This window comes from Microchirus variegatus (genome assembly GCF_963457635.1).
Source record: "Microchirus variegatus genome assembly, chromosome: 2".
NCBI classification, from domain to species: domain Eukaryota; kingdom Metazoa; phylum Chordata; class Actinopteri; order Pleuronectiformes; family Soleidae; genus Microchirus; species Microchirus variegatus.
The window spans coordinates 16,852,868-16,924,956 of NC_139803.1; the positions used below are offsets into that span (position 1 = coordinate 16,852,868).

The 72,089-nt window shown below is 40.2% G+C and overlaps 4 protein-coding genes across 4 annotated transcripts in view; all 4 read right to left on the reverse strand.

Annotated features, from left to right (window-relative positions):
- Nucleotides 1-5,088: 5,088 nt before the first annotated feature.
- Nucleotides 5,089-6,538, reverse strand: hrh2b (histamine receptor H2b; the record flags this gene model as incomplete). Its single annotated transcript, XM_083905260.1, has 2 exons — nucleotides 5,909-6,538; nucleotides 5,089-5,559 (listed from the first exon to the last, which is right to left on the reverse strand). Exons 1-2 carry the CDS (start codon nucleotides 6,527-6,529, stop codon nucleotides 5,089-5,091), a joined length of 1,092 nt encoding a protein of 363 aa, XP_083761386.1. The 5' UTR covers nucleotides 6,530-6,538.
- An 8,959-nt stretch (nucleotides 6,539-15,497) lies between these two features.
- LOC310940109 (E3 ubiquitin/ISG15 ligase TRIM25-like) lies at nucleotides 15,498-18,122 on the reverse strand. Its single transcript, XM_083905039.1, has one exon. It carries the CDS (start codon nucleotides 18,110-18,112, stop codon nucleotides 17,162-17,164), a length of 951 nt encoding a protein of 316 aa, XP_083761165.1. The 5' UTR covers nucleotides 18,113-18,122; the 3' UTR covers nucleotides 15,498-17,161.
- A 15,894-nt stretch (nucleotides 18,123-34,016) lies between these two features.
- pcdh2ac (protocadherin 2 alpha c) lies at nucleotides 34,017-53,929 on the reverse strand (the record flags this gene model as incomplete). The annotated part of the gene is made up of 4 exons (XM_083909096.1): nucleotides 34,017-34,445; nucleotides 44,529-44,614; nucleotides 49,142-49,200; nucleotides 51,389-53,929. 4 exons carry the CDS (start codon nucleotides 53,927-53,929, stop codon nucleotides 34,141-34,143), a joined length of 2,991 nt encoding a protein of 996 aa, XP_083765222.1. The 3' UTR covers nucleotides 34,017-34,140.
- Nucleotides 53,930-63,837: 9,908 nt separating this feature from the next.
- LOC310940329 (protocadherin-10-like) overlaps nucleotides 63,838-72,089 on the reverse strand; it is a gene marked incomplete at both ends in the record, with an annotated part of 13,676 nt that continues 5,424 nt past the window's right edge. The window contains 2 exons of the mRNA XM_083905275.1: nucleotides 63,838-63,864; nucleotides 66,196-68,644. Coding sequence (XP_083761401.1) covers nucleotides 63,838-63,864; nucleotides 66,196-68,644 — 2,476 coding nt within the window. The remainder of the gene's footprint in view (nucleotides 63,865-66,195; nucleotides 68,645-72,089) is intronic.

Below are 72,089 nucleotides of genomic sequence, written 5' to 3' on the forward strand. Positions count from 1 at the left end.
AGGTTGACACAGGTGAAACCAAGTCAGTCTGTTTACACAGCCAGTTTGGCGCTGCTTTAAACAAGGCGATCAAAGAAACACAGATAAAACACTTGTGGATGTGCGAACCGACACATTCAACACAAGGAAACAGAACCCAGTACTCTAACTGCCCAGACACTGTTCTGGCCCTCCTTGGGTCCAGTCCAATTCTATGGAGACAAAAGTGGCTGAAAATCTGATCTGATGTCCACCAATGAGTTTGGAGGATTCTGCTCTGTCAGTACTTCACACATAGATGTAAAGTACAGGGGACGCTGGGAGCAGGAGTCCTTAGACAGTCGATAACATTTTTTGCATGGATGCATGGTAAGCTGGTCACTTGAGCTTGCTGTAACTAGACCATGTCAGCCCTGTTGGATGGTGAAAGGGCCACCCCATTGAGACTCTAGGTTGTGGCAGTGAAGTTCTTCCCTGGTTTGGAAATCTGGAGGGTTTTCCCACATGTGATGTCATCAGCATGGTTTTTTGCACTGTTGAGATATCTCCAGTCTTCAACCTCTGTCAGTTCTTCAATCTCTGCAATATGTGCACCGACAAATACTTTGTATCTGCTGGATTCAGACATTAAGCCAGTGGTTGAATCGCTCTACTAGATGATTTTCTGTATTGGCAGGCTAAGCTTGGTTTGTAAATTAGTGGCCAACTGGGCACTGGAGAGGGCAGCATTGAGTTCCAGGTGAGGCATGGAAAGCTGACGTTTAGGTGCAATTCTGTATCTGGCCAGGATGAAAGAGACATGCACATGAACAGCCTTGTTTTCCACTCTGAGGTTCAAGACCGCATATGCACATTCAGAAGCATGACAAAACACATATAGTTCATACTAGGGAATGCACCGATCTTTTTTTCACTTCCGATCCGATTCCTGATTTTGGATATCTGCCGATACCGATATGCCGATACTATTCCGATATGGATGCTCTGTTTGCTTTAATATTATTATCGTCATTATTTTTGAGTTTATAGAAGGCTGTAATAAACTCTTTTCTACAGGAAAGTATGATATGTATGAACATATGCATGTCCCAAGAGGACTTACTTGAGTTAAGTATAAGATCAGAAAAGGAATTCAGAAAAACAGGAAATCCTGTTAACAGGAAAAATCCCATCCTGAAAACAAATATGCAACCAGGGTTTCATATTGACAGTGAATATTTATTTTAATCCACAACAGATACACAAAAGTATTGCAATAAATGTTACACATGCACATACACACATAAACCTTATGCAATTTTAAAAAATCCACTTTAAACCTATGAATCAATCAACATGCAGTTTTGGTTTAGCAGGATTTAGATTACATTAGATTAGATTCAACTTCATTGTTGTTGCAAAAGTACACCCAGTACAACGAAATGCAGTTGAGCATCTAACCAGTAGTGCAATCATTAAAAAGTGCTTATTTTCTTTATAGCAGTACATAAAAAAAATGCATAAAATACGGAATGCAGCATGATCCATTATGTGCATAAAGTGCATTGAGTAATCAGACAGTACATAGTCCATATGTAATAGGAACAGAATGCTGTACACTCATAAAGTGCATTGATGAGGTACATTAATAAAGTGCAGTTATCAGAGGTTAACCATACCATGTGCAACGGAGAAGGGGGCGGCGCAGGGGCTAGTGGTGGGTCTTGGTGTTGTGAAAAAAAGCTGTTTCTGAGCCTGGTGGTGCAACTCCTAAGGCTCCTGTAACGTTTCCCAGACGGAAGGAAACAGTCCATGACCAGGATGTGTGTGGTGCTTGATGATTTTGTGTGCTTTTAATTGTCAGTTTAAAACTAAGCCAAAATTAATACATTTGGCATTAATAAAAAGTATGCCTCACCTGTCCTTGTATCGAGCGTCCACTAAAGGCTGAATTGCCTGGTGACAGCTTGGAGGAGTGTGGTTTTCACTGTTTTTATGCCACTGTCGGTACTGTTCTCCATGGTGATGGCTGGGATTACGTCTGCTGCAGTGGAAGTTGCGGAGCTGATTTTCCTCGTTAAGCACAGTCACTGTTTTTTCAAGCAAACCCCACTCATTGGCTGACAGTGTTGCTGGCAAGTTGTGGTCTGCAGCACAGGCACACAGAGGTCGCTTTTCTTTCAGAAGGCTCTTAAAAGGAGCTATTCCATCTTGTTTGAACATCTTGAACAAGACGAGTTGGGGTAACCGTGGTTTCTGCACTTTGCATTTCAAGCTGTATGTCTTCCAAACGAGACTTTGCAAGTTGTGAATGCTTGAAGTGACCTAGGAACCTCCTGCTGTTTGCTAATGCATCACTAAAGCTATGTTGTGACATTAGCCCTTCATGCACAACAAAGAGTGTGCAAAACACCCCAGACTAGGAACTCCCATGTCTTCCATCGCAGCCTTGTCCTGTTGAATGACATGAACTTTATTCAGAGGGATTCCCCAGTGATTTAATATCTCTGTAATGGATGCTGCGAGCTCAGCTGTGTGAGCCCCTGAAGCAACGCACTCCCTAAACTGAGTTTGTCTGAGTCAACCCAGTGCACAGTGAGGCTAACCAGGGACATTGGGCAAACATCTGACGTCCAAATATCAGTTGTAAAGCTCAGGGCTGGAACACCTTTTAACTTCTCAGCTGTCTTTGCTGACACTCGGTTGTATAGTTCAGGTAGTGCAGTCTCCGATATATATATCTCCTGGTTGGTAAAAAAAAACTATATCGTGGCTGCAAGTATTCCATCAGTCTGCGAAATCCTTTGTTTTCAACAACTGATAAAGATTGGTCATAGAGTACGATGAAGTTGAGCACCCTCTCTGTAATCCCCTTAGCTTTCATGTTGTCTGCTACTTTTTGTCCAACACACCTGATTCAAGCTCGTCATCAAGCTCTGCAGAAGCCTGATAAAAAGCTGTTCATCTGAATCAGGTATGTTGGAGCAGTGCAACATCTAAAACATGCAGGGCAGTGTTCCCTGAGGACCAGGGTTTGGAAACACTGGTTTAGCTGATGTTTGCTCTGAGCCGAGCAGTACGTCTATGGTGCGTTCAAGGATGGGAATTATGCGGCAATTATAAACAATGAAAGAAACATGCACAGAGGGATGATCTTTTGCACATATTTTGTCTTTATCTTGTTGGAAGAAATAGCGTTGGGGGTTGTTGGATGTAGTAACGATCTGTTTACAGTGCTGGAGTTTAATCGCAGGAAGGCACCATGCGTCATACGATGCAAATGCTTGCGACATATGACGCATGTGAGGTTCGCGTGGTTCCCCGTCTGCGCTATAGAGGCACGACATTGCTCATATTTCTATTGTGTCAAGATCGTTGGAAACAGCGTTTTCTAGCCTTTTTCAACCAAGGCGGCTGCCAAAATCCCCCACGCGGCCTGCCTTTGCCTGAGACAGACAGGGAAAACCCTGGACATATTTTTGTGGAAGCTGCCAGAAAATTTCACAGCTAATCAAATTTGTTTCACCTTAATTCTATTTGAAAGTTCCACATGTAATGGTTATTCTGCATATTGCACACAACACATAGTGAGAGATGCTAGGCTCAGGAGGTGCTTCATACAAAAAACAGGACATTCTTAATTCATAATTCTACAAAAGCAAACATTTTATTTTAAAGCAATTATACACCTATACAAACATTCATGCGCAGTGCATTCAATTTCTGCCAATAAACCATGCTAAATGTTACATGTGACCTTTACAACATTAATATTTTGGCTGTGAGCATGCGTGTGTCTATGTGAACGCCATATAGTTTTTTTTAATTGTTATTTATTTTATTTATATCACACTAACACTTTGATACATTACATTACATTTACTCTACACTCTATTCCAATGTCATCTGGTGATACTTTATCAGGGCAAAATATACTGTGTACATTTTCACTCTCATCTTGTAAATAAAAACAATGAAATTGTAATGGATGTTTTGTGGGGCTTTAGCTTTATTTGTTTGATGTAGTTCAGTGCAAAAAACATTTTATCAGGAGCATCTTCACTGTTATTTCATCAGTGCAACCACTCTTAACAATCAACTGCACTGCGTAGTTCAGTTAATCTGTAGAAAGTCATTGATGTCATCCATTTTGAGTCAGGCCCAGCTCACACATATTGTACATTAAAATAAACTTGCTTGACACTTATTCACCAGCACTAGCAGCATCGAGGGGAGGGGCAAATAAACAATTAGCAACATTTTAACCACCTGCATCTCCATGCATCATGCTTAGAAATTTACTGAGTCATCTCATCCCTCCAGTCACATGTGCAGCTGCTTTATCCTCCACATGAAGGTTGTGGGCATGTCTGCATTTCTAGGTTTCATTCAGTATAACTGTATGTTCACATCCAATGCGAAATTCACATAAGTATATGTTGAAAATGTAAGAACTTGGCCACATTTTTAAAATGTACTTGTTCCAGCACAAAAACTGTCCATTTAGAAGAACACCACAATAAAAAGTATAGCTATTCATTGTGAAATGAAGCCACAACCCCAAGGTCCTTAATTTAAATTAACATATTGCCAAATTGCAAATAAATCGACTTCTCCGCTTGATATGGCACACACTAATGCAAATTAATGATTGTTGGGTGAACGCAGCAAGGACGCCTTTTTGGCAAACTTCAGAAGCTTTTAAAAAGGGAACCAATCACGAACCCCTAGCATGCAAGAGGCAGACTTAGTGCGACTAGCTCCACGGAGCTCCCACTGGCAAAAGTCATTAGATGGCATTACTAGATAACCATCACGCCCAGTGGATCATTGGTCTGATTGGTTGAAGGTCCATTCAATTGCATACATTCAGTTACGCCTTTTCCAGACTCAATCTCAAATGAGATTGAGATGCAGTCTAGTTACATATCTTGTAGGGCTTTTATTCAGTTGGATCGCTCAAAAAAATATTTTACATTCATGATGCTGTGCTTTGGGTTTGACATGAACTTGTTGTCTTTGGCATGACACAAGAAACAGCTAACTGATACTGTGAATGTGTAATCTGGTAGTGGAGCGAGTTTGTAATTACAGTGCAGCAGGTGTACAGTCCAGCACAAGCACAGTGTTTCACCTGGGCTCTTCAGGGACAGTGTTAGGCTCATGAGGCACGAAACCATTTCCATTGGGTTCTTTCTTATCTTCGTGTGTCTCTAACTCCTGGGACACCTTCTGTCCATTCATGCAGGTCAATCTTTGGTGCACAGCCACACGAGTAAATGGTTTCCTGCAAAACTGTCCTGTAGAGCGAAGCAGGTCTACATAGGCCTTGCGGAAATCCCTGTTTAAGGCTGGATACAATATTGGGTTCAAGGCTGAATTAAAGTAGCCCAGCCAAAGAACCACTGAGTGTAGTGTATTGGGAGGATTGGTCTTTTCCTTCATGCTTACGCAGGTTATGTAAGTGAAGTAGGGGAACCAGCAGATGATAAACACCCCCAGTATAGCTGCCAGGGTCACTGTGGCCTTGTGCTCACGGACTGTGGCAACAGTTGATGCCATACGCGGAAATGATGGAGTGGCAGCACGAATACGCCGCACCTGTAAACAGAGAGACGGATGAACTTATTCACTTATCTGACATTTTCAAGCCAAAATATTTTGTGAATACAGTTTTTGGCATTTGCATTTGCATTTGCATTTGGCAGGATTTTTGATCGGCACGGATGTTCATCTTAACCTGCAAACATGAACTTCATCAACTTTCAATCATATGGCGTAAACTCATGTGTCATGATTTATCATCTATTTTCCTCAAAATTAGATTATAATTTAGAAAATGTACACCATATTCTGTGAAAGAACAACTGCAACCAGTGATTTTTTTTTAAAAAGTAGCACTTTTATGTGCTACTTCAGCATGTTTTACAAAACTGTACCCAGCACTGACCTGTTCTTGTGCCACTCTGAATATGCAAAGATACATTCCACTCATGAGAAGCAGAGGCAGGTAAAATGTGAAACAGGTATAAATAAGAACGTAGTTATTGTTCCATTCAAACTGGCAGTAATGTCCCTTTTTGTCCTCATCCCCCAAGCCCCAGTCTGAGTGCTGCACCCTGTAGTCCACAGTGTTCCATCCAAGGTGGATGGGTACAAAGGACATAGTAAGGGACAAGGTCCAGATGGCAATTAGGGCCAGAGTCACACTGAGAGGGGTAACTCTCCGTGAGTAGATAAGAGGAGCTGAAATAGCCAAGTATCGGTCCACACTTATTGCCATCAGGGTCAAGATAGAGGATGCACACAGCATGACATCAACTGAGATGTAGATGTTACACAGGGCTCCTCCCAGGGGCCATTTGCCACCACCCAGCTCCACAGTGGCGGTCAAGGGCAGCACCAGCAGGCCAAGAAGGAGATCTGTCGCCGCCAGTGACACTACAAAGCAATTAGAAATGCGCCACAGTCGACGGCTGAGTCCCACGGCTAAAAACACAAGTACGTTTCCACCAATGGTCAGAATGATAAATGCCAATAGGAACAGCCAGCAGAAGGCTGTGGAGATCATGGTGTTCTCCTTCCTCAGGCACCACGTCACAGAAACAGTGCTGCTGTTTGAATCCCTGGAGAAAGCGTGAAAAGTGCTTTATGTACTTATTTCCAAACTTTAAAGACGTGGATCACTGAGTGGAAAACAAATCCGGACCATCGCTTTATTCGCTATGCTGCTCTCAATGGCCTCTGTGGCCTCTGAGCTCCTGGTGAAGAACAAAAAAAAGTTTCAATAAACATTTCACATTTCACCATATAGATAATATTTTATCACCTGTGCAAATGTTTAACTGCAGCCATATGTTTAAAGTTAGTTTTACAAAGCCACAAGAGAAGATAAAATAAGATAATTATTACTTCTATGAAATTTGCAGTGTTACAGCATCAGTGATGGAAAAAAAGTCAAGTTAAAATAATATATTATATGTTTAACAATCACCAAGAAACACCAGGAAATATAAGATATTCAGATAAACAGAGTAAATTGCTTAAAAAGTAGCAAGAGCTGCTGCAAAAATTCACAGTGCAGAACTAGTTAGACATTTTTATTTTGTGCCTGATGTAATTAGTCACTTAGAATATACGTCACTGTCAGGCTGACACAAGACGAGGTCACTGGAAGGAGTAAACAAACGAGTAAACAAATCCATCCTGAGCAACTGTTCTCCTGCAATTGCATTCATTTGGACAGACTAAACAAAGCTTATTTTCCTAACAATAACCAGTTGATGCCTAACCATAAACTGAACCTAACTACAATTCAGATTTTTCGCCTTAAACTTAACCAGTTCCTCAGAAATTAAGTTCTGCCCTAATAGGACCAGGTTTTGGTCTCAATGAGGACTACTGGTCCTCACAAGGTCAGTGTTAATGCCAGAAAAGGTCATTAAGAGGTAAGAAATACAAGTACACGCAAACATTCAGATACTGATTTTAGCCAATTAAGGAAAAACTCATCTAATAAAATCTATGACGGCCACTCCTTCCTCCATTAAGAATGAATGAATAACTTTGTGACTTTTGGGTTTGAAATACATTCAGCTTTACCCAGGTGAATCAAACTCACCAGAACTCGGTAGCAGTAAACCACAATGTTCTGTGTCCCTGCAAGCTTAAAAAAAAAAGCTGACTTTCTTAACAAACTTCACAAAAGGCTTTCTAATGGTGAGGTAAAATGGTGAACATATTATGAAGCATGTTCTTTTTTCAGCGAGGCGTTTATTCAAAGCCTCAGCTGTTCTCCTGTAACACTGATGTGCAAATTGAATAAAAAGCGAGCTAAAGCAATTACAAATGTGATACCAAGATAAAATGCATGTTGTGTGCCTTGGTGTGCTCCTTCTGCATTTTATGAATATAAATATATAGGCCGTGATAAAAGGGTAAACTACCGTCTCCAGTGCTGTATTTCTAGAGTTTTGTAAGCAAACTGAGTAATATTGTCCAGTATAATTACCTTAGACTACATTATGTTTGATAGTGTGGTTTTTAATTTGCTGTCTGCATTTTTATAACACAATTCTTTAATTAAGGGTCTGAAGCAGAGATAACTGATGTTTGCATAAATAGATTAGATTATACAACAGTACTATCTTATCATGGAATATTATTAATATAATTATTTCAAAAAAAAAGGCAGTTTTATCTTTTGGTTACATGTGACTGTATTCAGGGTTTTCCCAATATAATATTGTCAATGATGTAATGACATATTCAAATATGTCATTACATCACAATACTATATGTTTACAGTGGTAATGATAACACAGAGAGCTACAGTGTTTAAAACAGCAGAGGTGCACAAACACTATGCCAAACCTGTTTTTTCTGTGTTATGACAGCCACAGCAAGCTCTGCTTAAAAGCTTACTTTACTTCACTACTTTACTACTTTACTTCACTAATCTAAGTTAATGATCCCACTGTGGAAACAGTTTGTCCAAAGTACTGTAGTATGTACTTTGGATGTACTGTATGTAGTTGACATGTAAAAGGCCTTAATTTCACATCTAAATCATGTCGTACCTGACCATAGGTTTTCATTGGTTCAATGTTCTTGTTTAATGGTGTCATTTGATTCTTCTCATGGAAAAACCTCAATTTTTTTTTCATGACAACTTTCTTTGTTTAAAGTAAAGATCGGACTCTGGTCCCAACCCCAGCCCTGCTGCTCTCACTCGGTGCCACAATATGAGGCTCGTGCCACTGGCCAATAATTATTGTGTAATATGATACAACAACAGCAAATTAGTCTTGTTTCCATGTCTCTGTGTCTTCCGTTTTCCTCAGTTGCTGCTGTGCCACCAGGCAACAAACGAAACGCAATGCTACAGCACCATGATGCAAGAAATATATTGTCTGAAATGTTCTTTTCATGGGAAGAAAGTGCCAGGAAATGTATTTCTCGCTTTAAAATGTTCGTTATTTACTTACGGATGTTCAAAAGTACACAGAAAAAGGTGCAAATTACACCTTTACTGTCATAGGATACATGAGAAGAACTTGTGTCCTGTGTCCACACAGAGTCAGTATACTATGGCTGGCCACTTAAAAAATCACAGGATATACCATCAAATATTTAGTGCACAGTATATTTGTATAATATTTAAACATTGTGTAAACACACTGTGAGATGTAACCCATATAATCCTTTGGATTTTTCATAGCCAGTGTGTAAAACAAATGTATTTAACAAGTGTTTTTCATTTCCGGTCCATAAAGAAGAACAAATTAACTGATTTATTTCATTCAAGCAAAAATCATTCTTGATAGTCATAGTCATAGTCATCATTGATAGTTTAGAACTTCTACACTCTTAGAAATAAGGGTTCCAAAAGGGTCCTTCTACAAGGGCTGAGGTTCTACCTGGAACCATTTGCTTCTGAAAAACCCTTTCCCAAAGAAAAGGTTTTTCAAGGGTTCTCGGTAACACTAATGGTTCCAGTAAGAACCATTTTGATCCAGAGAACCCTTTAAAACCCCTATCCTGAATAAGGGGTTTTGAAGGAGTTCTTGGTGGAACCCTCCAAAAGGGTTTATAAAAAGGTTCTACCTGGAGCCAAAAGGGGTTCTCCTATGAGGACAAGCTGAAGAACCTTATATGGTTCTACTTATTAAATTCTCACTTATTTCTAAGAGTTTATAGTATATATAGTATAGAACTTCTGGTACACATTGCCTGCATTGGCAATATGGAACTATTGGAAAATTATATTGTTCTCCCTCACTATCATCTTAATATTTTTTTTTTTTATTATTATTTTTTATTTTGTTATTGTGTTTGTATAAAATGCTATAGGCTACTGTATCTAGTCTGAATACATGGTTGTTTGTACATTAGAAGTCCTGCTACATCGTTCGCAGTTAGCCTATTGTTAGCTTGTCAACAAATGCATGTTACCTCAACAGTTGTACAATACAATACAATACAATACAATACAATACAATACAATACAATACCAGATCCAAACAGTATGTGGAGTCTGATACAAAATCCTACATTATGTTACTTGATTGATTAATCAACCTACCTTCATGAAAAATGGGTGCTTTGGCTGGTTAGTCCATTCAGGCTCCTGTAAAAACATGGGGACACAAGACAGTGGCCTCCATAAAGCAAGAACCTTGACAAAGCTTTTCTAAAGCTACGGAAACCAAATAAATTTATTTCATTTTATGATATTCTAAATATACACTTATACAAACAGATGTAAGGGTAGTATTTATCATGTTCAGTCAGTAAACCCTCTTGAGAAAATCCCCCACACTGAGGAGTAAACAAAGTTTATCTAGTGAGTTATGAGTTGACACTGTGACAACATATCCGGCCTAGTGGTGCAGTAGGAGAGCCAACAATATCGATGACTTATTTAACAACACGTGAAAAGTGAAAGCACTAAGTGCAGAGGGGTAAATCTCCTGGAACTAAATATTCAACCACTTATATGATTTGTGTAAATTCCATTTGTGCCCTGGCCTTGTCCTCATTTGCCCTCCTTTAATCATTATTTTTAGTTGAATGATTAATTTAAATAAATGCAAAAAAGCAGTGTCTGGCAATTAATTTCGGGCTCCTTCACTGAAGTTGAACTGAAGGCAGGGGCATTAATGCAATAACAGTAGTTATCACAATGCATTTATGCGTTGTGCACAAACGCTTCAATGCATAATAACACAAAATCGCTGTGAATGTTTAACTTCAGATGTTAGAACGTGTTTGTTGTTTGCTGTTCATGTAGAAGTTAAAGTCATAAATACTGGATTCTTCAACTGTCACTGAAAGTTAAAATTAAAATATATTTTAATTTATCCCCATAAGTATCACTATCAAACTTTTTAATTGTGATAATGTTCTATTCTATTTGATTATTTCCTATACAACAATGCAGCAATTGTAAAGTGCAGAGAATTTCATTACTGGTAATAATGTTACAATGTTACTTTGTACACAAGTAACGATAAATAATCTTGGATCTTTTTGGATCTTTTTGTTTTTGGTCATATCCCTCGGACATGATAGGTTAAATCTATAATGCCAAAAGATAAACATACAGAACACTAACAGTTAACCCACACATGCAGACTGTTAGAGTTATACCCATGTCCTAATAATTCAAATATGTTAAAAGTCTGTAGTAAAGCAGCAGACTAAACAAACTGTCTGCATACCTATCACCGTCTCCTGTGAATGTACAACCAAAGAGGGTGAGACATGAATGAATCTCACAAACGTAGTGTGTATAATGTCTAGGTCTGAACACCAAACACCAGTTCTCGCATGAACATTCAACATGTAACACATTTACCCCCAAATGAATAGGTTGACTCACCTCATATATAGTGCGTACATCAGGTTCCAGACTTAAGATCACAAATGTTCTCCTGTGATTCCTTGAGCGTGAACTGCCTCCCAGCTCATTTGTTATTCTCTCTCCTCCCTGCTCTCCTTGTAATCTCTGATCTCACAGATAAGTCTGGTCACAAGCACTGCTCACTCCCTCTAGTGCACAAGTGGGGCATCTGAGGCTTTTTAATAAATAATAGTCAAAATAAAAGAGGCAGTATAAGGTGCAATGGTTTGAGGTTGACCAGCATGGTCAGTGCAATCTTCAGAAACAGAATTAGATGTATTTAAATGTAGTCACTGTGGCAGTTATAATCAGAACTGTAACACAAAGCCACAAAGATCCAGATCCAAAAATTAGAGAACAATTTAATAAGAAAAATAATGAACTACACAACATATACACAGAAGGGACACAAACAAAGTTAATATTTACTTGGAGGAGTTAGTTAATTAGTTGGAGGTTTTTTTTTAACCAAGAAACACATTAATCAGCAAGCAACTGAAATATCAGAGAGATACATTAGTGCAGCATTATCTCAATAATAATCAAACAAGTTGCTGGGCCCAGATGGGTTTCTAGTGGAGTGATTGATCCCTATTCTAAGGGTAAGATTAAGATACCCCCCTTCCTGGAAAGAAGCAGTGATTTTACAGATTCCAAAAAAATAAATAAATAAACTTAATTGTGGCAACTTTAGACCACTAGATATGCTCAATCAAGATTATAAAATGTTTATATACATCTTGGCGAAATGAATAGGGATAATTAACTCAAATCATTCGCCTAGATCAGATGGGATTTGTTCACAAAAGGCAATATCAGGCAATCAGAAGCTATGTGATCAGAAAATGACACACTAGTGTAGTTCTTGTGGTCCATTGATGTCATTCTGGTGTATTTTAACAGGTTGTTAGACATCTACGACATTTTAGTAATAATAATACTTTTACCCACAGAAGTAAGTTGTGTTAATATTTCAATCAAACTATAATGATTTTAAGCACGGAATTACTAAAGTAAATGCAGTTTGACCTTGTGTGCCCCATCATCACAGATAAAACACTCTCTGTTTCAAATTGCCTCATTACACATCACTGCCCTTTTCACCTTTCCCCACAACTAAAAATCGCCTCATGTTACCTAAATGAAAATTAGTTAATGATTGAATCAAGTTTGAGCAACCATGCAGGCTAAATAGATGAAACAATAACCTGATTAACGTAATGGTAGTGTCACTTAACCGCATTAATGGTTGTGTTTATGTTAGCGCATGTCATCATCCTTCAATTATGGGTATATGTGGCAAGTTCACATCTTTATTTAACTTCTGCTTTTTGTTGATTGTAATGAATGAAACAATAAACAGGAAGATCACAGTAGATGTCAACCCAACAGGAAGTAATAAAGCAGAGCATTTGTGGAGGAGGAAGAGGAGGAGGAAAAGGCCTGAGAATCACAGAGGCTGGAGATACTGTTTGTTCAGCCTAAAATAGCAGTAGTGTGTGCTTTGCTCCATAAAACTGGCCAGGTCACAAGCAAATGTCCCTAATGAGAAGTATTAACAATGTGATGTTGGAGGGAAGGAGAGTTTAACGGACTCTAAATTAGTAAACTACTATTACACTCATCTTAGGTTTAGGGTCCAGAAATGAAGAAAACCTCTACAGTATATGGAGAATCACATTATTTAATTCAATTTATTAATTTTATTGTTTACACGAGTTGCTGATAGAATCTTGTTATTGCTGATTATATGTAACATATAATGGCATTTTAGTCGTATTAAAATGTAAACATGTCAATATAAGGTGACTGAGATCAGAATACTCATCGGAAGTTGAGTTAGATCGGATTTTGTTATGGCAGTAACTCCTGTGATCTCAAATCAAAAGTTACTCTTTTCTTCCACCTGCTGGACACGAGCGAGTACTGAAGTTGGGTCTCAGCCATGGAGGAGATAATGGGGAAACCTGTGCTTATAGCAACAATATATACCGCGTTTCAAAACACTATATGCATCATTAAGCTTAATTCCTTTGTCTATGCTTTGTGAGACATCCAGAATTTAATTTGTTTTGCTAGTAAATATATATTTAGTTTACAGTCATTAAAAAGTAAGTAAGTATGCAACTTAGGATGCCAAAAAACAGTGACAATTTAGGATGTTGGTTAAAAAAACAACATCACAAGTGAATTTATATATGTATGCATATAAGTATATATACTGTATATATCTCCTATTTTTGGATAGTGACGAGTAGAGGCAGTGTTTGACAAGTGCTTGTTTCAGAAGAATGTTCTAAAATGTTTTAAAATAATGTTTATTTATGTTTTTCTTGTACATTCTTATGCACCTGTTTGGATTTTGTTATATTACAGACGGGCAAGGAACTGTATATGGACCTTGATTTTCTACATGTAAATAATACATTTTGAAAAATGTAACTAAAGAAAAAAGGTATAGTAAGTAAGTAGGTAAGTATTTCAATGAGTCCCCTGTAAAGGGTTAATGTGTAGCAGTTGAGGTTCCACCTCCTTGATCTCTGTGGTACTGTGGTTTTATATGACCTGCTTCAGCATCGACCTTTGTCTTGAGGGCCAAGTCTACAGTACAATAAGTTAAAATAAAAGACATTTCACCTTGTTTTTTATAAATTAAAAAAAGATAACTCTCTCTGTTGATTAAATGCTTCAGGGTCACAGCAGGTGTCGGAAGCTTAAGGGCAGATTCTCTCTCTCTCCCTTTGTCTGTCTGCCTAAGTCGGAGATAAATTTAGAAATGCGTTGCACAACATGAAAGCGACAGCAGTCGTGTATGCGCCACATATCTCGTGTGAACCAGGAACCTATATATGTTGTTGCGGTTATCTTTTTGCACTCACGACTCACTCCCATTATGGAAGTGAGAAGCGTTCCTGTTCCTGTTTTGAATCCACCTACAAAGCAGTAAAATGTATTGACCTGTTTAACTACTAGCGATTTGTCAAACCACTGTGACTTCACTGACACGTTTGTGAACTGCTGTTTTGAAGCCTTGAGTTTTGCACTTTGACCAGTGTTGTTTGTTTTTGAAGCCGGAAGCAACCATTTTAAATGACAAGGTGAAGCAGGGGGACAGTCTTTGGAAACAGTGACAGATTTATCTGCATTCCTAGTATGTGGTCCTCAGGTCGCAAGTTTTCCAACTCTGACCCAGTTTATTGGGTTAATTTTTCCATAGCTCCCTGCAGAGTATGCCGATGAGCCTTCTTTCCCCTTGTCTCTGTAGCTTTTCTCTCAGCTTTCTGTCTTGTTTGAAACACCAGACAAAACTCTGCTTCAGCTCTTTGCCATGTTTCAGTGCACAGGACACAACATGTCTGTGTTTGAGCAGGCAGTCGCCCTCAGCTTTTCTATGCAGGGGCTGGTGAAAGTTGCTGGTCCTCAACCCGATGGACCAGTGAACCAAGATAATGAGCTGAAAGTGGCTGAGGGCTTCAGAGGGCTGCAGAGTGGGGTGTTCCTTTCAGTGCTGTTTGGAAGGAAGTCATTTAGTTCAGAGGGCATATCAACAATGTCACTTGATGGATATTGAACTTATTTCAACCTCATTTGCCTCGTATGTTCTGTCAGAGGTTCAGCCAGTGCGAGATTTGTGTCGCTGTTTCTTTGCATTGCTTTTCCCTGTGGGCAGTAAATTAAACTGCCTTTTCAGAGAAGTGTGTGTGTTGTATTTGTTAACTCTGTAGGGCATTTTCCTTGCATTGCAGATTTTAAATGTGGGTAGGTTAGGGTTAGGCATATGGGTTTAGTTAAAGGGATAAAGCTTTGCTTGGACTCCAAAGGAATGGAAGTCAATGTGGTGCCCCCAATGTGGGTTAGAATTAGGTTTAGGTTAAGGGTGAGTGTTAGCCATTTATTGTCCTCACTAAGAATGCTGTGTGTGTCTGTTTTAATGTCAGGAGACCCCATTCATGCAAATTAGGAGCTGTTTTACACATACAAATGATGCATATTAAATCAATAACATTTTTAATGTGTATGCTGACGGCACTCATTGCATGGGCTCAAAAAACATCAAAATGTGGTGATTTTGTTTTCATATTTATTTATTTACAACCAAAAGAACATTGCAAGACAAGTGTTCAGCATTCGGGCAGAATTATTGCAGCAACTATTGTGTATACCCTATGGTTCAACATTAAATGTGGATGCTGCAGGGTTGACTATGTGACAAAAGTAAATTGCCCTACTTAAAGGGGTCGATAACAAACTTTGATATGTATTTTTTTGCACAGTTAAAAAAACACCATCACATTCACCTCAATCCCACATATGGTTACGAAAGACAACAAATGATCTCCTCACTGATTAATCACACCAACACTACAATGACATGAGTTCTTTCGAGCAAACGAACGTGAAATGTGATTTACACATTTCTGTCCCAACAAACTATCTTTGATAAAGCAACACACAAACATGATGACACAAATATTTAACGGATGATATTCTATAGAAAATACTTTCTGTCAGTCAGATTAAGTAAGCTAGCGTTGTAATTGAGCGGTGAAATCCTCCACCTCAACAAAAAATGACAAGACATCAAAATAACAAAACCCTGTGATTGACAGGTGATGTAAATAATTAGCCAAAGAACTGAAAGATTAAAACACAGAATTTAAAGGTCCAATATTTAGGTAGCAACTGTATATGTATATCTGGGGTTGCTGGTCTTTTAAACAGGCGAAGCTCATTTCAGGCCCAGTTATTTATACAAAAGTTCTTACATAAATTCTACAAACGAACAACTAGAACAAGGAAATCTGATAAGTATTTCTAACCAAAATGCTATAATGGTGTTTGTATTTATAGTGTATATGTACAAATGAAACAAAGTCACGACAATCCGTCATCCGTGATAAACAGCTGATTCTGAAGGAACTAGTGACACGCTCTAATCATGAGTGTATCATTGGTTTTATATAAACTACTTAGTCTCAGAAAAAGCATTGTACTTAAAGCTGCTGTTTTTTTGTGAAATGAAAAAATATAAGTTATTATTTGTATGCTGCATCCTTCTGTCGGTTGCAGCATAAAACAAGACACTTACTGTTTGCTACGCAGAAATGTCACCGGACAACATGAGATCCAAACACAGCTATAGCTGAAAGGCTCAGCAGTGAGTGAACTCATTTGACCATGGTTATAAATGGAATGGAAATGTGTTGATATTTAAAAGTAGCAGTGTTACTAAGAGGTCCAAACTGATGTGCATTTAGCATTTTGAAGCATGAGTTTAATACTCCAATCATGGAGTATCGGAGTAGTAAGAGAGAGTTGTGTGCGTTTCCATCCTTTCTGGTTTTTGAAGGCCACCGTAGTTCCCTGATGCACTTGGATGAGCAGAGATGTCCTGTTTGTTGTACTCTGCAGTTTCTGAATTACATGTCACACAGTTGGACCGAGAACACAGAGTTCTGGAGTTTAGCTGTGGCATCAGGAAAATAAAAGCCAACTCCAGCATAGAGAGGCTTAAAGGAATGAGGTGTGGAGGAGAGTCATGTGTCACAGACACTATAGAATGACAGAATAAGCTGCTATTTGATCCAGGTACACTCTCACTCTGCAGGAGGATACAGGAGCTGGGAATCCATTGCTAGTTTTATTATGACCAAAGTTATAACCTTTTGTAACAATCTAGCGCCCAAGATTAGATATTAATTCCAAATTTACATTCAAGCGAGCTCCCTGCGAGCAACTGCTACACATACGCCTTCTCTCCACTCCACCTCCCAGTAACTATGCTCAGTCAGACTTGCTTTACTCAGGACTCTCGTTGAGAGCTTCTCTCTGTGCGAGAAGGTCAGCCTCTTTCACCTTTAGCTCAGCGAGCTCCTGCTCTACCTTTGCCTGACGCTCATGTACTCGCTGCATTTCAGTTGCCTGCCAGGATCTGATCATCTGATGCACTTCATTTCTTCTTTTTTGCAAGAAATTGATCCGCTCATTGAAGGCCTTCTCGGTTTCCTCCACTGCTTTATCAGCAGAGGAATTCAAATCCTCCACCTTCTTTTCAAGTGCCTTCATATCTTCCTTATTACCATGGAGTCTCTGCCGGATCTTTCGTCGGCTCGAGTTGATCTTTCGCTGATTCACAGTCCTTTCCTTCTTACTCTCTCCCACTGTGTTGTGGCCTTTGTGTTGATGCACAGAGCAGATGTAACAGATACGCTGTTGATCGGTACGGCAAAACATCTCCATGACCTCACCATGCTGAGAGCAGATGTTGTCCTGGCGATCATTGAAGGGGTCCACCAGCGTGTGTTTCTTTAATGCAGATAATTCAGTATGTGGCTGGAGGTGTTTCTCACAGTACGAGAACACACAAACCGAACAGAACTTGACAGCTTTCAGTCTCGTCCCAGTGCAGAAATCACATGCCACATCTTCAGGGCCAGCATAGCAGTCACCAGCAGGAGCAGCTTGGAGACTAACCTTTTTCAGCTCCTCTACTAAATTAGCTAGTGTGGTGTGTTTCTCTGGGACAGGCCTCGGTGTGAAGGTTTGTTCACAGCCAGGGCAGCTGTAGATTTTCTTCTCATCCTCTCTGTCCCAGTGCATTTGAAGACACTTCAAACAGTAGTTGTGTCCACAGGAAATAGTCACTGGATCCTTCAGTAGATCCTTGCAGATTGAACAGCAGAAGAGTTCCCGTTCCAGCTGAGCTGCTGTCTGTCCTATTGCTGTTTTTGCCATTGCTGTGTGTGCCATTTCTGCTCTCGGTAACAACTGTATTTGTCACTTGCTCAGAGGCGGAACTAGTCTGAGCTCTGTTCTCAACAACAGTTTTTTTTTTCTTTTTCTTGCAGTGGGTGGGGCCTGTCAGCTACTGCAAATCACCACACATTGCACAAACTGCAGATCTGAGGGGGAGGGGAGCAGGAAATTTGAGCTGTCTCCAGTTGAAGGGGGAAGATTATCAGGATGTGACGCATTCTAAGATGAGGAGGAGCCTAACAAACTAAAGGTGTTTAACTCTTTGTATGATACAAAGTGCAGATTATGGAAAACAAAGCCTTGCTTACGAAACATATTTGAAGAAAATTATACTTTTCTTCAATAGCTGAAGTTTTAGAGCATTTCAGGTCAGAATCCACTCTGGAAAAAAAGAGTTTGAAACCCAGCTTTTGGCTAAAGGTTGAATCCTTAATTTTGTCTCTGAAACACTGTTCGATTATGTAAATCTTCTTCACACCCTGACAGACTTCAACAAAGTTTCAAACAAAGGGGGGGGGGGGGTTGCTGTTGTTAAGGATCAGCATGAAACACAGATGCTCACTCCTCCTAAAACCTGTTCAACCTGTCACCATCCAACCCACCTTCACCAGGTATTGTAAAGGTTAAAGCTGCATGGTCGCTGTTGTTAAGAACCATCATGAAACTGTTGTTGTCAAGAACCATCATGAAAACGGACACTCACTCTTCAACCAACCGTTTAACCAAAGGTTAAACATTAAACATGATTAGCCATGAGTACACCAGCACATTCTCAATGGTGGAGTGGTAAAACAAAGTGCAGCCTCGCTGACATCATCATTAAGATGGACTAGCTGGTGATTACTGCTCTGATTCATTCTAGTGTATTAATTTTTATTAAATAAAAAAAGATTATATTTTATTGTCAGCTCCAGTAGTTAAATGTATCTTAGTGAGAGAGCTGTGTTCATGCGAGAAGTCTCTTACAGTGGCAGTGAGCCCATGCACATTTCCCACAAGTGCCATTGTTGGATGAAATTTAGTTTCACTTGCCGTTATCGTTTCTTAAGGGTGTTTTAATAAAATACTGCTCTAAATTAAAGTCTCCTCAAATGAATCCGTGCTTGACTCATTGCTTCTACTTACGTTTGACTGGTTAGATATCCTGCATCAGCCCAAACTTTCATTATTCACACTACTATTTTATCAAAAGTTCCCTTAATGTAATTTAAATGAATTAATGATTATGTAAACCTTAGTAAAAAAATCTTAGTTGCTGCAGTCACACGTCTGTTATTGTGCACATACATTATGACATTGTTAGTTATGATTAATTGCAGCATTTTCGTCATCTCATGATTTAACTCGGAAACCTTTGGTGAAATTTCCATTGGGGATTTGGATACCACATAAAAGAAGAGCACACCCATAATACTGACTTTTATGAACCTTCACGTGGATGGACTTAAGCATGACAAACAATGCTCTGCCCAAATGGAACAGATAAACGGTCAGTACATTTAATTTAATGTTTTTCATTTCAAAAATAATTTCAGAAACGTGTTTTATATTGCATATTTATTCTCAGGAGAAGCAGGTTAGGGGACACGTTGAGAGGAAATGTTCTCGTGAGGGGAAAGAGCCAGACAGATTTTCTTGTTTCTAACTACAGTAGATGAAGATATCTATGGCTGTGGAAAGCCATACATTTTTAGCAAGCACGTTGACAAGAAATTAACATTTATTTGCAAAAGTGATATATAGAAGTTCTTACAGGTGACAGTGATAGTGATGAGGAGCAGGGAAGAATTTAAGTACACTTGTACAAAGTTTGACAAAGTGCAGGAGAGTGAAACTCCACTGTCTAAGAACCGTATATAAAGTCATTTCATTCTGGAGAGTCCTCTGCAAAGGCTTCTGCTGGTCACTTGTGACACTAACCTCAAACAGCACACAGGTCTTGTTTCGAGGTCTACACCTGCTGGATTTTCCTAGGTAGCCACTTGAACATGGTCCTGCACAGCTTTTTGCTCTTCACTTTTGTCTTTGTTAAGTTCTTGGTGATAACATGTCTGAGCAAGCTAAAGTTATACGGTTGGGATAGGTGAGTGGCGGAAGCATTGTTTCTTCTGGCTGAAAAATTCAGAACCTCAGAGAAGCATCTTTCCTGCTGCCTGAAGTCGTACTCCACACTGGACAGAAGGAGAAGCAGGCCAGAATTAATAAAACGCCAGAAAACACATTTGCTCAATGCCATTTCACCCCTTGTCCCTAGCTCTAAGATCTACCTCTCGTTTTTGCACATTCATGTGAAGGTGTAGTGCATCCTGATTTTTGTTAAGGTAGAGGGGTGGGGTGAAATGTAATGACTGGTTCTCCAAATAAATGTTTTTAGGGCCACACTTCAAACAAAAAGCTATAAGATTAACCAAAGATTAACCAAATCCGAAACATATATAACGAAACAAAAAAACTTTTGTTTCGTTATATATGTTTATAGTCTCGGCTCTTGCCAATGGTGGGATAGCCCCGTCCAATATTTAATGCTCAATTATTATTTTTTTCTTTTTGATTAGCCACCCAGAAGCAATTATGACTTAATTGAAAATCAATCTCATCTAATAATAATAATAACAAAAAAAATATTCTGGAACCAAAATTTGGCTTTTGGGCAAGAGTGAAGAAGAGTTGAATTCTATAGCTGCACTGACGTCTTAAAAGACAAATTTAAATTTCACAGTTATCTCACCTGTATATTATACAAGCGGTCTTCTGGCAGGTTGAGCAGGTTTTGACGTCCTGTCCAGTTTTGAAGCATCGGCGACTAAAAGGAACGGAAGTAAATTGTGAATAACTTTCAAAACACATTCATTCAGTTTTCATGTTCCATGCCAATCACAACTTATTCACACATTATAATAGATGAGGATCACTGACAAAGGGATATTTGAGGAAGGCCATTTTAATTCCAATTGTACTCTTGTCTCAATTCCAATTATTTTTCCCAAAAGAGGTCCATGGCCAAGTGTATCCCTGTCACACCGAGGACCATGTCATTCCAGACCGCTGCTGGTCTACTGCTGCCTTGTTTGGAATGTTTGTCACTAAGGTTAATCCAAATGAAGATATTCACACTTAACTCACAAGCTTACTGATGGCGGCAGCTGTGGCTCTATGCCTCTTGTGTGCTGTGATGTAAAGTGACTTTATGAATGGACTGGTACAGGGAGTGAGTGGACAAGAAAGTGACCCAAACCTCAGTCTGTAGTCAGTAAAGGCGGTCTAATATTGAGATAGAGCAGCAAACATTTGGAAAATATTGTAGACTTAATCGGATGTACGTTTTCTTGTTACCCTTTTGTTCAGTAGCCCTAAAACATGGGTCTCATGCCCCTTCCAGATGCAAGAGCATGGACAGAACAGACTGTGCTGAGTGTCAGTACCTCATACCACCACACTTCCAAAAACTTTAACAATAGATTTTGGCTGTTTTTGCCCTTAACTGTAAAACATGAAGCATGAAAGGGGGAGAGAGAAAGAGAGAGGGAGACACAGCAAAGAGCTGAAGACTTGAACTCAGCCATTGTTACAAAATCATTGTTAAACACAGAATTTTAGAGCATCAGTCACATGTTCTCCACACCAAACCATGCAGTACATTGGAAAAAAAAAACAAAAAAAACTTTAATTTAACTTTAACTTTTAACTTCTCACTGCTTTCCAAAAATCAGAATGTCTTAACTATTCCTCACAATGTACAGCATATAGCATACAACACAGACATGCTCTTCTCTTACCCACTTGTGGGAGTGTGGCACGTCTCGAGGTCATGGATGATGTTAAGCAGAGTTGCGATGCGGTCCTTGTTGGCTGCCACACTGGCCTCCACCGTCTCCAGCTCCTGCTGCAGGATGGCTGGTTTCCAGCATTGTGAGGATGAAAGTGGCAACAACGTGGCTGCATCAGCCGGGTGGGAGTGAGTCAGACTGGAGTCCACTGGGCAAAGCTGAGTAGGAGCAGGACTTGGTGTTGAATCCGCCTCTACCTCAGAGGACTGGAGGCAGTGAGGGGTGACTGGTTGCAATGTTGATGGGGGCGTAATTGAATTACATTCCGGGCCTCTGTGGTTTTTAAATGGCACAGGTGCAGTGAAGGAAAACTTTGAATGTGAGTCTGAATGTTGGTGGACTCGGGATTGCGTGATATGGTCAACTTGGCCTTTACTGTTTGCTACGGATGAGCTCATGAAGTTTGTTTGTGCTGTTGAGATTGTTGAATAATTGTAATGTGGCCGATTATCTGCTTTGGATTCAACTTTAATATTTGTATGCTTTCTTGATGCAGCCAGGGCAAATAGTTCTGTTTTTCCATCTGTCTCTTGGGCTGTTTGTACTAGCAGGGAAGGGTCACAGTGTCCCTCGTGTTCCTTTTTTATGTTTCCTTGATAATGTTGTTCTGCGTTTACGTGGCCATGCAGACAAGAGCTGCTCGACTTGATTAAGGAAATTAAATTCTGAAGCTTAGCGACCTGTGATAGGTTCAAATGATCATGCTGTTTTGACTCATGCACAACAAATTCATTGCTTGCATTCGTGTTTAATTTGTTTTTATCAGTATGCAATTGAGTACTGATATTCATTAACAATTCGGGATTGTTTGTGCTCGCATCAGTGTCTCTGTTATGTTTTTTTGACACAGTTAGCAGCCTGGATAATGTGAGTGGGTTTGTTTTGGAGTCATTTTCCTGATTTGAAACAGTACAGACCACAGACTGATTCTTGTGATTGGGTTTATTTGTGCGTGATATTTCAGTATGTCTCAGTTCATTACTTTGGTTTTCGGTCCACATAGAAGATGAGAAGCTTACTGTAGATGGTACATCCTTAAGGCTGACGGATGACTTTTTCAAGCAGATGCTTTGAGTGCTGTTACATGTAGAGGTGGAACTGGTAGTTACGCCTGAAGTCAACCCAAGTCGTGACTGTTGGGATTTAGTGGCTGTGGATGAAGTGTTTACAGTTGCTGTAGATTCATGAATTAAAGGCTCGGAATTTGTTTTAATCAAGTTGATTAGTCTAGTAGCTTTATCTGATGCAGTGTGTTTATTCAAAGAGCTCTGTGGCACAACAATGCTGAGATGGCGTAGGGTTGAGTCTGATGTGTTGGTTATTTTCGAGTTGGGGCATTTTTTTGATATTTGAAGGCATGCATTTGTTGCTACGTCGACTTGCGTAGCGTTTGTTGGGTGCACCTTTTGAACCTTAGGAATTCTAGGTGAGGTGACTTTTGTGGACATCTGTGCAGAATTAAAGGACACTGTCTTTTTGTGTGCGTTGGCTTTGGTTGCATTGTAAGGTCGTGTGACGGCAGCACACGGATGAGTTTGCGGCGACAAAGTCTTTCCAGGTGTAGCGGGTACAGATCCACATGCATTTTGAGGCACATTAAACCGTACAGAGTTGCATTGTGGAGTCCTGGGGACCTTAGGATAAGTGTGCGAATGTGGGTCATTTTGTTTGGTTGCTGCTGCCGTTTGTGGAGTCAGTGTGAGACTTGTTGGTCTGGGGATGTTATAGTCCTGTGTAGGTTCTGCAAAAGATTTGACATTATTGGTATCTTGTTTTGTTTCTATAGTTGCTTTCGTGATAGTGACGGTTTTCGCATGTAGGATGTTTGCGAGTTGATTGGATGTTTGATCACCTGCAGCGTGAGTATGTGACAAAGTGGTCAGATTGTGTCCAGAGTGAACTGGGCATGCTGGGTGTGCTATTTTTCTAAACCGCTCCTCCTCGTTCAGATGTAATGTTTGTGTCCCGTTGTCTGTGTCTGCGACGCTGTCAGTGATTTGATCCTGATTTGGCTTGATGTTTCTGTTTCTCTCAGTATGAGACGTGCGGAAATGCGTGCCAGTCGAGAGCGCTGCGAGGGCTGAATTTAATGAAGACGCACTGACAGCAGGGTCGTTCTGCCCCAAACTGGCAGCTCCTGTGGTTACAGACTGTCTCCCACCACAAAGGCTGCATATTTTCTGCACTGTACCGAAAGGTCGGGCAACAGATGACAGCGGTATCCTCCCACAATGCTCTCCATAATGACCTTGTTTTCTGATTGGGTCTCTTTCACAAAAGGTTCCACTTTTAATTGGTACTGCTTCATTTCTATCAACACTGATTCCACCAATTGCTTCTGAATCGACCACACTACCGTTAGTGTAACGCACAGCTGGTTTCAGCTGAGGCCTGACATTAGTTATGTTCTCTGCAAAGTGTGGATTGGTCTTGATTGCCCTGGCAAAGCAATATGTCCCATTTCTGTTCCTCTGAATGCAGGTCACATTGTGAGAGGCCTCATCTCCAAGAGCTTTGAAAGTCACTTCCTTTTTCGTCTTGGATTCCCCACTTTTCTGTTTTAAAATAGCCCTTTTCTCGTTGTCACTCCTTGTTAGCCGTACTCTCTCCTCGTACTGTGTTTCCTTGTTAATATAGCTGTTGAATATTTCATTATTTCTATCTGATAGCACGGGCAGTGTATCAGTTTGCTGCTGTTGGGTAGGTTGTCTGCTAATCCCAGGTGATGTCTGAACACCAACACTGCAATGAAGTCCCCACGGGTGCAGCAGGACCCCTGCAGTTGTGTCTTCTCCTATTGTCTTCAAACCACATACTCCAACCAGAGCAGGAACTCCTAAAACCGGCACTGGAGTCATCACGTCACCCACTCGTCTCCCCATCTCTTGTCTGACTGACTTAAAAGTGTGACTTCTCAAGAGAGAGGCAGCATTTCCACACCATTTCATCCCTCTAAAGGAAAAAAAAAATATCACCAAGTTTACAATGAGACACATTTGAGCTAATGTTTTGGAAGAAATCCAAGTCAAAATAGTACACATTGCTTCAGAGATAACTTTTAGTGTGATGGCTTAAAAAATAGCAATACATTTGCATTCACAATCAGAGGAGGGAACACATTCAAGTGTTTTATATTCTGTATTAGCATTTTACAGATCCCCTCTCAATGTCTGACACCACAGAGAATAATATATTTGTGGAGTGAAATTCAAAACAACTGCTGCAGTGAACTATCTCTCTTTCATTCTTCTTTCACTCTCTCTCTTATGAATAATGTCCATCATACTGTAGCAAGCAGCTTCCAGCTCACCTTGGAAAGAGGCCCTAATGTATAAACTGACACCACAGTTAAGACTTCATTAATGGTGTCCATACAACTGCAGCACACTTTTACTGATGGGAGCAGTAATATAGTATGTAATAATACAGCAGAATATCCCATTTAGAAACAAGGTGAAGTCAATGTGCGATGATTCTTTTTTGTTGTTGTTGACTTTTGTGCCTCCTCATGTTTGAGCTTAGTCAAGTGACCTCTGTCTGTTGTCACTAATGCTAAGTGACAAGTGTCCTGTCATGTTAATTCACCATCCCCACATGTGGAGAAGAAGAAATAAACATGCTACTGTGATGCCATTTAAACAAAATAAATATAAAACACACATAAAATAAAAACATAACATAAACATAATTTATTTAAGCAGAATTCATGCCTTGTGTGTGTGTTTTTTGTTGTATTCTGCAGAGTGCAGACATACCTTCAGTGTTTGCTCGATCCTGCTGCATGCTGTCTTGAGTCCAAATATCTGGAGTAGTTTGCTGCTTTCTGTGTTCGTGTGCTCTTTATTCCTAGAGGCTTGAAGTTAATTTGTCGTCACACTGTAAATCCTTTGGTGGCATTTGATCCAAACTCAGAAGAGTTAACGAGTCTGTCTCTCTGTTGTTCAGATTCTGACATAACCTGTCTCTTACTGATGAGGCATTAGACCAAGTGTCCTCACTCTCTCATCACCCTTTCTCTTTCTCCTCTCGTTTGGTCCTGCTGCTCTCATGCTCTCCCCATAATCACAACACAGCAGTATGCTACACTCCAGTATGCTGGCTGCCCTCCAACACACTCTGTCCTACTATTTCTTGCCTTCCTACCTCCCCTCTCTCTCTTTCTCTCCCCCTCTCTCTCTCTCTCTCTCATTTCATCATCTCTCTCAATCCATGCATGTCTACAGCAGGGTGGAGAAGGAGACTGAAGGAGAGAGAAAGAGACAGAGCGAGAGAGAGAGAGAGAGAGGAAGTGACTTGCATCAGTGGAGTAGGGACTGTGTGTAAATTACCATAAAAGCAGGAAAGTCAATTGACAGCTGCAGTAAAAAAAAACACATGTAACTGTAAACAAAAAATAACGGTGACAGTATAATTGTACCAAAACTATATTCACTATGGTAAATGTCAATATCATGCATCATATCTTAAAACTACAGTCGGCAGCACAGGCTGGAAACAAAAAAAGTTGATTGTTGTTTCATCTTGCCGGTTATTAAAATACTTCCATTTTGGGATTGCAGCTTTCTATCCTGACCTTATTTCATCAGATGTGCAAGGTTCATATACAGATGACCCAAGACAATGTTCTCCATTGTTGTACCTTTGACACATTTTATTGCATTTATTGTCTGACTGTCTTTTAGGCTGTTTCCTTTTTTAAGTTTCTTCGTGTAACAACCATGATGCTTAGCACCGTCTCTCTCCGAACTGCCCTGTGATTGGTCAAATCATCAGTGGCATGACAGAAACCTCTGAAAATAATGTATAATTATTTTCTTGCATGGAAGACATATTTATAAAATAATGCTACTATAGATAAAATTCTGTTTCAAAAACATGTATTACAACTAGAAATATTGAACGCAAAAGCCAATTTAAAGGTGCCATATGTAAGAATGCGGCCAAAAATGGTTACTACATTCAAATTCAAAACACAGAGGTCTTTTAGGTTTGACGGAACTGGCAACCCATGGATGCTCGGCAGCTGAGAATCTACTGACTACAATGATTGGTAGACGGCGGTAGGTGGCGCCACAAGCCAAAACATGATTTCAAACATAAACATGATTTGCAGTCTGCAAAATATTTTTTTAATGCAAATATTTTGTCTGTACTGTTGTTGTTGGTGAGTTCAGTTTGTTATATGAACATTATTCCTGAGTCTCTGTGACATATTAGGAGGATTTTATGGCCAGTTGCTTTAGATTTATTACATAATGCACGTTTAACTTTAAATGGATTCTGTGCCATTTGAAGTTTGAAGTATGCATAATTTTGTAAAGACTGGTGCAGTGAATGATTTTCAAAATGTGGGCTGCCATGAGTGGTCATAAAACTAAAATAGAAAGTTTTTTTTTTTTCAGTTTTATAGTTCAGCTTTTAGTCAAAGTCGTTTATTCAAATTCATGTTTGTTGATTTTCATGGGCAATTTGTAGAATGCTTTGTAGTCTGAAAACTGTTTTCTGTCTGTTCATAACATAAAACATAGAAATACATAGAAATATTTTAAAATGGACTTAAATTTAAAATGAACTTCAATAATAATGACCATACCAGTGGATTCTGTCATTTTTAAAGGAGAAATATATTGCATATTTGTGTGTGTATATATGTTTTTTAATTGAAACAATAATTATTTACCAACCAAATATTTTATAAAAGAAAACAAGTGCCAAATATTCCATAAACATTTACTGTTGTCATTAGCAAAGCCATAGTTACATATATAATAATGTTGTGTAATATGCCAACCGCCATTAAAACACCAAAGGAAGAATAAGAAATCAGAACATGCTGCCTGTTTTTTGTGCATAAAAGTATACTGCATAACAAAGGTACATAGAGTAATGCACAGAATAAAATGAATCTACATCCATATATTTGGGTGGAGCAGTCCCAAATATACAGACAAACCCATTTAATATTTATAAATTAATTATTTATTAACAAAATGATCAAACCAGCAGTGTATGCATTTAAGGATGCTATTTTTGCTGTTTTAGAAAATGAACAATGTGGGTCAGTTGCAAGTTTTAGCTTTCAACACTTGGTGGCAGTATTGCTAGAGAGATGGCTGTTGACTTAAGTGGGCGTGAAGAAGGTGTGACTGAATGATTTCTCCAGGCTACAGACAGATGGCGATCTTGCCGCAGACGTCGACAGATCCTTGCTTACTGGACAGCACTACAAATGAGAGCTCAGTTAAATGGAGGACAGGGTTGCTCTTCTAATGCTCTTTGAGTTCCTGCCAACTTTAAATGTGCAGATAAGTTGCTGACTCATGATCTTGGGCTAAATGGAGAGTAAGCACTTGAGGATTTTATTTTTTAATAAATAAATCTTATTTTACCTTTAGTCACAAGGTCAGCTTACATAGCCAATGAGTCACTTCCCTTGAGTTTCACCATCTGTATACAATGAACTTAATGACACACAATGGAATTCAATGTGTTGCAACAGTTTGGATGTTTGCAGTGATTTGGTGATTGTTTTCACATTTCCCCACATTGCACAAGTACACAATGTCCCAGTTTAGGGCCAGAAACATAAAACTAAAATAGAAGAATAAAAACCCTGCATTTCGCCCTATGTCAGCTGAGATTGGCCTCCTTGGCTGGGGATCCAAGTGGGATTGGGGTACAGCAATGCAGCGCTGCCAACTTTTCCAAAAACCTTGGAGTGAGATTTGGTGAGTGTGACCAACATTTTACGTAGTAAAACACATAATTAATTTGACTTCTTACCGGTGTTCCTGTACATTCTGGTGTTTAGTGGGGCATCCTGCTGGAGATGGACATTCTGTACAGAACATTTGGTTATGGGGCTGCTGGGGGTCCTCTCCCTGAAAATTGTGGATTATGTGATTTCCTGCATTGTGGTGTATTTTGGGGTGGCCTGCTAGGGGTTTGCAGTACCTAAATTCATACAGATTCATAGCCTACACTCTTAGAAATAAAAGTGCTAAATAGAACCATATAAGGTTCTTCGGCTTGTGCTCACAGGAGAACCATTTTTGGCTCCAGGTAGAACCTTTTTTTTTTAATAAAGTTTCCACCCTGGAACTCTTTTAAAACCATTTATTCAGGAAAAGGGGTTTTCTGGATCAAAATGGTTCTTACTGGAACCATTGTTGTTACCAAGAACCCTTGAAAAACCCTTTCTTCGGGAAAGGGTTTTTCAGAAGCAAATGGTTCCAGGTAGAACCTCAGCCCTGGACATTTTGTTATGGGGGTGCTGGGGGTCCTCTCTCTGAAAATTGTGGATTGTGTGATTTCCTGCATTCTGGTGTATTTTGGGATGGGCTGCTGGAAATGTGCAGCACCTAAATTCATTCAGATTCATAGCCTACTGTACATTCTGACTTGTAGGGCCTTCACAATTAAACCTGAGCTGAGCATTCAACTTAGAGTGATCGACAAAGAAAAGTTTGGGCTTAGCTGCCCCCGCACTAGAAAAATACTGTAGGATGACTTTCTATGTGCCCATATCATACTTCATAGACCTGTAAGAGCATAAATACTCAACACACCAAGAACAATAGTTTGAAATCAACTCACGACCATCATATAAGATATTTAAGAAAAACTTTATTTGTGACTTATAAACCAAACACATTACCAGCTTGATCAAATCAAAATAATCACTATTATCACCTTTTACAATGATGAACAGGGTGTACAAAAAACGTATTAACAGGTCTGCACTGTCTCAGTCGCCTGGCACATGTCACTTAATGCCACATCCAACGACTGAAGAACATTCACTATACACAAGCAGAGAATACATCAACTTAATTTTTTAACACCATTTTATTTATTTTTGAATTTTTTTTTTCCTTCTTTTTTTTTTGCTTTTTATTTCCCTACAGGGCAAATAATAGATATGGAGGGTGAGGAAATGGTTTTTATTTCACAACAGTGTTTGTTTTGATCTCAAAGCGTAACACAAGTCAAAGAGTAGATTCTTTTTACAATGCAAAAAATTACTGAGGCTAAAAACAAAGGCATTTCTTAGCATTATAACACAATAGCATTATGTACTGTATATCTAGAAGTTTTTCAACAGGATAAAAAAAGTGATTCTTTAAGGTTTTTCCACATATTACTGTTTGCTATGTTTGTATGCACATATTACTTTTGTATGAATGATCGTTTGGTCGTTCGATGCGTGTCATCTTTTAAGAATGTGTATCAGAGGTATATGTACTTCATTACGCATTTCCCAGTGGAAAAACATATCTATGTATATTTATATATATATTATCCATATAGTTTATGTTTCCTTTGCTTATAACATGCAAACAGCCACTTGTTGATCTGACAGCACAGAAGTACACCTGAAGGACAGGGAGGAGGTCAAGGAGGGGGAAAGGAACATGTGCATGGGTGAGACTGAGTCTGATAGCAGCACCTCTACATTCCCAATGTGACCAGTTAAACGATGGTCCAAAAGACATAGAAACACTGAGGTGGGCTTTCATGACACTTTGATGCTGTTCCACCATCCACTGTTCGCTGTACACATCTCAACACACACAAATCCTCTTATGTCAGATCTGGCTTTTAGCATGTCACTGCCTGTAAAGTTGATTTGGCCAATGCAGCTACTTTTTGACACAGCACTTTACAGTAATTAAGCAAAAATAATGTATAGTTTATGATCTTGGCAGCTGTGATTATACCGTATATATAGACTGTATGTCCCCAACCCCCTTCTCACTGTTACTGAGCTGCACTACACTTTCTATTAAGGCTGCACAATATTTAGAAAAATGTCAACATTAAAATGTCCAGACTGATTGAACTGTGATATGTGTATCTTCCTTGATACATGTTCCAGGTGCTAGCTTTGTTGTGTTACATATTCTGCCAAAATGGTAAATACAGCAATTCTCTCATACACTCTTACAAATAAGGGTTCCAAAAGGGTCCTTCTACAAGGGCTGAGATTCTACTCTGGTTCCAGGGTTCTTGGTAAAAACCAATGGTTCCAGTAAGAACCATTTTGATCCAGAGAAATCTTTAAAACTGCTTTCCTGAATAAATGGTTTTAAAAGAGTTCTTGGTGGAACCCTCCAAAAGGGTTCCAGGTGGAACTTTTATAAAAAGGTTCTACCTGGAGCCAAAAAGGGTTCTCCTATGATGACAAGCCGAAGAACCGTATATGGTTCTACTTAGCACTTGTATTTCAAAGAGTGTACCCATACTACTTGTGGGTAAAGAAATGAGAATATAATTGGTTTGATAATAGTGAGATGAGAGATTAGATTGTGGTGGACTTTTCAGATACATATTCATTTATTTTAACAATCCAGTTAGAAAGGATTATTGGCCAAAATCACGAGATTGGATATTGGAAAAAGAAAATGTTGAATATTCTGTAACCACAAGCAACATGATGTAAATAGAGATGTTTTCCACCACAATCTTGTGACCAGGACTTGAGTGAGGGCTGGTTAGAGGGAGGAGGTCAATCCATGGATCAAATTCAGTGAAATTAATCAGACTTTCAGACTGATAATGTATCAGTAGGAATGCAACAATACCACAAACATTTCCTATTATTGTGCAGCCCTTCTTTGTATAAGTGTGTGGTTTCCATTGAATCTGCCTAATGGCCGACAGAAACAGGAATGACTTGAATAGGCAAGTCATTCAATGCAACAGCAGAACTACCGTGACTGATGCTTTATTTTATATATCCTTTTGTGAGTTTTCTGACTTTTCTTCCTCCCTCTTCATCATGTCTCTTTCTATCCAGCAGAGATGTGGCTTACTTGTCAGGTGAAACACAAAAGAATCAATGTGAAAGATGGCATAGCTGTCAACAACAAGGAATCAAAAAACACACTCTGGCTGAAGCTTGGTCCAAACAACAAAATATGTGTGTATGTGTGTGTGTGTGTGTTTACTTACTATATTGCAAATACACAAAAGTTGCTCTGTCGCAACTGCACAGTTCACTGAGGGACCATGATTTCAGGAGATGATGTCCAACCATTTTGACGATGACAACGGATTGGGAGTAGAGGGAGGAGATGGGCAGCGAGCGAGCAAATCCTACAAGCACTGAAGCAGTGGAGACTGTGGTGCAGAGCTTGAAGAATGACTATTTAACATTCATAGATGTAGAGGAGAAGAGGGGATCAGGCTTTAACAGAAATGAAGCCAAAAAAAGCAATGTTCCTGTGTCTTAGCCATATAATACACTCCCAGATTAAGGGTGTCGCTAGCCTTCAGTCCTGGATTTGGTGTGTGTATTCTTTTGGGATACTTTGTGTGTTTATATTGTATGTACTGTATGTGTGTAAAGAGAAGAGGAGCCTGTGTGTGTTTGTATGTGTGAGTAAGAGGAAGTCCTATTTGTGTACAAAGATGTTTGTGTCAGTGTGTGTCAGATTGGGTGTTCTGATACACTGTGGGATTAAGACCCCGTTGACCTGTGCCATATTCCAAGAGAGGAGAGTCAAGGTCAGGGGCCGGGTGCATCAGCTGCACGTAGGTTCCCTTGTTCTATCCATAGTAATCCTGACTCGTGCATTTGCTAAAAATATAAGCAGCAGCACCACAAAAATAAGTTTTACAACATAACCTCGAGTAACAACTAAGTAAGCAAGCAAGAAAGCAGGTGCAAATGATACAAAGTTACACAATTGCACTCACTAACAGTAAAGCAGGATTAATTTCTTCACACAGCATATTTTTTTCTTTACTCATCCCATGCCATTTCACTCCTTAAAGGACTATGTCAGTGATTTTGTCTGTTTGTGTCCATTTTCTACACATTGCTGACCTCTCTTGACTGTTTCTATGTTTTTCTAGATGGTGCAAAATCAACTTTCTTGACATCTTGACGTTTGTGTGTTTCATTCTGCCACAGTTATAAATCAAGGGCAGTTCTTAATTGCAGCTGCACTCAAGCTACAGTATCATGTGATAGCAAATATAACTTTATAGTCGTAGTGCATAGAGATTCAATCGCTGCCTGGAAGTCTGAAAAATCTAGATTTCCAAAACGCAATGCTGTGCTTTGATATATATATTTAGCAGTGATGCTAGATTTAACATGACATGTAGAAAATTGACCGAAACATGCAAAAACTTGTTCTGTCCTGTAAGTGTCAAATTTTGATTCATTTTACCAATCATAATTTGAATCTACCAGAAATCAAAGAAGTTCGTACCAATCAGCAAGGCAGTGCTGATTATCTACTTGCCCTAAATCTTAATGTTGTAGCTACAGTCATAAAAGTCCCCCCTGCCTTACTTTACACTGCACAGTTGAACTTGCTAACTGCAAATTAACTAGCAGTCAAAAAGTCGCTTCTTTTTATACATTAACTTGCGCATAGTTGGTGCAACCCAGTCCAGGTCCTCAACCTCTGAAATGTGCTATGTTACACTGAAACAGAGCTCTTCCTTCGACGTCCTGTTCATTTCAGCCACCTTGTTCGCTGAAAGGTGCTTATCTCATGATACATATACTGTATGTTGTTACTTTTTAATTTTATCTTTTTTTATATAAAAGACCAAAAGGCCTCCATAACACTAAAAACAAGTTAATTTTTACGTTTGGCTTCTAATTCACCTCCGACTCAGTGAGTCAAAATGTAAGGGGTCTCTTAAAGGTGCTTATCTCACGGTACATATACTGTATGCTGTTACTTTTTCATTTTCCGTTGTTTTTTTTATAAAAGACCACATGGCCTCCATAACACTAAAAACAAATGGCCATTTAATTTATTTATTTTTGAGTTTGGCTTTTAATTCGCCTCCAACTCAATGAGTTAAAAAGTAAGGGGCCTGCTTAAAGACAGAGATGCCAACAAAGGCAGCCTCAGCTGACAAAGGTGTCTCAGTATACAAAGCAGGAATCACAGGAGGGCTATTCAAATCCAATAAATTGCTTTCTGTTTTGAGGTCTATCTGCTAATGACATTTGTATTCCATTAACTTTGGCCAAAGTTAAGGGCCAAAATGAGCCAAGAAACTCAGCTTACATGTTGAAGGGGCCTAGTCTAATGAGGGTATGGCCGCTGTACAATGTCTATGCAAATATGGTGCAAAGGGGCTCCCTCGATTTTACTATAAGCATCTGGCTCCTAAATTGGGATGATCGTTTGTTGCTAGCTCTGTTTTCAAGTCACCCCTTCTCCTCTACTCATCATCCTTTCCTTTCTCCTTCTTGTCCTTCTTGTCCTTCTTCTTCTTTTTCTTCTTCTTGGCGTCATCCTTTTTGCCAAAGCTTATGAATTCACCTTTGTCATCCACAGGGCCCTGATCATGGCGGATAGAAATGATGGCTGGGGAACCAGGGATGATGAAGGCTTCGGGAGGAATCTCTCCAGGCTTCAGGGGCTGGGGGGGACCATAGCTTTGTCCAGCACCGTATCTGAAGTGCCAGCTGTTACTGTTGACTCCAGCACCAACTGGGGGTGAAAGCTCTCCACCACCCTCTCCATCTATAGAGGTAAGAAGAGGACAGGACATGAAGTCATGTTAAATATGGCTAATCATTACAATTATTCACTTGCCAAATGTAAACACCCAACTCCTTCAGACGAATAACTATTTGATTATCTGTTGAGAGGTTGATGAGAAAATTGGTACCACTTCTCAAATTCACTCAATACAGCTTTCAGTGAGAGGATTGCTCTGCATTCCACACTATGACTGTGCTCCCTTGAGATCAGGAGCCTTGTGAGCAGTCACTGTGAGCTTAGTGACCAGCAATGTGGGTGACTGTGGGTTCCACCCCGCGTGCCATCCACGCCCACCTCATAAGCCAACTCAGCTCACCTGTGTACCACTACTCTCCCACTCATCAAGCACCAGTATATAAGCTTCTGGAGTTCATTCACTCCGGATTGATCCCCTGCTGCCGACCGTGCCTTCTCTGTCTATGCCGCGTTAAGCCTACCTGCCTTCTGCCCCTTTTGGAATTGTTTGTTATGCTGTGTGGCCTCTTTGGTTTTTAGCCGCCTGGTTGGAATATTTCCCTTGGATTTGGACTTTGCTTGTCTCGACTTTACCCCCTGCCCACGCACCCAAACGGTACAACCTAAAAGCCTAAACCCTAAGCCTAAAATGGTGGCAGGATCTAAACCTTCAACCTGCTTCCTAGACCCCATTCCTATAATAAATCCATCTTTACTTACAGGCTATGTCCCACAGTCTTTTATAGTTGCCATCATTATTTTAAAAAAAAAAAACCCGCCCTCGCCCCAGATGTTGTTGCTAATTTTCATCCTATATCTAACCTCCCATTTATTTCTGAAATCCTTGGAAAAGCTGTGCAAAATTCTGTGATTATTTGTACAGCAATGATCTGTTTGAGGACTTCCAGTTAGGATTTAGATGACGACGATGACTTCCTTTTGGCCTCAGACAATGGCCTTGTATCTACTTGTACTGTTCGACACTGTTGACCTGAACATTACAGATACAGGAGCATGAAACCGCGAGCATGAGAACACAATCAAAATTTCCATCGTTATGCAGATGACACAGTCTTGTATATTTCCATGAAGTATGACAGTAATCAAGTTATAAAGCTCCAGGAACGTGTCACAGACATTAAGACCTGGATGACAAAACGTTTTATTTAACACTGCCAAAACTGCAGTTATGGTCCTCTGCCATAAACAGGCTTGGGGAAGCCCTACCTGAACACCTAGTCACCCTGGATGGCATTAGTTCTACTGTAAGGGGTTGTTATTGACCCAGATTTGTCATTCAGCTATCACATACAACAAGTCTGTAAATCAGCCTTCTTCCACCTGTGACAACATAACAAATCAGAAACATCCTGTCATTAAAGGATGGAGAAAAGTTGCTTCATGCCTTTATGGCATCTAGACTAGATTACTGTCACTGTCATTATTAGTATGCTCTAAAAAGTGTCTGAGGAGTCTTCAGTTGGTTCAGAATGCTGCAGCACGGGGTACTGACAGGTACCAGGAAAAGAGATTTCTACACTGGTTCCCTGAGAAATCGTCTGAAAAGTGTCATGGGGAAATTTTTATGGCTCTATACCATAGAGCAGAAACAAACAAATCTGCAGCTTCAGCTATGGAACTTAAGGTGTCAGCATCACACATAAGCGTCTGTCATCACATTTGTCACTTTCAGCAGAGATGGGCAGAAAGTAAGATTACTCACACACTAAAAACTATGTCCACCTCCAGTGTAAAAAAATGTAAAATTGTAAAAAAAAAACATTTATAGACAATCAAACTCATTGGCAACTAGCTTGTCATCGTTTTTTATTTTTTTGTGTTGTGTTGAGAAACAACATCTTTTGCTTAAGGTTCTCATACCATCAGAATCCACCACATAGAAGGTTCATGGATGTTGTGGAGGAGGACATGTGGGAAGTTGGTGTAACAGAAAATTATCCGCTGTGGCGACCCCTAAAAGGAGAAGCCGAAAAAAGAAGAAGAAGGAGAAGAAGAAGAAAGGATTGCTGTACCCATTACATTAGTGACAGTTCTTTGAGGGGGGCAGAGGCAGCTCTTTTCGCGATATACAGGACCTGTCACATTTTAACTGCTCTTGCATTTCTAATCCAAACAATGTCAGACTTGGCGCCGTACACACTGGTGACCTGATTAAGTCACCTGCCTAGTTTGACGCCTGTCAAGTGACTCATTGGACAGTTATGTGAGAAACACTCGGCAGACAAAATGTTCCTTACATTTATAGATCGATAATTTACACTTAGCACTTGCAAACTGCCATTTTAGCGCAAATTAGGGAGCAAAAGGTCTGACTTTCACAACTAGCCTACTATTAGCCTAGCCTAACTATTCAAAAACAAAGAAGAAAAATGCTGTTTCATTCTAGGATCTATATCTGTTATGCAGCTTCAGGCCTGGCTATTGGCACAACCTGATTCAATTTTCATTCACAGTCCAGACTTTTTTTGCAGCCAAGGGTTTATCTTTCTCAGATGGCTCATTTGAAAAATAAATACTATGAAATGTAAAAACATGTTCTCAGTCCAGCTTCATCCCGTTATTAGCTCTGGTCCCTGTGAGTTATTTTGCAGAGACAGCCCTTCTTGTCACTTACTGCTTAGTCCTTACTTAGGGTATTTTAGATGGTCATTAACCTGACGCACACATGTGAGGAATAATCAAAATGAAGTGACATTGTGCAGATCAATAGCCTGACAGTGGCGCAATAGCCATAGGGACGAAATATTTTCAGTTCACAGGAGGGAATGTAGCAGTCAGGAATAATGTGGGGTCAATTGTCTTGCCCAAGGACACATCAGCATGTATACTAGCAGAGCTGAGAATTGACCCCATCACCTTTGAGACCACCTTTCAAAGACGACTCGCTCTGTAGTCATCCCAATCCTACAGCTTCATTGGAAGCCAGACAATTAAAGCTTTAGTGCACAAACATGGACATGATGGGGGGAAGCAAATATAGTGAGATTATTCAAACCTTTAGATAATATGATCTATAAATCGACAAATTATGCAAAGGGAAAGCAAGACAGCATTTACAGTAAGATCTGAGGTTTATGAGAATGTCAGATGGGAGGAGGAGTGAGAACAAAATATAGAGAAGGAGAGACGGAGAGAGATAAACACAGAGAATGAGAGATGGGGGTGGGTGGGTTTTGAAGACACGGTGCTCTCAGGCCCACACCACTTCCTGCTGCGTTGACCTACTTTCAGTCTGGAATTTATTTAGATCAAACACAAGCCATTTTTAAAAGATCCTATTTGATTTTTTTTTCATAATGACATTGTGGTTCAGCAATTGTCCTATAGGGAAGAAAATTATATATAAAAAAGAAATGCATATCTTCCCTCTGAGTCCCCACAGTAAACTCATTCAGCATAAGAAAAATCACATGAAGGTAGTGTAATGGACACCACACACTTGTCTAGAGATAAAGTAGCTCTGCATTGACCACACAAGGCACTGGGTATATCGAACTGATTGCTGTTGTATATTAGAGACATGACTCACTGTAAATTGATTATATAGCATTAACTTGATGAGTCTGTAAAGGATTGGTGAAGGACAATGTGAGAAAGAAATTAATAACTGTCCTGGAAATCTAAAAAAAAGAAAAAAAATAGATAATCTTATTGGCAGATGTTATAATTATCATTAATGAAGACAGTGGTCCAATGCCATAATGCTTGACTGTTTCTGAGGATTATTATTATCTGGTGGTATAGTCGGTCTGAATTTAATCTGGGTATTAAACCCAGGAAGAGGTTGCAGTATTTGAAAGAAGCATACTATTGCTATTAATAATTAGGAAAATGGAAAATGGCGAGTTAAAGTTGGATTATCGGTGCAAAGCATTTTACTGCTGTAAACAATGCACCTCCATTTTATAGAGCTCACATATTATTTCCAGTTACCTGATGTCATTATTTGGACACTCTGTTATTATGTCTGATGGAATAGGGGATATTTCATGGGCACAAAATAGAAGTGGTGCAACAAGGAAGGTTTTATAGATAATGGTCAGTCATTTCTGAGATGATGTGATTTAATTTCATTTAATTTCACTGCTGGAAAGATTAATGTTTGTTGAAATTGGGTCAACTAACAATTATTTCTTAAGACGCTACTCCTAATATAGCCATAGCGCTCCGGTAGCTGACATCACACAACCAAGGTAAAGCCCCCTGGCAGTATACAATGCTGTTCACCTCTATAGATACTAGACAAAACATACATCTACCTATATATCACACAACTCATCTCTTCACTGGCTGTTTTATGATAAAAGTGAAGATTGTAGTTCTTGAGTTCTGTCCAGATCCTCCCTGCGTCCCCAGCCAATCAAATGTCACTGTCAAGGCTGTCATTCGAAAATCACTCCCCTGTTGTCCAGTCCTGAAGTAGTTTATCCCTGTAACCTTTACCCAAATAAGCCCTTATTCCAGCAGTGAATATTCCTAATAAAACGTGTTATGTCGGTATTACCTGCAATATTCAGACATAAACATCTTTGATAACTACCAACAGGTGAGTCGATCATGTCTTTATAGAGCATGTCCACAAACTTCTTTACAGTACGTTTGTGCACATCAAACTGGTTTGAAACCAGATTTGAATGGGTCTAAATCATGGAGAACTAGCAATGTAGTTTCCAGCCTCTGGCCAAAAAATCCTGAGGACTTTTCATAGACGAGGAATATTTCTCGACTTAGAGGAAACTGAGGGAGGGAAACAATAATTTGAAAAGTCTGATTATATTTTGGCCACTTAACTGAAGGCTCACATGAAATAATCACACCCACTTCGGTCTCTGATATCTTGACATTTTTCTCACCGTTTGACAGCCTTTTGTGACTGGAAACTTAAGTTTGTAAACTTACACCAAAGATCAGGAAAGTTGGTAAAACTGAGCAAAGACCAGAGTCACAAAATGATACTTTTGACCTGACTGATGGATGCAGCAGTGGATCAACAACTGTGTGCTGTAAAATCAATGACTTTTCTTGATGGACTTTGACGCGGGGAGAAAGCAGTTTACAAAGTGACATGAGCATCAGGTTCTCTGTCAGAAACGGCTGTCTCATGATGAGATAAATAGTGCAGCAGATGATTTGTGATACAAACACCAAATTCCGCAGGAAAAATGCCTAAGCTAAGACCTACTTTTTTTTTAGAAAAGCCTGTTGGCCATCTCAAAATCCAGTATGGTGGTCATTTTTCAAGATGGCTTGTCACATCAAATGTCTTTTTGGGATAGAACTTCAATGGCTGCATGGACATGTGTCGATGAACTGGGCAGTAAACTAAATTACTGGCAGATTCAATGGTGATTGCTTTTCAGGATGGCAGTTATAAATTTGTGACCAAGTTCATGTTCATCACCATTGAATTTGTCAGTATTTCAATTTGTCATCCAAACACATATAGTTTGATGCCCAGCTCATTTACACATGCTCAGCCATTAAAGTTCTACCGTAAAAAGACATTTGACGTGCGAAACCATGAGTCTACAATATTTTTACTTCTTCACGATATTCAAATTACAGATACAGGACATCACAACCAGTAAATCGTGATCTTTCAGTGCCCGGTGACCTTGATCAAATTCAATCCTCAGCTCTTCTAAGCCTGTATCTTGGAGAGTCACCAAAACACTGATTGCAAAAGAACAGGCCTTAATCAACACAGATTTGTTAAATCTAAAGCGCAACTGCACAATCACCAAATTGTCTGGACAAAATTTCACAATTCTGTGAGATAGAAATCCAAAAGCTCAGTCTCAGCCTTTGCCTAATTTGGATTGTGATTCAGCCTTTAGACTGGACATTACATTATACATCATTATGATATCTGTTCTCTTGGACGGCATATTCTTCAAATTTATTTCACTCTAATCAGCTAATTTCCTGTGCCTTTAAATGATCTGGTTCAGTGGATTACACAATCATGGGAAACTATGCTGACTTATAGAAAAACTGAATGGAAGGAAAAAGGTGCACAAGTAAGAGGGATGACCCGAGCCTTCAGATGAGTTTCAAGCAAAGGCAAGAAGATTCAAGAATTTGGGAGAGCTTCACAAGGAGTGGACTGACGCTGGAGTCAGTCAAGAGCCACCACACACAGACATATCCAGGACCTTGTGTCAAGACACTCCTGAACCAGAGACAATGTCAGGAGTATCTTTCATGGGCTCACGATTGTTGCTCAGTGGTCCAAAGGCATCTTCTCAAATTAAATTAAAGTACAGTAAATTTTGCATTTCATTTAGAAATGAAGAATCTTGAGAAAGAGTGGAGAGAGTGAAGTGTTAACAGTCGGTGATGATTTGAGGAGCCATGTACTCTGCTGGTGTTGGTCCACTATGTTTTATGAAGTCCAAAGTAAATGCAGCTGTCTACTAAGGAATTGGAGAGCACTTCATTCTTCCTTCTGCTGACAAGCTTTGTGGATATGCTGATTTCATTTTCGAGTAGGATTTGGCCACACTGCCAAAAGTACCAATATCTGGTTTAATGACCATAGTATTAGTGTGCTTGCTTGGCCAGCAAACTCGCCTACTGTCAAGAAGAAGGTGACAGACACCAGACCCAACAATGCAGATGAGCTAAAGGCCGCTATCGAAGCGACCTGGGCTTCCAGTACACCTCAGCAGTGCCACATTTGTTTTATTGGTCATTGCTCTAAGCCATAACCATCAAAATAAAATGCAAATTCATGAGTTAACTTTGTGTGTGATGAATCTATATAATACGAGTTTCACTTTTTGACCTAGTGCATAGAATGTATTTTACCATGATGGTGACACACTGGATTGCATGACTACATTACCAATGCCACGTGGATGTGTGGTGTTTAAGTAGGTGAATATTGTCTCGTAATTAGTCTCCTCATTTTTGTATTCATCTGACACATCCCTGTATGTGTGTGTGTGTGTTTGTGTGTGTGAAAAATTAATTCATAAGGAGCTGGTGTAGCTTTAAAGAGCTTTTGCTTCCTCTGTGCTACCATCTCTCTGACACAGTGTTTGTAACTCTGACAGTCTCTGCAATGGATTATGGTAGCTGCCTGTGAGCAGGACATTGTTACTCCTTGAGAGGAGGTTGCCATGGCACCTGATGTACTGTAGATTCTTTGGGTGTTTGAAGCCTCATTTCCCTGTAATCTGATGTCCTATATTTTTAAAATAGGCTGTGCTATTTCCTGTCTAGTCTGAGATTCCAGTTCCATCCAAAATGAATCCCTCTGGTGATTTGTAACACATGCACAAATCTGTCAGTTGCGTCACACATTGTGTGATTAAATGCTGTACACTGCATGTATTCAGCCTTTTTCTTCAGTATTTCCTCTAAAATTACATAACGTGTGTGTTTTTCTTTTTAAGTCCTATTTCCCTGTTCTGCCTCAGCTCCACACACTTAGTTTTTTTGTATGTCTGGTTAAATCTTCCATTCAGAGATATGACTGGTTTCCATGGAAACTGCCTTCGCCCACTCCCTGCTGATAGAGGGTGCGGCTGCTGCAGCAATCTCTCAGTTAGACAGTGTTGCCAGGCAACAGGTCACATGGCGTTCCCTAGCAACAACACTACTGCAGGAACAAGCCAATCCTCTTAACCTTTTTTTGTCTCCTCCCCCCCTCCCCTGAATGTCTCCTCTGTTCTTCCTTTTTCCAAATTTGTTTTTAATGTTCATGGATCTCTTTTTTGTTTCCCCATGACAATATTTTTCATATTTTGACTCATACTAGCTTGTCCCCCCTCTTCTGGTTTTATACTCCTAGTTTGCACCATGGGTCACTAACATACAGACAGTTTTGTGGCGGCTGCCGCAATTTAGAAGCATCACAGCATATCCGACGACTTCATTATGATAACAACTTGCAATCCAGTCTGTCTGTGCATCACCATAGTGACACTCCTGACAGAATCCCTACTGCAACAATGCACCTACAATAGAACTGCAGCATTCCCTACATGAAGACAATGCTCAAACAGAGGCAGAATTTTTCTGCTCCAAAAAAAGAAAAAGAAAAAAAAACCTGTCACAAATTGGGGAACAGTACAACGAGTGTCTCGAACAATTCCTCGGCTCCTTTCACAGAGTGAGCTTTCAAAAATCCAGTACAGTCTGTGCCTGCAGAAGACAATCTGTCACTGACTCACAAAGTGATCGACTGTGATGCTACACGTCACACCCAAGCCTCTACCTATGTCCTAATTCCTGCAGCCTGACAGAGAAATCAATGAATGGTAGCTGTACTGTAGAACAGGATTACTATGTTGCTAGTTACAGTCAACCAACGCCAAATTCACTCACTGTGATTTCCCATCTAGGGTGATGCTACTAAAGGTTCTTAGTCATTTGCTTGGAGTCAGTGTTTGTGTGAATAATCAAGGCCAGCTCTATTAACAATGATAGTACACATTTTTAGACATTTCAGTGTAGATACCCACTGTACAGCTAATGTCGTATTTAAAAAGTAATATAACAAAAAGTTCCCAGTTCTGTCTCTGTATTTTCTGAACTATCAGTTGCTTTTGTGAGGTCTTTGTGTTGGTTTTCTGTAACTGCATTAGGCGTATTGGGCTTTTAGTCTCATCTGTTGATGTAATCTCAGCTGTAAGAACATCACTCTATTTAATTTCAAGTTCATGGAGATATTCAAATCTGTCATAGTTCTATCATTCTATCTGGATGTATTTGAAGAAAAAATGACTTTCCATGTTATGGATGCAGTGTATGAAGTGTGTCCTATGTGATGGACAAAAGCAAAAGGCAAAACAAGCTAAAACGTTTAAAAAAAGTTTACTTTTTTATGGTAGATGATACTTTCCTGTCTTGCTATACCAAGCTAACCAGCTGCTTGTTCTACACTCTTACACGCTTCAGCTTGTGCTCAGAGGAGAACATTTTTGGCTCCAGGTAGGACCTTTTTATAAAGGTTCCACCTGGAAACCTTTTAGAGTATTCCACCAAGAACCCTTTTAAAATCCTTTATTAATTAGGAAAGGGGTTTTCAAGGGTTCTCTGGGTCAAAATGGTTCTTACTGGAACCATTTGTGAGACCAAGAACCCAGAAGCAAATGGTTCCAGGTAGAACCCCAGCCCTTGTAGAAGGACCATTTTGGAAGCATTATTTCTAAGAGTGTACCACAAGGCAGTCCAAGGTAGTTTAATCGAGACTGTTACTAACTACTATCACTGATATTTGTGAGCAATATATTTCAAAAAGCTTTGTATAAGTTAAAACAGGGGTGCTTGCTCTCATTGAAAAGTGCCAGCAGATTTTAGCCAGTTAGCAAAAGTCTCACCTACTAAAATCTATGCCCACTTAAGTTTACGAAGCGCATGTTTATGCTTTATCTAGCCATCAGACAACCTTTCCAACTGAAAGCTGAAGTTTCTGTCACCTTGTAAACCATTCACTCCCCATTGCACAGTATCAAAGTATTCTTAAAATATCATAGATTGAAACAGGCATCGATGATATAATCCTTTATTGTGAAGTGGCTAAATTGTGTTTTTCCATATTATTTTTACTTTTATTAAATTGATTATTTGCTCATTTATTTGGACAACCTTAGCCCAGCTCATTATCATTCCATTTTCCATATTCAAAATCCTCCTGTATTCTTTCAAGGCCATCCACAACCTCACCCTCCTTATCTCCCCGCCACCTCCTCCCACTCCCTCAGATCTTCCTCCTCCATCCACCTCACTGTGCCCTCCGCCCACCTCAGCACAATGAGGAGCAGAGCTTTCAGCCACTCTGCTCCCCATCTCTTGGAATTCACTCCCACCAGATATCTGGGAACTCTGACTCTCTTCCCCTCTTCATATCCAGAGTCAAAACTCGCCTGCTCAAAATAGCTTATTCTCTGTAGTTTTGCTGTTCCATTTTCTGTTTACTGTGACATCCTTCTCTGTTGTTGTGTTGTACTGTTTTGTCTCTATAGTGTCCTTGAGTGTTTTAAAAAGTGCTTCTGAATAAAATGTGTTATTATTATTATTATTGTTAGTAGTACTAGTAGTAGTATTAATAAAGAAGCTGATAAATCCTCTTCTTACCTGCAGCACTGGAAACAGTGGGCCAGTTCTGGACAAGCATTCCCTGGGCTCCCTGCATCATTGAGGCTTCCTCCATGTGGACCGAACTGAAAGACAGGACACACAAACAAAGTATGAGCCATTACTACAGAGACAAGAAAAAGATAATTACTAATTCTACAACATTTTTGTTGCACTGATGTCTGGACATTCTCTGGTGTATTTTCTGCCACCAGCCGAGTCTACTCTGGATAATTTGAGAGGTCCAGGAACCAGTTAAAGGGTGCATTTATGCAGACTGTGCAACCGAACTCTGATCCGCACCAGAGAAGCAAACTCTGGTGTGCCGAAAACGTAGGTCTCGGTTCTCTTCAAGCGAACCAAATGCAGGACGCAGACTACAACGCAGGACATTGTCTGTGCAACACAGGGCATTGTGGGTAAGCAAACTCGGCCCGGCTGAATAATCTAGTGGACTATTGGGTGTGAAAAACGACCTACAGAAGCTTAAGTCGTATTCACACCCAATAGTCCGCTGGACTCTGTACGATTGGGAGAATTGGTTCAATTGAGGGTTGCAACATTCAGCTGGTCCAAGTTTGCTTTCACACTGCACTTTAGTGAAATGAACCAAACCTTTTAATAACGTATTCCTCTCCTCGCCTGAGGCTGCATCAAGGATCAAGAACTTCTTTGGTGTGGATCAGAGTTCAGTTGCGCATTCACACCTACCCAAACGAACCAAAATTTCCAAGCAACCGAATTAGGATTCGAATTAGGAGGGCTGATGTGAATACGACTTACATCTTACTGAAAGCATGGCTGCCAGAGGGGATAAACTGATTTTAGCGACATAACAAAATTCTCAAGTAACAACATCTATGAAGTGGCAGAAAATGTCTTACAATATTATGTTTGCCTCTCTATCTTGCCATTATGGACAGCCTTTTCTGAATAGATATTGAAATTTTGGAAACCATTCACACTCCCACACCAAAGTCCATAGACAAAATCAGTGTTTTTAGATCATGGCCACTTATACGCCAACTGCTTGTCTATTGCTGTCGTATTTGATAAATCACAAATCCTGTGTGCCGTGATGTAAAATAGCTGTATTTCTCTATAGACCTTGGTGTCAAAGTGGTTCTTAGCTCAGGGGCACAGTCAGTGCTGACCATGTATTCGCACCCCATACAACACTTCAACATCCACCTCCTAGCAACTGGAAAGCTTCATATTTTCCTTGTTAAAGCTGCAGTCTATAACGTTGCCTGATTGTTGATGTTGATGTGAGTGACTTTAAAGCATTTCCATCCACATGAGGGTCAGTTTTAATGTGCAGGAAAAGGAGAGGACTGCACAAGGAATGTGGGTTAGTAGGTGGTGGTGAGCTCATGAGCTGCAGTGCGGAGTGCGACATTACAGCACGCGTGTGTTAGGGTTAAGTGTTAATGCGAGCCGTCTCCCTGTCTGTGTGCGTTATAGGCGCTGCCATTTCGGAGAAAGACGGTGGCAAATTGCGGTGATGATTTATGTTAAACCATGTCGTGTTACGGCGACTTCATGACATGATATCCCTCGCACCACAGAAATTAACACTAATGCCCAATTAGATCAAACTAAGACGGACCAGAAGACTGCACTGCTGCGTAAGTAAGCATTGTTAGCATGAAATTGTGTGAAAAATTGATACAACACAAGAAGAGCGGGGGAATACTCATCAGTCCATGATGTTCCAGCTGTCCTCACATCAAATTAACAAAACACTTACGTATTTTAATGAATTGTTTTTGTGTGTTCTTTGTAGGGTTGGGAATTTCACACATTTTCAGAGTCGATTGTCGAGGTCCACGTGTCAAATTTTTTGTTGACTTTTTTTCCCCTAAACTTAAGCGCAACCTCATTCGCACTGCACACACACACACACACACACACACGCTTGGACGCGCAGGGAGCTTGGACAGCAGGATCACCTTTTCGTGCACAGCTTCCTCAACCTCCGTGGTCCTGAACTTTATGTGTTTGTGACACTTCGACTTTTTTTACTCGTAACAAAAAAGTCCCATCCCTAGTTCTTTGATCTGTATTAAGGTAGCTAATGAGAAACATTATGTTGTACATCTTCTGATATAACCAGTACTACCCAAATACTATTTCAAAAGCAAGCACAATAAAAACACACCTTGTAGTATTTGGAAGAATAGAAGATACATTGGTAAACTATAGAGAACGGCTAAATATTGGGATAGGAATCTATCTGAAGTGCTACAGTGTAAAAGTTGTTGATGAAAAGCATTCACAATAAGCTGATTGAGGTGCGTTTGCATTATCTGGACAGTCGTGAATAAAAAACTATTCACATTTCACAACATACATCACGATCATCATTTATTTTTATTATTGTTACCCTTTAAGGGTTTAAAGCAGATACTGTAAATCACAATAATATTGTTATTCACACATTATATTGGTTAGGATAATCATGAGAGGGAATTTTTAAATCATTTAATGCCTAGTATGTAGTGTCCTTGTCTCTTCTTAATATATTGCATATTTCATTTGTAACTGGTCAAACAATGCAGCCCTATGAAGCCTTAGCTAGAAAAACAGAGTGCGTGCATGTACATATATACGGCAATTCATCACGTATGACAGGAGCCTACAGTGTACTGTGCTGTCCGGCTGTCCTCGCAACTTTTGCCTTCATCTCCAGGCAAAGTATGTACAAATACACACTGAAACACACACACACGCATGTGAAAGCAGAGGCGGTTGTAGTACATGCAGACACCCACATAATCAGAGAAAGGTCGCAGACAGCTGATTTGTCCTTCATGCTTCCTGCTTGAAGACTGTAAACTCGGAGGAGGCAGTGTTCAGAATGTAGATGTCCTGTATAATGTTACACTGCAGAGGAGGATTGCTACGCCTCCACTGAGGGGGGAGCTGAGTGCGCCGGGCTTTTCCCAAAGGATGAGGATGGGGTTAAAACAGATGGTGAGGGGACACGAACAGCCATATGTGGAAAACGATTGATACCCATCTAATCTAATATGCGACCCCTTTTTCTGTTTATTTATTCATTTAAAGGGTAGTTGGGAGTGACTCATGGTCAGGGCTGATTGCTGGGACAATTCCACAGAATCTTAGAAATATATTTGCTGCTTTATTTTGTGATATTAGATGTCTTTTTGAGACTGTAGGTTTGTAACTGCTCAGTCTCCCACACCAAATTCCATTAGGAAAATTGTAATTTTTAAGCAGCAGGTCTACTGCTTTCTACTACCTTTATTTATTTAAAATTGAACCAAACACACCGAAGTCAAATAGTCACACATGTGAACTTGGAGGCAGTGGTGGATCAACAATACCCATATGTGCTGTGATGTAAAATCACCAATTGTCTCCTTTTCACTTAAATTCCCAGTGAAAAAAATACAGCATGTAGTCAACATAATCTTACGACATTATAGATTTAAGCAGGCACAGATTTTATTAAAAAAAAAAGAAAAAAAAAGAGCATTATGTCAATTGGCTTCATTCTGTTTTACATGTTTTTATGGCAATATGTCCCTTTGTCCCTGTGTCAGCTGGGATTGGCACAGTGCCCCCCTGTGACCCTCATGTGGAGGATAAAGCAGTATAAGATGGAGGGATGGATGGAAGTCCCCATGGCACACTCAGCTCTGACTATTCCTTTAAAATGAGTCATATTCAGTTCAAATTAACATATCAGAAAAACAGTTAATCAGCAAACTCAGGCACAGTTTGCTTTAATTTGCAACTAGACGGATGCTTTTACTCACTTTTATTTATTTATTTATTTATTTTATACTGGATTCATAGCATAGAAGGAGCCATTATGGCTCTCCTCCATGAACTGCATTCAGCCTGTGATCTATTCTGCTTCAGGCTCTTAGTACAGATGTGTCCTGCCAGATGTGTCCTGCCAGATGTTGTGATTTTGGTCATGTGTTTTGAACACATTCATTATTTTTAAGACAATTTGATGTTTGTACCAAGATATCATATCCATACAACTACTGTATCCTACAGACTGGTCTTTTAATGTTTTGACGGTGTAATGCGTCATCAATGTTTTTCGATCTTTCTAAGTGAATAGTCAGCATTAAACTAAACCTGACCTTTAAAGGTACAGTGTTTATTGTTTGTCCATTGTGGGCTATTGTAAAACAATGAAATGGCAGTCTCTGTAGAGCTTAACCGGCTCCTGATATAGATATAAATATGAAAGGCTCATTCTAGGGTAATGAAAAATGTCAATTTATACAACCAGAAGATTGTACAATCATAAAGTATATTTATGTTATCGTCAATTTCTGCCAAATTAAAATAGTTTCACCTACTACATTTAAGTATTTTTGAATAGAGCATTATTTTCCCAATTGGAGGTAAATAGATGATAAAGTATGAGCAGAGACCAGTGTGATTGACAGCGAGTATCATCCAAACTGGTTGCCGGTGTTGTCTGTGAACTTCTGGAGTTTATTATGTAAGTGAAAGACTACATGTATTTTATATGCAGTCTATGGTTGTAGATGCAAAACAGAACTAATGCAGACATGTAACTTTATTGAGACGATAACAAGTTGCAAAAGACGGAAAGTGCTTACCTTTGCACCCCTGCCCTCAGAGATGCGGAATATCGCCAGTCAGCATTTGGAGCTTTTGGCTAAGCGAGCAAAAGATAAAAAGAGGGAGAGAGAGAGGGAGAAGAGTGTGAGTTGCTTTCATACAGTGCAGATCCAGGCTGAGCCGTGGCCTCATCAATTAATCATGATGCATAACCCAGCTCTGTATGTAGGAACACTGCAGTCGTGCCCCCCCCCACTCACACACAAACACATATTAACATCCACATAAGGACTCTCAAAAGGGCAGTGAGTGAAAGCAATATTGATGGAGGTTTTTGGACTGACTCTCGCGCCACGGGTCTATAAATGTGAGAGCTGCAGATTAATGGTCTATGGAGTGTTCATGCAGCCTGTGTTCGTGTGTGTGCGCAACTGGGGCAAATCTGTTTGTTTTTGATGAAACTGGCCCTCAGTGCTTGGGACTTGTGTCAGCCCCTTGTTAAATTATTGCTCCTAAAAATAAAGAGCCATTGCTGCTACAGGGCAGCCACATCCCATAGGGACTGCTTGATGCATTATCACAGTAAGGACAACATGGGATCCTCTAGAGGTGGGGAAAAGTCATATTTCTATTTGTAATTAGCAAATCTGATTCTTTCTTAATTATGTTTAACATGAATTGGTATGGCGCTTTTCCATTAAATGGCATTAAATGAGTGTTAAAATGTTTAAAGAAAACCAACAACAACAAGAATGACCTATTTTGCAAGAATGTATATTTTTTATATAAAGAAATATATCAGGTTTGCTTCATCAATCTGGCAATAAATCGTTTATCTGAGCTGGGGCTGCAAATTAAATAACATCTGGGAAAATGGTTCAAAATGTTGACATCCTAGAATATTTAGTTTTGTCCAAATACCCAAACTATGGCTTACTTTGTAGTGTGAATATGGTAAATATTCACATTTAAGAAGTTTAAATCGGATGACATGTTTTCTTTAAAGGTGACATAGAGTGGTCCTGTTGCACATATATGTTAGTTATGGAGGTCTACTTACATATATTAACTTGTTTTTATGGTCAAAAACCTCCTAGTTGCTGTAAACGAGCCGATAGAAATCCTCTTTTCTGACGGAGTTTTTCTGCTGCGAGATTTCAGAGTGAACTTTCACCCCTAGAAGACAGAGTCTTGTGATTGGCCAGTACTATCCAGCACATCCGTTCTCAGAAGCGCAGCGCCCCCCTCTGGAACGGTGGATGCACTGCTCCTCATTATCAACACATTGTTTTAACAGTGTTTAAAAATAGCTTCGTCACGACTCCCCGCCACAGTCCCTTTTATGACTTTAAACCGGAGTCAGACCCAGAGTCAGAAGACACTGTTGCTCGTGAAACACCTCCACAACGGACGTTATTCTTCTTCTGCGGTTCAATGTAAGCAACCGGATGAGCCCGGACTAGTGCCCGGAGCAGGACGATCGGTTGTTCAGGAGAACCGCTGCTTACGTAACTATTACGGGATTTTCAGTGATCTCATTGAGTCCCGAGATTACAATAAAACACAACGTTCTCAGCAATGGCTGTTTGTTTCGAACCGTCAGGGCTTTATAAACAAGGTAATGACGCAGATACACACCAAAAAAACAGCGTTAATAGGAACTTCCGGTCTAGTTCCGCTTTAAGGAAGATAAAAACGGCTTAATTTATTTCATGCCAACTCAGATGTTAACCAATAACTTTTGCCTCAATCTTAATAGTATTTTAGTATGGCGATGCCCATTGTGTAACGGAAATCCCTGATTCACTAATCATGGAGCTTGAAAAGATGTGTTACTTAAGTGTTGTGCAGTGTTTCTTTAACTATTCAACCACACACAAAAGTTTAAGCTCACACGCACCCTGAATGAGCGAGAGGGTGTGACCAGCTCTTGGTGTGCATGCGATGACAACCTCAAACAGAAACATGAATCTCTGAATCATCAGAATTCACACACGAGGCTTGAAAAACAGAATTGACACTAATGCAGTGTGAGTGCTGAGCTAAGTGAGTGAGCGCAAAGTGCTACTGGGAGCTGAACAACGAGAGAGAGAGAGAGCATAAAGGAACATCATCCCACAGGCAAAAAAATCTGACATCTAAGATTGGAGATGTTTTGATATGAATTTATATATTTTGTTTGCAACTGGATTAAATTAAATTAAAAGAAGTGATTAATGTGTAAATATGATGATTCATGACCCTCTCAGCTATGCACACAAAAATATAGAAAAGTAATGACACACCTCTGGACAGAGTTGCATCGAGGCATCAGGCATACTCAGTCTGCGTACAAATCCACTTCCACTGGTGAAGAATCGGTCAGCGCCGCTGCCCCAGGTGCCGCTGATGGGACGTCCTGTGTTATAGAACATGAACGTGTCACTGCCAGAGGTGGCGGTCAGGCAGGTCTTGTAGCAGTAAGTCTTTGTCAGGGAGCCATTCCCTCGCACTTCAATGTAGTGAGGCTCCACTTTAAGGTCCCTACGAAGCACCACGTTGTTATTGGGCTGAGCCCCGGCCGCACTGTTGCCTCCTCCACCTGCACTGACGCTGCTGTTCCCACCATCTGGAGGGGGCTTCTGTGACACACAGCAAGGGGAGCAAGAACCCGGCTGGGTGCAGTACGCGTGACAGCGCACGATGGCCAGCACCACCACAGTGACCAGGAAAACAAAGGTGGTGGCGCTCAAAGCCACAATCAAGTAGAGGGTCACGTTGGAGAATAGCAGTGTGCTGTGAGGTCGCACAATCTTCTTGGGGTCGGGAACCACCTTGGGCGGCACCTCCATGACGGCCACGTTGATGGTGGCAGTGGAGGAGAGAGCTGGCTGCCCGTGGTCCTTCACGAGGACAGTGAGAGCAAACGAGGTGGAATTGTCCTCCAGGATCCTACGTGTGGTTCTGATCTCACCGGTGTGTTCGTGGACCTTGAACAAGTCCAGGTCAGTAGCCGTGTCCAACAGGTACACCATCCAGGCGTTAGGACCAGCGTCGGCGTCATATGCTACTACTTTGGTCACCAAAGCTCCAGGCTCTGCATTCTTTTGTACCGTCTCCAAGGAGCGCGTGCCATTACCAGGAGGGTTGACTATCAGTGGTGCATGGTCATTCTGATCCATTATATAGATGTAGACAGTGGCAACGCGGCTGAGTGGAGGAATGCCCCCATCTTGGGCTTTGACCTGGAAGTGAAACTCCCTTAGAGACTCATAGTCGAAGGCTCGTAGGGCATAAGCCTCCCCAGTATCGGCCTTCACAGACACATAGGAGGTGACAGGGATGCCGTGGTTGTTGTCATTGAGCACTGTGTAGGTGATGCGTGCATTCTCCTTGATGTCTGCGTCTTGAGCTTTCACAGTACACAAAGAGGCCCCAGGGGCATTGTTCTCACCCACATAGACTGTGTATGAAGTCTGCTCAAATCGTGGTGGGTTGTCGTTAACGTCAGCCACGTCCAGGTGTATGGTCTTCTGGGAGGAGAGAGGAGGGTTTCCTCCATCTGTGGCACTCAGAGTGACATTGTAGGCATCAACGGTCTCGCGGTCCAGGAAGGCTGAGGTAACCAGAGTGTAGTAATTTCTGAATGACTTGATCTTGAAAGGAAGGCCTGCAGGGATCTCCAGGCTCACCTGCTTGTTGGTACCAGAATCTCGATCGGTGACACTAATGAGGGCAACGACCGTGTCTGCACGGGCGTCCTCCCTCACAGGGCTCGATAAGGATGACAATACGATCTGAGGTACATTGTCATTCACATCCACCACTTCCACCACTACCTTGCAGTGTGCTGCCACGGCCCCAGGTCCCTTATCCATAGCCTGGATGTACATCTCATAGGAGTTGGTCTCCTCATAGTCAACATTGCTCCTCACTCTTATTTCTCCTGAATTAGTGTCCATGCTGAACATCTGCCTCACTCTCTCTGGAGTATAGCTGCTGAATGAGTAATAAACCTCCCCATTTGTGCCTTCATCCAGATCAGTGGCATTCAGTTTAATGACCAAGGTGTCTTTGGGTGAATTTTCCAGCAGCTTCACCTTGTACACAGAGCTGTCAAACATGGGGACATTGTCATTTGAATCGAGGACACGGATGTTGATTTTCGCAGACCCCGATTTCTCTGGCGTTCCACCATCCACAGCACTTAAAATCAACTGGTGATAAGGTGTCTGCTCCCGATCAAGGGGCTTTTTGAGCACAAGCTCAATGTGCTTAATATTTATGGAGGGTTTGTTGGATACAAGCGCAAAATGGTCATTTGTGCTGAGCTGATACATACGAACTGAATTTGACCCAATGTCTGGGTCCTGAGCTAATTCGATTTGGTAACGAGAGCCTGGTAAAGCAGACTCTGTGATTTCCAGTTGATATTCGTCGCTGGGGAATTGAGGCGCATTGTCATTGGTATCCACTACATCCACCTCGACATGGTGCACCTCAGTGGGGTTTTCGATCAGCACCTCCAGGTTAATGAGACAGGTGCTGGACATGTCGCACAGTGCCTCTCTGTCGATCCTGTCATTGACAAGTAATTTCCCATTTTTGGGATTGACAATCACGTAGCGCTTCCCGCTGTTGGAGGTGATCTTAATTTTTCGAGAGGAGAGCCTGCGAATATCCAGCCCCAAGTCATGCGCCAGATCACCGACCAGTGCCCCATTTTCGAGTTCTTCAGAAATAGAGTATCGCAATTGTCCCAATGAAAGGCCACAAAATAAGGAAAATATCACAAAATAAAAAGGCACATTATTCCCAGTCCAGATGCATTTCCCCGTTACAGCCATTGCAAGCTCATAGGATCCGCAGACGCATTAAACGCAGCCTTCCGCCTCTTTAGCTTGCAGTATCTTGCATCCCAGCACCTCATTAAGGAGGACTAATAGATCTCCCGGTGAACGAAACACACGCGGCTCATCCATAGTGTGCAAAGGCTGAGGTGGATCCTCTCCAGCGCATCCATTATTTCCTTTGTCCTTCCAGTGCGCGCTGCTGACGGGTGTGTTTCTGTGCCGCTGGAGATGTGAAGTCTGTCAAGGCTGCGGAGAGTTTCACTAAAAGGAACGGAAATTACATTGCATTTCAAAATAAAATTGATAATGAGTGCCACGTTTTCCTTATTTATGGTTGTTGACTGAAAGCAAAGACATCACTTCAGTTCAGTTTAACGTGTAATGAAAAAAGAGCTATGCGTCATGATTTGTTTTTGTTAGTTTGATTTCATTAGGCCTTTTCCTTAAAAAACACATGCAGTACCCATGCATCGTAAACACCATACAATATATTGATAATATAAAATAATATACACAGTAATCAGAATATGTACAACATAAGTCTAGACTTACCATGCATGATCTGCCACAGATGCTATATTCGTATGTTCTATAACATTCCTGCACGTCATGTTGCAATTTAAAGATGTTTATTTTGAAATAAATAACCGGAAGTTATAAGAATCAATACCGCTAACTCGACCTTGGAGGGGACCGCGTATCCCACCCTTTTGCGCGCACCCAGACTCCGGCTCTCTCCTCACCACCGTGGCGCATGCTGTCCTCCTGCCTCCATCCCCACCCACCCCTCTCTCCTCTGATCCCTCCATTTGCAACCTCGCTGTGTACGGTCTGGCAGATAACAGACGACCACCACCACCACATTAAAGCAGCTCCCCGGGATTGAAAAAAACCAAAACAAATAAATACTGCAAAAATATGACACCGGTCATCCGCTCAGTAAATCCCAATTTATGGCCATGCAGCAGCACGTGATTGAAACGTTATACAGTGATGGAATAACAATGTAACCTGGAGATGTGGCTCATACTGTAATACACGTATGGATTATCACACTGTTGCTTAAAAACACAAATATGTGAAAAAAACTCTACATCGCCACCTCCGTTAAAAACATGATCACAGACATTCACACATGTCATGTTTGCCTTCCTTTGTCTGCATCCATGCCCGCTGGAGACATATATGGTGATGTGTATTTGCCGGTAGCGACTCTGCGGCGCAGAATCTCCGCATGGTGAACATACATTGCAGGGTGGTGGTGGTGGTGGTGGGGGGGGGGGGGGGGGGGGGGAGAGAGAAGCTTCCCTCTGTCAGTGATAAACCTCAGATTGTCAGAGCACATCATCGTATTCATGATGCCTGCTGTGATGGACCTTTTAAAAGAAGAAGAGACACTTTATCCCGAAGAGAAATATGATATATATAAAGGAACTATATCTATATATGGGCATGGAAACAACACGGCTGCTGCTACTGGTGTGCTTATTGCTGTACATCAATAATGTCTGGCTGCATTATTCTGCTTTTGGGAGGGTAATTATGTTTATTAAAATTAGCAACACATTTATTGGGGGACAATATTCACTGAGCACAGTTACATTTATAAGGCAAATATATATTACACATACATAAAAATAAAAAGTCCCCACTCATTTATTGATATTTGGTTACATTCTGCATACTCGTGCGAAATGTGAAATCTCAGTTACCTACAGGTGTGAATGTCACTGTGGATGTGTTACATGATGTCATGACTGGCTGGTAGTTTTTCTTCACCCTGATCGAGGGTCTAAGGACAGATGAAGTTACCAACCCTGTAAATCCCTCATGAGACAAACTGTGTTTTGAAATTGTGGGCTATACAAATAGAATTTGATTTTATTTGATTTGCTGACCAATATGGTCACTGTATCTGCACAAAATCATGACGAGACAGGCTCACTAACAGGATGGCATACAACACAATCTCAGTTGAAAACACCTGAACTATTCCTTTTTTTCCCTGCAGTATTAAAGCATTAATTGTAGTTTTGTATTGTTTTCAGATGCCTTGTCATCGACATTCTCTAAGTGCTCCCTGAATGGTTTGATGGACATGAAACTGGACTGTACCACAAAATTGATGCATGTTTGCCTCCCCATGATTGAATTTTCCAAAGCTTCTTGTAAGATGCAGCTCTGTTGTATGATAGATGATTTACACTCTTGTCAGCTCAGCTGAAGCTTTTTTTTATTTAAACTCCTTCCTGTTTGTCGTGACCTTAATCAAATCTCTGTCCAACAATGGAGATGATAAATACTGTACAAGCTCTTGGGGTCGATTTCTAAATTGGTAGAATTGCTAAATTGTATCGTTTTGTCTTGAAGGATTTTGAAGTCTGCATATCAGGAGAGATACTACTGTTTCAATGCTTTAGAGCGAACAGATATGTTCGCTCTAAAGCATTGAAAGTGTTCAAACTTTTCTATGTTTGGCCCCATATTTCGACTGTTAACAAACCAAGGAGGCGGTAATGTTTAGCTAATAAACATTTATTATTAATCAATCCCATGGATTGACTTGTATGGGGTACCGTCTAGGTAGGCTAATGTAAGAAACGACCTATGTGGTTGTATGAGTTGAGGGCTTGTTGAACCAAGAATGTGCTGCTTCATGGCACAGGAAGCATCAGTAGTATATTCACCTACAACAAGGCTGTAATAATTCGCCCTGTTTAAATATATTTATACCACATTTTTCTAGTCTTGACGATCACTCAAAGCTGCTTTACACTATAGTTTTTTCACATTCACTCATACAATGCATCCAGTGTATATGCAATGCATTTTTTTGTAACTCATCTTTCATACCCATTCACACACTGATTACATGAATAAACGGATACATAAACAGGCCTCATGTACCAAAAACTTGCAACACAACAGTAGCTGTAGATGCTTTCTCAGCATAAACATGAAATCATCTTAAAATTAAGGGTCATTTGACAGTAAAAAAGTGAGGTTACATTACACTACAGTGTGGCAAATGTGTTCAAATCACATGAGCAAAGTCAGTCACAACATCTGGCAGGACACGTCTGTCCTGATAGCCTTAAGCAGAATACATCACTGGCTGACTGCATCTAATGGAGGAGAGACATAGTGGCTTCTTTAATCTATGCTATGAGTCCAAGATGTTACCATTGAATGATATTAAATGTTTTACTTTGCCTTTGCTTATTATGTATCATTCTGATGTTTTGCTGGAAACAGGAAATCAGTATAGGAATCACTTTTCCTATACTGAAGGAAAAGTGAAGGTTTTTGTGGTTGTACATATCAACCTAGCCTATCAATTCACATATTGTTGTTACGTGTGAATTAATAGAATAGAATATGCATAGCTGACTGTTCACCTGTCTGGTTATAAAAAGCATTTTGGATGTTTTGTGTGTGTGTGAGTGTGTGCGTATACACAGAATACTGTTTCCATAGCAACAGCTATTTGATGAATGTTGTGTTTGTGTCAGTTGTTCTAAATTTAAATGTTCAACATACTGAAAAAGTCTAAGAACAACAGAGCTGTGGAGCTGCGGTTTTCGAGGCAGCTGCGATATCCTTGAGCGAGTGTGCGCGCTCAAGTATGCCTGAAAGAAAAGATACCAACCGGCCCAGCTTTGTGTACGCCTTTAAATGTGTGTTTATTTTGCCAACAAATACAAAACCGCAGACGACTAACCAACAGATAATACACAAATAACCTGCCACAGGCATCACTGAAGATGAAACATAAATAATCCATCACAGTCTTCCACATTAGTATAGACTAATTCAGTCACATTGTAAATGAGAAGCCTGCTCCTTATTAATGCATATGCTCCTTTACATAAACACTGCAGTAATTACGCTTTAAATTCTCTCTTAAGCAGCATTTGTCTCATAAAAACAGAGTCGTCCTGATGTCACTCCTGCTCCTGCTTAGACTTGAACTGACTATTGCCATCTGCTGCTTTACACGGGGAAATGGTCTAAATCAGGGGATCGGGGCTGACTTTGTCTTAATCCAAATATACCTCTGCTGTGTTTTTGTTGAGTGCTCCCTCATTCTTCATTTCAACAGTCTACCTGATCTAACCCTTGGATTCCTGCCTGTTTGTTGAATTTGTTAGACTTGTTTGGATTAACTCTCTCTATTTTTTGACCCCTGACTATTTTCTGTTACTAAGTAAATTGAATGCTCCCATGACTCAGCAGAGAAACACTCTGACTAATGCACTACTCGTGAGGCTGTACATGTACAGGATTTACAAATCCCAATCGTCGATCACAGGGTGCATAATTGCATATCTCTTTAAACCCTCTCTTTAACAACATGCTCAGTGTAGTCACTGATTTTAGAATCTGTCAGGTTTCTGTTCAGGGTCATGACGCAGGTCATGACACACTTTAAACAACAACAAAAAGTCCATTCAAACTTTTATTTTAACATCCTGTAATTCTACACAATTCTACACTTCACCTGACAGAGGCATTGTGTAAGAAAAAGGGAATTCTGAGAGCTTAAAAAACTGGTTGTTCAGTACTTGAATGGGATTAAAACTTCTTGCCCACACCCATCCATGCACTGCTGCTGTATACACATAAATGCTCGCTAGTATTGTTTGACAGAGCCTGTTTTCAGATGAAGAACAGGATACAAATAACGTTACTACATTTCTGTTTATAAAGACAAAACGCACACAGAGTAAAAAATTGGAACATGAGGGTTCGATACTGTATGTGGTGGTGCGGATCTCTTCTGGGTAAAAGGAACAACCAGACGGATCAATTTTTGAGCCCGACATATCACTCAACTCACCAATAACAGGCAGGGAGGACCTAACCTTTAATAAATGTGAGAACAAACCATATTGGCTGATTCCAGAGGTTACACTTACTGTATTTCTCCTTGTGGTCATGCAGGTGATAAATGTACAAACATGAACATGATATAGAAACATAAATATGTCAATTATTTTTCCAAAAAAAGTGTATTTTTTAAATTTCTCGTCATTTTTTGAAACTCGAGATCTCGACTTTCAAACTCGATATCTCAAGTTTCTTTTGACTGCCAGTCGCTCGAACATTTTCAAGTGCGCCCTCTTTAGGGCTTTTTGGTTCAGCACCATGGACAGCGGTGTGAGAGAGAGAGAGTGATGCTCCTCATTAGCAAGAAGCATTTTGCTTAGGAAAAGAAATAAAATCTGTTTAAACACAAAATAATTTTGTGAAGGAATGACAATGCTGCTTGCTTGTGTGAGTGCGGGGGGGTCGTCCATTGTGACAGCAGAGCAGAGAGCCAGCAGCAGCAGATTTTGCAGCCAGGGTCAGTATTAGTCGTGTGTGTATAGGCAAACAAACAACACCAACCACAACGGCCGTTATTCATTGCGTTGTTACATAATTACAATATTGAAAGTTGAAAGCGTGCTTTGTTTATAGTAGGTAGTGGCTATTACGTTTGTGGGAGTATTGCAACACACGTATCTGTAAACACACAAACATCTGTTACACTTAGTTGTAACAAGTATCCTGTTAAACTGTAGCCACTTTGACTGGACTTCGTCTGGACTACTCGAGAAAAAAATTACGGGAAAAAAAGTGATTTTGAGGTTTTTTCATCATTTTTGTTAATTTTTTTTTTTTTTTCGCATGTCACTTCGGGGCCTCTGTATTTTCGTGACATCAACAGCAACAATCACCAAAGGCAGAAATATTTTCTCCTAACTTTATTTTGAATGTGCTTAACCCATTTAGTGTCATTCATTCATTTACCTCTCAGCAACAGCATAATAATAATAACAATAATAATAATAATAATAATAAAAAGATAATCTAAATTTCCAGAATAAAAACAAACAAACGGCACAGTTTTGAGCATGTAGCTCACTGGGGAGGAGAAAAGATAGCAAGTATCACAGTGTCACATGAGTGTACTGCTTCTCTTCACTGACCTACTTCTGATTCTCTTACAGCAACAACCAGAGATCCTTGATGCCGTCATTGTGCGACGTCCATGGTGCTCAAGTGAGTGGTTTCAATCTAATCAGTGTAACTGAATTACCTCTTTATTGCATCTTGATTTAATTCTTCTGATGTTATTTTGAGTTGAGTGCAGTGTTTTAAGCAAAAAAAAAAAAGGACACTGAGGAGTGTGGGCTAGGTGAAGGTTTGGTAGTATCTGTGCAAATAAACAAAGCAACTGCACTTGTATTTTTAACTGGTAATAATATGTAAGTCCATTAAACAAAACCTGAAATTGGGACTCTTATTATACAAATTATACAAAGAGAGCCATTGCACATCAGCCTCCTGTGGAACTACAGGCTGTCAGCAGTGAAGAGCACACTAAGCATTTTTCTCCAGGCATTTTTTTTTCTAAATATGACAAAGCTATTACTGTGGCTGCTTTTTGCAAATTGAACTGCAGGCATATTGCTTTTATTTCGTTTTCAAATTTCAAGAACTGGGTCAAAAATGTGTGGGAATTTATGAAACACAGAGTGAGATAGAGATGGGGGGAAATACATTGAGGAAGTCATGATATAGTGTAATTTTTTCATCACAGACAGACAGACTGATTAAAAAGCTTTATTCAAACTAGCATGATCAGGCAGAACAATGAACGCCAAATAAGCAACATCAAAATTTGACAATAAACTTGAAAATAAAGCGAGGCCATTCTCTCCAAAATATTGTCTTTGATTCCACTAAGTGAGATGAGTTGGGATTACATTTGATGCGAGTCTCTGAGCAAACTGTACAATCTGTACTGGCAAATCAACAGAGTGAATGAGACACAAATGAGAAATGACAGACTTGTTAACATAGCTATAGCACAAGCACCTCCCGTGCCATTTGATCACAGTGAACACATGAAGATATCAAAAAAGTCTACGGTATCAAAAAAACACAAAGTATAAAGCGGTTCAATTTACAGTTTTCTGAATCAAGTCCGTATCCAACAATTCAAGGTGGTATTGTTTTTTTTCTCCACGGAAATAACTGTTCTTGGAATACTCTACGAAACACCATCCGTTATTTATTTATCAACAGTCACGTAGACGGCGTCTTTTACAATGCAGAAGGCACGCAAGGAGCTCATCGTGTGTGCAATTTATGAATACTTTTTACTTTTAACACTCTGGTGGAACCAGCTGGTTGAGATCCCCCTGTCAAACGACATCTAACAGACTGAGAGACAGCTGTGTTTATGTCTACTGTAACAGTGAGAGGAGAAGAATCGAATAATAGAGGTTAGATTTGCCTGCAATATGTAACCGGATACCTCCGAAAGCTGCACCGCCGTTCAGTTTCAATGCATATTTCAAAGTGCTGTCATCTATTTAATACTTATTTCATGTTCAGAGTCAGTACAGGAATACTGCTATACTATACAGAATACCACAACATTCTCCTTATTAGATTTAATGATTTATCAGCCCCTACTCAGTGATACTTTTTTTTTTCTTTCAGAAGTCTTGGGCCTTCAACAGTAGTGCAACTGCGCTACCTTTGAGGTAAAAGAAAAAAAAAGTACTCTTTGTTCTCTTATATACACTATCAAAACAACATCATATGCACTTGAATTACAAATATGCAACACAAAATACAACCTTGAAGAAGCTCACAAAAGCAACATTGAAAGTTTGTCAAATCAAATGTCTATAAAAAACATTAATACTCATAAAACCCTTTCACTGTATATTCCATTCTACCACAGCAAGGATAAAAAACTTTATAATATTCTTGCTCTTTTCAATATATATATTTTTCCCGATTAAAATAAAAGGTCCTGTGTGCAGTGAATAATTTAAATGCCAGTTTTCATAGCCTGGCAGAAATTGGATACAATCGAGTAGAGGCAATTAATATGCTGACCCAGTTTTGAAAAATGTTTTATGTCATTTGACTGGTGAGGTGTTTTTTTGACGTTTACTAATAGTTTTCACCTGAGGACACACCTTTCTCATACATTAGCAGTTATGTGTTTCAGATTAGGGCTAAATAAATGTTTCATAACTTATTATTCAGTCGATAATTTTTCTAATTTGGTCCATAAAATGCAGAAAATTGTCTGAAATACTGATTCTTCTTTAACAATATCCTCTTTTTTTTTTTTGGTCCACAACCATTTTGTTCTTTCCTGAAACCAGAAATCCACATTTAAGAAGCTGAATTTAGTTTGCTGGCTTTTATTTTCTTAACAAGCCAACAGGAAAAAAGGTTACTAAAGTAGCTGGCAATTCATTTAGCAATCGAGTAATAACCAGTTAATCGTTGTAGCCCCATTTCTGAAACATCTTCCTTTGTTTTACTGTCTTGAGTCAGCACCGCAAATATCTGCACACCTGGTGTTGATTTTAAAAAATCATACTTAAATATGTCTACAATCAAATAAAAGAGGAAACAGTGCATCTCATATGTCATACCCTATTTTACACTTTCCTTTCATTCTCTTTTTTTGTCATGTTCATACATTCATCACTATAAGTACAACAAACAGTTTAAAAAAAGAAAAAATCTAGTTTTATCAATAGTTATTTTCATCGGAAAGGTACCTGTTGACGACGAGAGCCTTGATAAACAGCAAGACTCATAATGAAGTAAAAATGTTCTATTTAAAAATTAAGAAAGAAAGAAAGCGAGAAAAAACATCAAGTGCAAAGCTTGAATCTATGACATACCCAGCTACAGATCAGTAAGGTTTATGGAAGAATCCTATTGACCCTGATTCATGTTTTGTTGTTCGACGTGTCGCACAACGTTGAACCTACTGATGGGTTTTCTAGAACTGCAGCACGCAACGTAATCCTGGAGAGAAGGCAAGTGTGTCCGCTGAGGAGCTTCAAAGCATTATAGGGATATTTCAGGTTTTTTGGAGGCATGGTTTTATGAGATAATGACACCGTGGTCAGCAGTATTTGCGCTGTGTGCTCTCCCTGCGCCGGGAACCAGCCGGAAACATGACTGTCAGCAAGGACACGCGGGAAAACAGGTTTTTACCACTTAATAAGAGGCTTAAGTCAACAATAATTTCTCCAGAGGACAGCCTTTTCAACTCCCGTTGGCAAACAACTTTTCAAGTGCACCAGTATCCATAGAGAAAATGGATGTTTTACCTCAAGCCTTTTTAGCTTGAGGTAAAACAGGAGCTGCTGGTCTACTGCAACCTCATTCGGTACGTTTGTGTCACTTGTGAGAATCCAGACAAAGGTTTTTAAGCATTGAAGTCACAAAATATTACATTTGAACTTGGTGATGGAGGCAACAGTGGTTTAACAACTCCTGTGTTGATCCACTGCTGCAAATGTACAATTTATTGTTTTATCGATGGACTTTGGTGTGTGAGGTTGGGCGGTTTACAACGCGACACAAACTTAAGTTTATAGTTGGAAAAAGAATACTGGCCAGATGAGGTGTAGACTTTATAAGGTGAGCCTATAATGAAGTGGCTAAAACCATGTTGTTTTCTTGTGTCCCTGCTGGTGGCCATGTTGTCATTCTCAGGTTTGTCTTCAGAAAACCCGAACTATCACTATGTGAATGAGGGGATTATTATAACATGAGACCACTCTATACTAATATCCAGATGTTCTTCCATAAACCATTCCCCTTTCCATATCCAAATACTTTAAAAATACCTTGAACTTGTTCCGTAGAATCATGCAGATTCATGCTTTAAAAAAAAGACAGGAGAGGTCCAAATCTGAGGCGTGTGGTGGTCAATGTTCTTCATATTGGGGATCGGAAGGAACTGGAGAGGAAAGTAGGGTTGGAGCAGAGCAGCTGGAAGGATGGACAGTTCTTGAAAAGTATCTTTTTTTGTGAGTCATGGGGGGGAAAAGTTTCATACAGACTCCCACGAAGAGATGATTACGTCATGGCAGGTCTCTTCTGGGCACCTGCTGACATAGAGAAACTAAAATTAGCCTCAGCAGAACTTATTCCCCCAATAGTCTCTTGTAGAAAGTTCCCACTCATGCAACAGTGGATTGTGACTCATTTGCTGCCACCATCATTGACCATCAAGCGACTAACTACTATATTGAAGACACTGTTAATAAAGCATGCATTTGTGTGTGCTATTTTGTATTTGGTTGGCCAAATCTAAAATAACTATCTCATTACTCTGGGGCACTGCTCACAGATTTGGGATGTAGACTTAGTTGACACAGTCCATGCTTTTCAGGGGTGTTAGGGGTGCTGAGAAACCCATTAAGGACAATCCTTTAATCCTCATTTCTCCCAATTTGTGCCATCACTCTGACAAGCTAGCCAGATGTGCGTGGCACAAATCTGACCGGCAGCCAATTAAATTCTAATCTCAGCTCTGCGCCTTCTCGATTGAGAGACTTCATGATATCAGAGCAGAGGTTTTTGGATTTGTGAGGAACAGAAGTAGACGTATAAAATCAACTCAATGTGCTCAATTTTAGTCATATTGACCCAAAGGAATATGCTAAAGATCTGCAGTTTACCAGACACAATGTTTTCATCAAGTCAAATCAAACACACCGATTTAAAATGTTTACACAATTATTGACAATTGACTCTACAGAATATAGTAAACAACCAGCATACCTTCAGTTGTAGCAGGGGCTTCCTCTCATTTTGAGTACTTAAGAAGAGAAAAAAGAAACAAGTTCAGTGGCATGTATGAATCTCCACATGAGTTCAGCAAAGATCTGTGTGATGATGAGAGCAATGCCAAAATGCATAGTTGCGCTCCAAAGACAATTAGGAACTTGAACTAGATTTGTAGAATCACACAGATTAATGCTAGCCTGGGTGAACCAAGTCAAATCTGCAAGTTTCACTCCGCAGATCTGATGCCAACGAGAGAATCTCTGAAAAAAGGAAAAACGATCACAAATGGGGATTTTTTCCCCGAGGACGCTAGAGGTGCGGGCTTAACACAATGACAACAGAGAAACAGCGTCTAGCAGCTTTTATATACATCCAACATGGCGAAGAGCAGCTCTCTTTCGACTGAGCTCCCCTGCGATATTAGATAGCCATCGCCATGAGACGTTTTAATTAAATCTAAAATGAGATTGAGATGCTGTCTGGCATTAGCCAGGCTGGATTCATGCTTTAAAAAAAGAGGGGAAAAAAGGTCTTAATTTGGCATTTGGTGGTCGTGGTTTGTATGGTGGGGATTGAAAGGAACTAGGAAGTAAGAAGTGTTGGAGCAGACAATAACTTTGGAAATTTGGTTGTTTTTTACGTATGCACATGTACTGCATAGCTCTTTGTTCAAAGGATACAAGGACATACAAATGAGGGCAAATTACTGGTGAGAAATTGCTGCAACCGGAATAGAATTTTAGGGCAAGTATGCATATGCGAAACACTGCAATGGACCCTCAATTTAGTACGAATGGAATCACGGCTGTGTAGAAATGTGCGGCAGCTCTCCACAGAGACAGAACATGGAAATTACGAGCCAGACCTGACATTACATACATACAAAGACCTCGCTCTTGTCATCTATCGCTATCTCTCTCCATATTCCCCTGTGTATTCATACATATTCATGATGTTAACTTTGCACAGCAATAGCAATGTGTCAGGTTTAGTCTGCAGGTCCAGCTGCGCGAGAACAAACAACATCTGGATCAGTTTCAGCACTTTTAACACAGTAACAGTCTGCTGCTAAAGACTCTGTGTGCTGCATCTCATTTAATAAAGCAACAGCATCTTTCTTTCCTTCTTTGAAGTACCACCATTGGACAGTGGCACATTTTCAATTTGGAATGGTGGAGGTGGAGTATGTTTGTGTGGCCTCGTTATGCACCGAAACACTAATCTTTTATAAATTAACCAAGGCTTATAACTGACCTTAAATCTACCTGAATCTGTATTTTTACAACAAAAAACACACAAAACTTGGTTTTTCATTAGCATCATGACAAGTAAATTTCACTTCAGTTTTCAGTTACTTTAAATTAGGGGACACAAGGAAATATTGATTTTAGCCACTCGCACATTTCAGTTTTCAGACAGAAAAGGATGTTTTAGAACAAGATGAAGCAGTGAACACATATTGACCAATTAAACAAGTATGTATATTTCATGTGAGGCTTTAGTTATGTGGTTAAATGTGTAATATTCACCACTGGAGAGTTACAACTCTGCACAGATAATCTATTTACTAATTACTACAAAACTTCTCCTGATTAAAAATAATCACAATGTCCAAAAACAAGTTATTTGTTATGCTTCTTTATACATACCTCAAGTGTGGAAGCTCTGGAGTTTGTGGTCTCACTTGGCCCTATGCTTCTGGGTATACTGGACACGAAATAGCCAGCTCCTTTTGGAATGATGGGTTGTCTCACCACCACTTTACCTTTCCTTGTCTCTGCGAGGAACAGACTGTACCAGTAGGCATCGCTGGAGATCAGCGTGGAATCTGCGATGGTCGAGCTTCTCTGGCTGATCATGCTGTTTCTGCTGATCACACTGTTTCTATTCCCTGGGGGCATCTTGATGGCCTTTGGCTTTGGTTTCTGACACTTCAGCACGATAATAACCAGGATGGTTATCAGAAGCAGAAATGACACAGCTCCTAAACCAATCACCAAGTACAAGTTTAAGTCAGTGAAGACGTCATAATCGAGTGGCAACTCTGTCGTCTCTGAAAAGGACATGACGTGCTCCACAGTTGATATCTTGATGGTGACGGTGGCAGAGAGAGCAGGTTCACCGTTGTCTTTGGCAACAATGACAAGCCTCTGTTGTCTTGGGTCTCTGTAGCTGAACATCCTTGTTGTCCGGATTTCCCCATTGTACTGATCGAGACTGAAGAGAGACACGTCGCTGATTTGCAGGAGCTGATATGTGACTCTGGCGTTCTGCTCAGAATCTGCGTCAATGGCGATGACTTTGGCGATCAAGTGGCCCTTCTCCGTGGACCTGGGAATCACCTCCTCTACCACGGAGCCCTGTGCTCGCCATGGCGACACGATGAGAGGGGTGTTGTCGTTTTGGTCCAGGATGATGATGTGAACCGTTACGTTGCTGCTCCGCGGGGGAATCCCAGAGTCTCTCGCCTCAATGTGGAAGAGGAATTCCCTCTCTCGCTCGTAGTCAAAGGTCTTCAGAGCGTAAAGGTCGCCGTTCTCAGGGTTGATGGAGAACAGCATTGACATAGACGTGTTAACGATCTCCTTCTCCATTATGAAATACACCAAATACTGGTTCTCGTTTAAATCTGGGTCATGTGCACTTAGGGATGTCAATAATGCTCCTGGTACATTGTTCTCTACAACATGGATTGTATAGAAGGATCGAGGGAACGTAGGTGCGTTGTCGTTGATGTCCAAAATGTCTAAAATGATGGTCTCGTTTTCAGATAAGGGCGGTGAGCCTTTGTCTGTCACCCTGAGTATGATGTCATATCTGCCCCTCATCTCTCTGTCCAGTGGCTTTGACACGAGCAGCTCAAAGTAACCCTCTGAGGATTTGTTCAGCACGAACGGTAAGATTTCCTGCTGATTCAAGGTCATCTCCACTTCGCCATTGTCTCCCGAGTCCCTGTCTCTGACGGTGACCACTGCGACCAGCGTCCCCACAGAGACATCTTCACTCAGGGCACTTTTCAGAGACTTAATGGTCACCTCGGGGTAGTTGTCATTCAGATCTGTGACAGACACTGTCACTTTACAATGCCCTGACCGCGGGTTTGTGCCTCTGTCCTGAGCCTGGATGTACATCTCGAAACTTGGACTCTCCTCATAATCGAGCACCCCCTTCACTTTGAGCTCCCCTGAGTTTGGATCGAGGGAGAAGAGCTCCTGCGTCTTCTCTGAGGTGTACAGTGTGTATGAGTACGTTAACTGCGCGTTTGAGCCTTCGTCCAAGTCTGATGCGTTTAAGGTCAGGACCACTGTCCCTGCAGCTGAGTTCTCTGGAATATTGACTGCAATCAGCGGCTGACTGAAGAGGGGGGCGTTATCATTGATATCCAGGACATTAATAATGATGTTGGCTGTGCCAGAACGGGGAGGTACGCCTCCATCCACAGCAGTTAAAATCAAATTATGAACTGCCTGCTCCTCTCTGTCCAATTTACCATTAAGGACCAAGTCCACATATTTAGAGCCATCGCTGCCAGTTTGTATGTCAATGATGAAGTATTTGCTCTCACTGAGATAGTAGGTCTTGATTGAATTCGCTCCCACGTCCGCATCCACGGCGTTCGTCAATGAGAACCTCTCACCGGGAGGGGTAGCCTCGGAGATGTCCAAGAGCATCGTCTTCCTGCGAAACACGGGCGCGTTGTCATTGATGTCCAGGATCTCGAGCTCGATGTTGAAGATGCGAATGGGGTTCTCGAGGATGACATCCATTTTCAGAAAGCACGAGGCGGTTTTAGTCGTGCATATGCTCTCCCTGTCCATCCTCTCGCGGATGACCAGCTCCCCCGTCTCTTTGTTGATGTCGAGGTATTTTTTGCTGTGGATGACATCGAGCTTCGCGCTGCGCTGCACTAAACTGTGCACGTCCAGACCCAAATCTGTGGCGAGATTAGCGACAAAGGAGCCCTCCTCCATCTCCTCCGGAATAGAGTACCGAGTGATGGAGAGCGCTAATCCCCACAGTGAAATAAATGTGAAAACAGCCGCGACCCTTCGTGTCCATAAAGGCGCAAATATGAGCGCAGCCATTGTGGTATTTTTCCTTCAGCGATAGAAATGAAACAGTTCCGTGGTTAAGATCAGGTTGTCTTGATAAAATAAGGTGCCGGTTTCATTATTGCCACCACGAGTTGTAGATGCAGCTGCAGTAAAGGCCATGCACAGTACAGTGAATCTGGAGGAGCCTGGCTCTCTCTACGCCAACGCTCTGCAGGGGCGGAACCAGCATCTATGCAGCCTGCGCGGTGGTGGCGTTTGGGGGGGCTTTTTCATAAAAATAAAATGAATTGAAGCCACTGAATAGCTTGAGAAATATATCTTAAACTAAACTGTTGTTGATATTATTAGTCTATCCCCGTTTGCTCATTTTATTTCCTCCATTTTCTTGTGATAAAGAGATATTTTCCCTCCAGAGATAATGAGATAATTAAGTTCAGAGATAATGAATGAAATGAATGTGTGTGTGTGTGTATATATACGTGTGTGTATGTATATATACGTGCGTTCTCTGTAAACACCGAAACTGCCAAAAGAAAGAGTAGACTCTCTTCTTTCATGAGATTTCATTGACAGTGAAAGGTTCTATTTGAATTGACGTCCATTGTCGTCATTGCCATAATGAGTTAATAAACCTTGCGTTTGGTTTAATTTATTCTTTCAGCTTTGTTCCTTTCCAGCTTATGAGTTCCTTTGTATGGTTGTGCTCTATAGATTTAATTGCAAATTAAAACTGTTTTAAACAGTTAAATATGTTTTGCTGATTACAGCTTGAAGTGGCGATAAGGTCTTAAAATATTTTGAGGTATTGAAATTAACTTCAGGATTCCTGCTTGCAACAGTGAGGAACCACCTGACAATGACAGTCTTTGATTTTAGTAATTGTGATAGTTTACTAATGCTTGTTGCATCGATTTTTCAAAAGTACAGCTATGAGAGTCCAGTGTGCGTTTTCTTTTTCCTAACAGGGACCGCTGACTCATCATGAAATTACTATCAGGGCTTCTGTTAGGCGATCCCACAGACCAGTTTCTATCGTAATCTGCTTCCCAGACTCGGCCTCAGCTAAGCTAAGCTAAGCTAACATAAATAAAACAACTACTATACCTACTATAATGCAGATGGTCAAATTTACTATGGTAATTAAAGGTAGACCCACATTTATTAAAAGTCAGGGTCATATGTTAGATTTCAACAAAGTTATCACCCTGAAAAAGAATCATAGATGGTCAAAAAGCCCCCTTGGTTGTTCTAGTGACACCAATTCTGTGAGCTTTATCTCCTCAGGCAGGTCATTTCAAAGTCGTGGAGCCCTGATAGAAGCTCCTCTGGCCCAAAAATCTAAGGATGGTCTTGGATCAATGTCAAAGATTAAGTATATGTCAAGTGTCTAATGAGTGGAGAAAAAGAAGAAAGGCCAGCTCGAGATATTTTGAAGTCCTATTGAGGCTCGTAGAGTGTGGATTATCCCTCCTTTGTGGCAATTCCAGATGCAATATTGAGTCTGCTCCAATGATGGCATGGCTTAGAATAGTAAGCAGATATCTGCATAATTTGGGATTTGAAATGGATAAATAATATTTGGAAGTTACATTTGCATTTGGTACCTCTCTTGTAGGATTTTTCTCCATTAACATTTTGCTGACATCCTCAGCAGATCCGTGAGCCTACACAGTCTTCACTCTACTCTTGCTCTCTTGGCTGTTTCTATGTTGTGTCCTTTAGCGCCATCCAGTGACAACTCAAATACTAACAGGCAGCTCTGCACTTTGTCTGCCACACCCAGAGTAAAAAAAAAGTAGTGTTTATGATGTTATTTTACATTAATTTTGTTTAAAATTTTAAGTTTGTTTCTGTTCTTTAATGTCCAAATTTCAGGGTTCTCTCACATGTACCGATGCTGTATTTCCAGGGTCACTTTTTAGTTTTTATTTGTTGTAGGAAGAAGTAAGAAAGACAACAGCCACACTAAGATTGATATGGTTTATAGAAGCAAACTTTTCCTGTTTAAAGACTATAAATAGGTATTGGGTTGCTAGTTTTGTTTCTGCAGATGCAAATTTTAAATATTACAGCGCTAAATTCAATAATTTAAAATGGCTGAATGAGCTCCTAAATGAGTACCAATGACAATTGTACGTGTTACATACTGGAGATAATTTTTCAGTTGATTATGCATTTTTACAATGCATAATCAACTGGGTGGCCATTACAGAAGTTCTCTGTAGGTAAAAGGTGACCTCTAGTGGGTATTTCAGGGAAACTCTGCAGCTCAGTTGGAGCTGTGTGTATTCCTGAGTGATGGAAAGACACAGTTACAATGATTGTGACTCTGAACAGAAACAGTGGCTTATGTTCTGCCTCTGAACTTAAAGCACAAATGACAATAATGGCTATTATTATGGATATTGGGAACAATTGCCACAATAGTAGTTTAAAACCCAGAGTTTACTGTCTGAATTTAAAGAGGTATGGTTGCATGATATGCTGAGCTTCAATGTAAAAGAATGGGGATATCACTGCTCTCTTGCCTTCAGCTTCTATGGGGATTAAAGTGAAAGTTCAGTGCACTGACACATATCAGATGCTGAGAACCAGCTTGAGACACTGTCAGCAGGGACACAAGTCAAAAAGAAGAGCTGTCAATTCTTTGGGCAAGAAAATGTACTGCACATAGATGCACTGTATGAAAGTGTGAGTGAAGCTCTTTATAAATTCAGATACTTTAACTTTATGCTTGCTGCTTTAACTTATTGTTAGACAGAGTTAGCCACCTGGAAACTGAAGTTTGTGTTTTTACGACATGATTGTGGCACACGTGTTGTTGATCCACTGCTGCCTCCATCAATAAGTTCAAATGTTCAGATTTACCGCAGTGATGCAAACTGACCACACGAGGCAACGTCCAGCAGCTCCTGTGTCCCCCATGAGCCAAAAGGCGTAGGTTTTCTTTATGGACTTTGGTGCAGGATAGTGAGCAGTTAACAAACTCCAGTTTCCACTCAGAACAGGGAGATAAAGCAGCTGACATATACTTTATAGATTGCACTAATTTTCATTTTGTTGTTGTGTGGAACAGGAGGCATTTCTGTAGAAAATCGACACATGGTTGAAGACACATTTATTGCTATAACTATTAATACAGTGTATACAGAGTGACTGTGAAGATAAGGAGCACATGATAAATACAAATACAACATTTGTATATCCATTTTTTGAAACGTGAGAGGTGATTGTACTATGATGACAGGAGCATAATTTGACCGGTTTTTGTCTGCTTTGTATTTGTCCTTTGAGATATTATCAACAATATCAGTTCAGTTGACTACAGCAGTCAAATGACTGATTTTATGTTTTTATTTACACGACTCCTTAATGAAGATGTACAGGTGGTATTCATACTTCATTACTTGAGTGCAGTAATGAAGTGCAAGCAAGATCCACAGTTGTTCTTTTTTTTCTTCATTTTTGAAGTTTCACAATATAAACCT

Bases quoted from the DNA above. Each gene is read 5' to 3' on its own strand.
- LOC310940109 (XM_083905039.1), bottom strand. From the start codon at position 18,112: ATGGCACACACAGCAATGGCAAAAACAGCAATAGGACAGACAGCAGCT.